General features: G+C 51.8%; 2 protein-coding genes across 4 annotated transcripts; both read left to right on the top strand.

The window, feature by feature from the left end:
• The first annotated feature begins 13,975 nt into the window (after window positions 1–13,975).
• Window positions 13,976–19,383, top strand: LOC119958016 (adenosine receptor A2b-like). Its single transcript, XM_038786274.1, has 2 exons — window positions 13,976–14,107; window positions 17,931–19,383. Exon 2 carries the CDS (start codon window positions 18,084–18,086, stop codon window positions 19,134–19,136), a length of 1,053 nt encoding a protein of 350 aa, XP_038642202.1. The 5' UTR covers window positions 13,976–14,107; window positions 17,931–18,083; the 3' UTR covers window positions 19,137–19,383.
• Window positions 19,384–31,134: 11,751 nt separating this feature from the next.
• Window positions 31,135–68,325, top strand: LOC119958017 (probable G-protein coupled receptor 132). 3 transcript variants are annotated; one of them, XM_038786277.1, is made up of 2 exons: window positions 31,135–31,154; window positions 66,528–68,325. In XM_038786277.1, exon 2 carries the CDS (start codon window positions 66,596–66,598, stop codon window positions 67,601–67,603), a length of 1,008 nt encoding a protein of 335 aa, XP_038642205.1. In that variant the 5' UTR covers window positions 31,135–31,154; window positions 66,528–66,595; the 3' UTR covers window positions 67,604–68,325. The 3 variants fall into 3 exon arrangements, with proteins under 3 accessions (XP_038642205.1, XP_038642203.1, XP_038642204.1); XM_038786275.1 differs by lacking the exon at window positions 31,135–31,154 and adding an exon at window positions 63,148–63,267; XM_038786276.1 differs by lacking the exon at window positions 31,135–31,154 and adding an exon at window positions 63,271–63,290.
• Window positions 68,326–71,234: the final 2,909 nt, after the last annotated feature.

The raw sequence follows: 71,234 nt of genomic DNA, 5'->3' as shown, positions 1-71,234 counted from the left end.
GGGTTCACCCGGAGGTGGCAACCAGTCGTCGACTTCTTCGCGGAAAATTAGCAGGGGGGGGGGGTTAGTTTAGCTTGGAGTAGGGGGTTAATAAAGGTGGGGCCTGTAAGGGAGGGAGACGGCTTTTGCACTATATTTATAGTTTCATGTACATTGTTTATTGTGTTGTTGTTACAATACCAAAAATACCACAATAACATTTTTATTTTAAAAAAGTCAACCACATTGCTGTGGGTCTGGAGTCACATGTAGGCCAGACCGGGTAAGGACGGCAGATTTCCTTCCCTTATAATAATAATCTTTATTATTGTCACAAGTAGGCTGACATTAACACTGCAATGAAGTTACTGTGAAAAGCCCCTAGTTGCCACATTCCGCCGCCTGTTCGGGTACACGGAGGGAGAATTCAGAATGTCCAATTCACCTAACAAGCACGTCTTTCGGGACTTGTGGGAGGAAACCGGAGCACCCGGAGGAAACCCACGCAGACACGGGGAGAACGTGCAGACTCCGCACAGACAGTGACCCGAGCCGGGAATCGAACCTGGGACCCTGGTGCTGTGAAGCAACAGTGCTACCCACTGTGCTACCGCGCCATCCAAGGTCCATAAGACATAGGAGCAGAATTAGGCCACTCGGCCCATCGAGTCTGCTCTGCCATTCAATCGTGGCTGATACTTTCTCATCCCCATTCTCCTGCCTTCTCCCTATAACACCTGACCCCCTTAATGGGTCACCATGACTGAGACTGGCTTTCCATCCCAGTCATTAATCAAATCTATATTCCACCAGATGCCATGGTGGGATTCAAACCCATTTCCTAAGGATTACTAATCCCCTTAAATAGAACAAAATGTCTCGAGACGCATAGAAGGATCAAACGCCTGTTCCTGTGCTGTACTTTTCTTTGTTCTTTGTTCTTTTAAGTCTCATTTGTGATTCGCCTTTTGTTTCGGGCAGTTTCCCTTTAAAGGACTGTCCCTTTAATTGTTTATTGGGATTGAGTTTATTGGTTGTCTGTGTTGATGAAAATAGCTGAAGCGAGTCAGTTGTTTCAGCCGGAGTTGTACGAACTAAAGAGCCCCCATTGTTTGGATGGGAATTTGAGTGTCATAAATGGAGCCCCATTCGTCTGCTGGCTGCTGTACAAACCACTTTCATCCTTGCTGTTCATGAGACCAAACTGTTGTCCGCGTGCTGAACTCCCTTTGACTCACATCTCTCACACGTTTGCAGGCAAATTGGAAGAGAAAGAGGATTCGAATCCCGAGGTCTGCAATTGGCTTTGCAAACGCAGTGGCTTTAAGAACCGTGACAGAGCGTTTCCGCTCACTTGCCCAGGGCTTTTTATTTTGCATTTTCAGTTGAGCCGCCCTCAAGTTAGTTAAACAAATCACCAAATTGTAGACGCAAATGAAGGTGTCTTGACATCCCGTAAACGACCCAGATTGGTCGGTTGGGAGTCCTAAGAGTGACGGGGATGTTGCGAGGTGCACCACTCCGTTGAGGTGCACCACCCCTGGGAGGGGGAGAGGGTGGGCGAATGAACACAGTCGGCGCCGTTCCCGAATAGTGCGGAACAGCAGGAGTCCGTTCTGCCCTTCTTCCCCGTGCCGCCTCTCCATTGGATCCCGCACACTTTTCCTCTTCAAGGATTTATGCAATTCCCTTTCGGAAGTTACTATTGAATCCCCTCGAGGGCAGCACGGTGGGCGCAGTGGGTTAGCACTGCTGCCTCACGGTGCTGAGGACCCGGGTTCGATCCCGGCTCTGGGTCACTGTCCGTATGGAGTTTGCACATTCTCCCCGTGTCTGCGTGGGTTTCGCTCCCACAACCCAAAGATGTGCAGGGTAGGTGGGTTGGCCAGGCTAAATTGGCCCTTAATTGGAAAAAAATGAATTGGGTACTCTAAATTTATTTTTAAAAAACTATTGAATCCCTTTCCCCCGCACTTTCAGGCAGCAACTTCCAGATCGCTGCAACTCGCAAACCAACTTACGATTATCAGTCAGGATCGCAATGTAACTCACTTACGCTTGCTGGAAACTACATGTATTCCTGAGCGGGGTCCTGTCCTCTGCAGGCAAAAGGGACACGTCCAGGCATTGTGTCTTTTTTGCAGTGATCTAAAGGGTGGGGGACAGCAGTTCCCTGGAGCATTCTGCAAGGCAACAGCTCAACCAATCAGAGCTGACCTGCCAGCCAATCAGCACCGTTTACTGATGCAGTATAAATTGCTGCTCCTCTTTGAAATTTGGTGTTCTTGCATCTGTCCCGATGAGTGCTGATTGGAAAGCTTCAACAGCATGTTTCTTTTTTCAGCAACACGCAAGTTACCGAGCGATAAATATTGAGCTCCTCATGTCGCCTCAGGATTGTTTTGCCAGCAATTTAAATCTGTGTTCTTTGGCCGCTGACCTTTCTTCCATTGGAAATAGTCATCATTCAGTCTCAACATTCATCGCAATTCTGAACACTTCAGTCAAATCTCCCTTTAAAACCTCTCTGCCCCAAGCAGAACAATGCCGGCTTCTCCGGCATCTCTGGTATCGTCCCAGGAAATCTCTGAACCCTCTGCGAGCGGTACAGCCCTACGTCAGGAAACCCTGCCGAGACTGCGCGATGCCCCTTTAAGACGAGAGCACGCCAGGTGAAGGAGTGGAGCGGTTTTGCATGGAGCAGCGTGTCAACAGGTGAACTGTCCGCCGAGCTGCTTATTAAAAGTGGAGTGCCGAGTTTGGATGAGCTGACTTGAGTCAGCTGTGTCAACATCACCGGGACCTATGCAAATTTAGATTCATTCAGTCGCCTATTGCTGCAGACTCCAGTTATTGTTGCTCTGTTGCCTGCGATCGCAAACAAAGGAACAAAGTGAATTTACCAAGAGCGGATTAACCTCCAGCGCACTGCTGTAAGCGAAATCCAAAGCGCAACAACAACCTACATTGACACAATAATAATCTTTTATTATTATCACAAGTAGGCTGACGTTAACCCTGCAATGAAGTTACTGTGAAAATCCCCTCGACGCCACATTCCGGCGCCTGTTCGGGTACACGGAGGGAGAATTCAGAATGTCCAATTCACCTAACAAGCACGTCTTTCGGGACTTGTGGGAGGAATCCGGAGCACCCGGAGGAAACCCACGCAGACACGGGGAGAACGTGCAGACTCCGCAAGGACGGGAATCGAACCCGGGTCCCTGGTGCTGTGAAGCAACAGCGCTGACAAGGTGGTTATCAAAGAAAGCCTGGCACTGTGATAACGTGCCCGGGTCCTATTGGCTGGGGACAATTGGTTACCCCATATTCCTTGAGGGGGGGGGGGGGGGAGGGGGTTTGTGTGGCAAATCCTTAGCAGTGCAGCTGTATAGAGCTGGCCAGTATGGTACTGACTAGATAGAGAACCAGTAGTGAATGGCTGGTACGTGTAAATATTGTTGTAAATAAAGTTACTTTATGTTTGATTCTACTAACCGGTGTTGGATTCTTCAGGACCCTTACAAAAGGCACCCAGCCCCGTGAGGAGACGTTAGGACAGTTGGACCCAAACCTTGGTCAAAGAGGCCGGTTTTGAGGACCGTCCTACAGGAGGAGCCAGAGAATGGGAGAGGTTTCAGGAGGGAATTTTCAAACGCTTTGGAGGCGATTTTAGAGATAGGGTGAGGGGCGACTAAGGCCATGGAGGGATTTGAAGACAAGGAGGGTCGGGATGTTCCTGTCCCACCCATGGTGGGAAACGTGTGGGGCGGGAAGGAAAATTTGACGGACCAGCCAAAGGTCTGTTGACCTCTGGGAAGAGAAAGCCCCGGCCAAGATGAATTTTAAAATCAAATGTCCCCCTTATAGTATATGTTTTATTGTTGCTCATGATCATTAAGTGTTTGATGTGTGACGATAGTGTGCTTTCTTACCCTCAGGGCGATTTGACGCAATCGAAACAATTTCCAGCAGCAAGCTTTTGTGAATTTAAATGTAAAGAAGATAATTTATTAATGCGCAACTGCCCGGTCGTTAAATGCAACATGCTACACACACTATCCCACACACAAAGATTAAAGACTGGTGGAGAGAAGAAATATGCTTACGATTATTTCAGTCTCGTTCGCAGTAAGTCTTTAATTTCTTAGATGAATTGATGCTTGAGCTGGAGTGGAGGTCTTGTAAAAGCAAAGAATTCCCAGTAAGCTGCAAGGCTTCATTGAGTTGAATTGGGAGGAGGTCAGCTCTCAAGTGAACTTGAAGTTAGAAGAGGCATGGGGGAAGGGGATTTTGCTTAGTTTCAAGGTATATCTGTACATAAACTTGGCTAAGTGGCTGTCTTGCTGCTGATTCGATGGCTTAGAAGAAACTTTTGATGGTATCTGTTTTAGAACAGCTTCTGATGCTAATTTTTTTAAAAGCAAAGGCAAAGGTGGCTGCCTCATCCATGTGATCTAAGGCAAGTCGAAAGTCTATTTCCAAATGAAATGGTGTGTTGGACCAGTCTTGTGGCTTCGCGCATCTTGAGAGTTTCAGACAGCTGTGATCAAGCGTTTCAATGTCAGGCTAGTGTGTTTTCTTACCATTGGAGTGACTTGTCTCAATTTAAATGAATTCCAGCAGCATGCCTTTGTGAATTTAAAAAATAAAGAAGATTATTCGCAATAATTATGAGAAAGCCGATTTACGCTCCTGTTCGTAAGGTCATTTATTGGTGCTTGAGGTGAGCAGCCTTCACAATACAATAAAAGATTGATGAGAACCACTTCCTATTTCTCTAACACCCATTGGGTTTTGAGTCTCTCTTAGGAACATAGAAATTAGGTGCAGAAGGAGGCAATTCAGCCTTCCGAGCCTGCTCCGCCGCCATTCAATCAGATCAAGGCTGATCTCATCCACTTCAAAATCCACCTCCCAACCTGTTCCCCATATCCCTTTAACCCATTTTTTAAAAATCAGAAATATATCTAACTCCCTCTTGAAACCATTTAATGATTGAGATTCCACCGCAGTATGGGGCAGTTCCACAAATTTGCCACCCTCCTCATCTCAGTTTTAAATCTACCGCCGCTCAATCAATATCTGTGACCTCTCGTTCCAGAGTGGCCCACAAGGGGGAGCATTTGGTCCACATTTACTTTATCAAAAATGTACCTGATTGGAAAATCAAATACTTATTAAAGAAGTTCGATCTAGATGCCCCCATCCCATAAGTTTAAAAATAAACTTGTGTATAATTAATTATATCCATTCAGGAACCACGACGTGAAGATTAAAACGTCCCACAATTGTTTCATTTTCTTTCTTATGGGCACCCATGATTTCTTCATTTATACTTTGTCCTACAGTGAAGCTACTGTAAGGGGAGCTAGAAAATCATTCACCCCCCCCCCTCCCCCAGGCCTTCTTTCCTGTGCAATTTCTAACCTCGACTCATACTGATTCTACATCTTGATCCTCTGAGCCAAGATCATTTCTCACTATGGCGCTGAGCTGAACCTCTATTAACAGAGCTACCCCACCTCCTTTTTCTTTCTTTTGAAATGTCTAACACTCTATATTCAAGAGCCAGTCATTGTCCCTTTGCAACTGTGTCCCTCTTGTGGCTACCGTATCATATTCAATTATTTCCATTTGCTGTCAACTTGTCTATCATTCTGCATGGATTCAAGCTGAGAACATTTAAGTCTGCCTTTTTACCATTTTCCCTGCTGGTGCATACCTATGTTTGTTTGCTCTGTCCCTTCCTGTCACACTCAAATTATCATTACCTGCATCACTACCTTGCTACTTTAACTGTCCAAATCTCCCCTTATGTGAGCACTGCTGCCTCACGGGGCCGAGGTCCCAGGTTCGATCCCGGCTCTGGGTCACTGTCCGTGTGGAGTTTGCACATTCTCCCCGTGTCTGCGTGGGTTTCGCCCCCACGACCCAAAGATGTGCAGGGTAGGTGGATTGGCCAGGCTAAATTGCTCCTTAATTGGAAAAAAGAATTGGGTACATTAAATTTATTTTAAAAACTGAAACAAAAGAAAAAGTATGCAGGGTTCGATAGGGTAGATATACATAGAACAGTACAGCACAGAACAGGCCCTTCGGCCCTCGATGTTGTGCCGAGCAATGATCACCCTACTTAAACCCACGTAACCCGTATATCCGTAACCCAACAATCCCCCCATTAACCTTACACTACGGGCAATTTAGCATGGCCAATCCACCTAACCCGCACATCTTTGGACTGTGGGAGGAAACCGGAGCACCCGGAGGAAACCCACGCACACACGGGGAGGACGTGCAGACTCCACACAGACAGTGACCCAGCCGGGAATCGAACCTGGGACCCTGGATCTGTGAAGCATTGATGCTAACCACCATGCTACCGTGAGGCCAATATAGAGGCCAATATAGAGAGGGTGTTTCCACTTGTGGGGGCGGGGGGAAAACTAGGGGCCATAAATATAAAGCGGTCAGCAATAAATCCATTCGGGAATTGAGGAGAAATGTCTTTAGCCCAGAGAGCGGTGAGAACTCGGAACTCGCTCCCACAAGGAGGCGAACGGCGGAGATACATTTAAGGGGGAGCTGGATGAATACAGGAGGGAGAAGGGAAGGGCGGATATGCCAAGGGTGAGATGGGGAGGGATGGGATTCGGCTCCAGTGGAGCAGCAACACCACCAGTTGGGCTGAGTGGCCTGATTCCGGTTTGTAAATTCTGTGGGAAACCCTGGGACTTGCGTTCACGCCATCCCGGGCCCCACAATAAAAGACACGCTGGAGTCCGAATAAAGTATTTTTTTGAAGTGCAGCCACTGTTGTCGCGTAGGAATCTCCGCAGTCAGCTTCAGGTGTCGGCCTTTGTATGGAGGGTGCTGCCAGGCTCTCCTCGCCTCCCCCTGAGGGGGCTACAGGATGAAGTGCTGTCAAAAACAGGGGTTGGAGAAGGGAGGGTTTTGGAGATAGACAGGGAATTATTCGAGTGGGAAGGGGCCCCTATCAGAGAGGTGAAGAGGAAGTGGGAAGAGGAGCTAGGAGGAGGGGAGCTGGAAACTGAACGGTGGGAAAAAGCCTTGAAAAGGGTCAATGCATCCTCGGCCTGTGCTAGGCTTAGCTTGATTCAGTTCAAGGGAGTCCACAGGGCCCACATGACGGTAGCCCGGATGAGTAGGTTCTTTGAGGAGATGGAGGACAGATGCGGGCGGTGTGGGGGTAGCCTGGCCAACCATGTTCATATGTTTTGGGCATGTCCGAAACTGAGGGAATTCTGGCAGGGATTTGCGGCTGTTATGTTAGAAGTCCTGGAAGTTAGGGTAACTCCGAGTCCAGAATTAGCAATATTTGGGGTGTCAGAGGATCCGGGGGCCAAGGGGGGGGGGGGGTGATATTCTGGCCTTCTCCTCCCTGGTGGCCCGGAGACGGATCTTGCTGAGATGGGGGGACTCGGAGCCCCCGGAGTCAGGAGTGTGGATCAGCGATATGGTAGCGTTTCTCAGTATGGAGAAAATCAAGTTTGCTCTGAGAGGATCAATACAGGGATTCGCCCGGAGTTAGCGGCCGTTCATCGATTTCTTCAACAAAAACTGAACGTCAGCAGGAAGGGGGGAAAGGGAAAAGGGGGGGGGGAGGAAAACAGGAGGCATGGTAATCTTAGATAAGGACAGGGGACTCAGTATAGGGGTAATTGGGGACAGGGTGGGAGAAGTGGGGTACGTGGTTTACTTTTTGTTGTTCTTCCAGGGGGTTTTGCGCGGTTGTTTTAGAAATGTCAACTTGTTAAACTGTGAAAATTACAAATGCTTCCATGAAATATTTTCTGGAGAAAAAAAAAGGAACCTCTGCAGCCAATCTATGCACAGCAAGATCCCAATAGCCAGCACTGTGGTGAATGGCTGAGGTGTCGATTAAATGATAAACGTTGACCAGGAAACCAGGGATACCTCCCTGGGTCTTCTTCGAAATAGTGCCGTGGGATACGAACAATACGAGCAGAAAGATGAGGAGCAAAAGTGGGCCACTCGGCCCATCGAGGCTGCTCCGTCGACCAATAAAGATCATGCGTTTCTGATTGTGACCTCCACCCCACATTCCTGCCGACCCCCGCCGATAACCTTTGGACTCTCTTGTCGGTCAAGAGTCTTATCTACCTCAGACTTTAAAATATTATTATTTTTCTTAAGGTGCATCCACGGGAAGTGGGCGTCGCTGGGCTGGGCCAGCATTCATTGCCTGCCCCCCCCCGAAATGCCCTTGAATTGAGCGGCATTTCATTTCAGAGGGGCATTCACAGGGACAACCGCATTGCTGGGAGTCTGGGGTCACGGGGAGGTCAAACCAGATGAGGACAGGATTCAAAACCCCTGGCACCTGGGGTCTCTGAGTTACTAATTCAGAGACAATACCACAGCACCAACATCTCCCACCGCCGCTGTCCGAGGAAGAGGCTTCCAAAGGTTCCTGACCACTGTGAGTAAAGAAAATCCTCCATCTTAAATGGGAGAGGCCTTGGATTCTCCATTTTGGAGGCTAAGTCCCCGCGCCGGCGTGAAAACGGTGGTGGGGGGAGGGTGGGGGGTGGGGGGGGGGGGGGGTAGGCAGGGAGGCAGCGTAGACCTCCCAGCTCTAGCTGCCGGTACAGCCCGGAGCATTGCCGGGGCCGCACACGCGCACAGCGACGGCCTGCAGCGGCCGCGCCATGCTTCATGGCGGACGCAGCCCGCGGACCCAGACCGTAAAAATGGCCCACCCTCCCTTCGGCCGCTCGCGTGCCCCGGACTGCCCCTCCCCACAGTGCCCCCACCCGGCCCCAAGTGAACCCCCCCCCCCCCCCCCCCCATGCCCGCGGATCGGCTCTCCCCCGACTGCGGCTGCGCCGGACTGAGTCCGAAGCGGCCACGCTGAGTTCAGGATGGGTGAGACCACGCGTGTCCCACGCCGTCGGGAACTTGGCCGGTTGGGGACGGAGCGTCGCGGTGGGGGAGGGGGGAGGGAGAGGGTGAGGGGCTCAGGCAATGGCCTGAGGCCGTGGGTACACGTGTGGACTCCTAGAGTCCGCCGCTTTTCGAGGGCGGAGTGTTGCACGTTTTACTTGAGTGTATTACGCGTTTATTGGAGTGTATTAACACGCCTCCGTTTAAAGGCCGTGTGCTTAACACTGCTACAGCTCTGTGTGTGTAATTTCAGCTCGGAGTCGCCAGGTGCCGTATATAGACACCTCACAAGTATCTCAAGGTCAGGTTCAAAGTAATAAAACTATACACCGATTAGTAAGTTCCAACGATCAATATTTATTATACAAATATAATAAATACGCATGCACACGCTAAAGACTAATACCTATTTCTACTATTAAACGACTAAATACTTATCTAAGTGGGAACCAGCAAGGTCAGGGGACAAGGCCTTTGTTCCTTTCTGGGCTGCACCTTCTGTTTGTTACTAGTTGATTAATGTATAGGCAAGGCTGGGTTCACGTAGCGAGCGTCGTTTTGGGACTTACTGAACGATGGCTGGTGCTCAACGGCTGGTGATGGAAGACAGGATCAACGGCTGGAGTCGGAGTCAGGATACAACAGCAGATCTGGGTCGAAGTCAAAGCGGAGCCGGAGCAAAAACAGCGGAGCCGGAGCAAAACAGACAGAACCATGTGCGGGGTCTATCTTTATAGGGCCCCCAATGTCCGTGCCTTTTCGGGGCGGGCCTTTACCTCCATGTATCGATTGGATCATTTCCCAATCGATGTCTCACAAATCCCCCAATCTGAGGGTCTCTTCTCGATGGGTGGGGCGGTCTCTAGGGTCTTTTGTGATGGATACTTCTGGTGCCGTTTCGTCTGGGCGTCCACTCAAAGTATCCATTCAAAACCAAATGTTGCTATTGTGTGTGCCCAGATCTGGATTGCCTCATTACTATGCAAAGCGTTTTGCTATTTACACCTTTGGTTGAGATCTTCCACCTGGCCATAAACTAGTTTTGCTATGTGCAGAATGCTAATTAGCCTTTGCAGACTGCTTGTCCTGTCTAAACTGTTTTCTCCATTTTGTTAGCCCAGTGTCCATCTTAGGTGGCTACAGGAGCCCCTGATTTTGGCGTCTTTGGGGATTCTCTGCCCCCCTCGCCGAACACGATTCCCGCATCGGGGAGCGGAGAATCCAGCCCCTTATTTTCAAACTGTCTCCCCCCCCCCCCCAGTTCTAAACTCCCACGAGGCTTAACATCTTTCCAGCATCCACCTGGGCAAGACCCCTCAGGTTCTGACATGTTTTTGTTTGCCATCTTTGACGTACACCAGACGAGAGCAGGGAGATGGGCCCCATCTCACCCGACAGGCGGCAGCAGCCGAGGGGAGTGCAGCACTCCCTCAACACTGCACCTCCTCTCGAGGAGCGTCAGCCTTGATCTCAGCACTCAAACCCTGGAGTGGGGCTTGAACCCAGGTTGTGAGTCCGAGGCGAGGCCGCCGCCAACCCGAGCACCGTTGGCACGTGCTGCTGCGCGATTCGCGGGTCACTCTGGGCGCCGTGCTACCCAGGAGTCTAAAAGGGACCACGAAGGACACGTTGTTGGGTCCTTGGGAAACAGCACTGGAAGACCACGGCAAGCATCCCCTCCAGTGTGTGACCCCTGGCCATAAGCCGAGATGCTGGAACATTCCGTCACTCTCTTAATGGCACGGAGTCTAGCGCGAGCACGCAAACCTCATTTTAACACCACACCTCAATTTGACTATCAAATGACAGGTGTCGATGTGAAAAACAGAAAGGAACGAACTGTCAACATCGCCGCACTGCGGAGGGCACTCGGCGAAGACACACTCTGTCTGGGGGGGCGGGTAGGGGGTGCAGGCGGAGGCAAGTCCAGCAGGTAAGGCATTTGCTAAAATATATATTGCACCGGCCGCTGATGGTCCCAGAACGTTCTGTGCAAATGCTTTCGGGAATCCAGGAAATTAATCATTCATTGAGTGGAATTTATTGAGCAGGACCGCTTGTTAGCAAAAGCTCCGGGTTCGAGTCCTACCCCAGGACTTGACGGCCAAGGAAGGTCCGTTCGGAACTCGGCCAAACAGGTGGATTATCAACTTGCAAAATCCTTCCAAACACAGCAATGTCTGGCGGGATAAGCGGGTGGGACTCCTGATCAGCCTGGCTTGATACGGAATGGCGCTCCCCCCACCCCTCCCCCCCCCCCCCCCCCCCCCCCCCCCCCCCCTCAAGCTATAAGCCTCTGGCGACAGACTAGTGACATGTTCCAGGAATAACCGGTTGCGGAAGCAAATGAAAGTTTGCCTTTAATGCATCACTCGGGGCTGGAGGAGAATTGGAATTTTATTTATTTATTTTTTTTTTATTTTAGAGGACGCGATTATTTTTTTTTCCAATTAAGGGGCAATTTTGCGTGGCCAATCCACCTACCCTGCACATCTTTGGGTTGTGGGAGTCAAACCCACGCAGACACGGGGAGAATGTGCAAACTCCACACGGACAGTGACCCAGGGACGGGATCGAACCTGGGACCTCGGCGCCGTGAGGCAGCAGTGCTAACCACTGCGCCACCGTGCCGCCCGGGAATTGGCCAAATCTGAATCTCGCGTTGCGCAGAATGGCCGTTAGTCACGCTGACGTGCAAGGAGGTGTTTGTTGGACATGGCGTACTCTGATTAAGGATGTTGGATTTTACATTAAAGTGGAACACAGAACGAGCGCATTTGGACTAAGTGGGATAAACACGGGCTGAGGGCCCTGTCAACAATGGAGTAAACGCTTCCACGCCAACGAGTTAAAGGAAGGCATGTGGAAGGTGACATTGTCAAAATGGAGGTGGCAGAGATGGAGGGTGTGAGGAGATGGAGCACGAGGCGAGGTGGCTGAAAGTGTAATCAAGGTCACCTTGGGGATCACAGTTCCTGGAGGGCAATTGGTTGACATTTAGACCCCAGGAATTGAGCCACGTCTCTCTCCTTCCCTTGACTCCCGTCCCCATTCTCTCAATGCCTCTGTTCCCATCCCACCTGTTATGGTCAGGGTACTGTACCTGCTGGAGCAAGTCACACATAAAAAACACAAACACTGTCTATGTGACAAATGGGTTCATTTAGTGTTTTGAACATCATTGATGGCCAGATCCTCCCTCAATTACAGATTTACGTTATTAGTGCGACTAATCCAGACACAGTCCGGTCTATGATCCATTAAGTGCTGATTTACTTTGATTATCGCTGCTGGATTTGACCATCAATGGGCGACAGGAACTAATGCACTTCTGTCATGTTATTCTGTACTGTGTAGAGCAAATATATAATCAGATGGTCGAGGACATTTTTTATACAGCAAATCAGGAGTGAGTTACAGACTGGAATCTAATCGAGGGGCTCAGGGTGGTTTATATATAGAATAACAGATACCCGGGAGTGAGTTACAGACTGGAATCTAATCGAGGGGCTCAGGGTGGTTTATATATAGAATAACAGAGACCTGGGAGTGAGTTACAGACTGGAATCTAATCGAGGGGCTCAGGGTGGTTTATATATAGAATAACAGGTACCCGGGAGTGAGTTACAGACTGGAATCTAAACGAGGGGCTCAGGGTGGTTTATATATAGAATAACAGAGACCCGGGAGTGAGTTACAGACTGGAATCTAATCGAGGGGTTCGGGTTGGTTTATATTTAGAATAACAGATACCCGGGAGTGAGTTCCAGACTGGAATCCAATCGAGGGGTTCAGGGTGGTTTATATATAGAATAACAGATACCCGGGAGTGAGTTCCAGACTGGAATCTAATCGAGGGGTTCAGGGTGCTTTATATATAGAATAACAGATACCCGGGAGTGAGTTACAGACTGGAATCTAATCGAGGGGTTCGGGGTGATTTATATATAGAATAACAGATACCCGGGAGTGAGTTACAGGCTGGAATCAAATCAAGGGGTTCGGGGTGATTTATATATACAATAACAGATACCCGGGAGTGAGTTACAGACTGGAATCTAATCGAGAGGTTCAGGGTGATTTATAGATAGAATAACAGATACCTGGGAGTGAGTTACCGACTGGAATCTAATCGAGGGGTTCGGGGTGGTTTATATATAGAATAACAGATACCCGGGAGTGAGTTACAGGCTGGAATCTAATCGAGGGATTCGGGGTGGTTTATATATAGAATAACAGATACCCGGGAGTGAGTTACAGGCTGGAATCTAATCGAGGGGCTCAGGGTGGTTTATATATAGAATAACAGATACCCGGGAGTGAGTTACAGACTGGAATCTAATCGAGGGGTTCAGGGTGGTTTATATATAGAATAACAGATATCCGGGAGTGAGTTACAGACTGGAATCTAATCGAGGGGTTCGGGGTGGTTTATATATAGAATAACAGATATCCGGGAGTGAGTTACAGACTGGAATCTATTCGAGGGGTTCGGGGTGGTTTATATATAGAATAACAGATACCCAGGAGTGAGTTACAGACTGGAATCTAATCGAGGGGTTCGGGGTGATTTAGATATAGAATAACAGATACCCGGGAGTGAGTCACAGACTGGATACTAATCGAGAGGTTCGGGGTGATTTAGATATAGAATAACAGATACTGAGCAATAATTTACTCATTCAAGTTTATTAAATGGGTTGGATGGTTTATACATAGAACCTGCTGGAAATACTGTGAGGGGCTGAGAGCCTGTGTGCACTTTCGCCAGTTCGATTTGTTATATTTGGTTTATTGATGTAGAACAATGGATGCCGGGATTGCTTTCAAAGAGAATGGCATCGAGTTGCTCCGCTGTCGTCACCACTCTGTCGCCGGAGCTGGTATTGTTTCTGATTGTCGGTGAAACAGTCTGATTAGATTGTAGTATCCCCTACCCCCGTTACATATTAACAGGCCTTTGATGCCATTTGTGCAGGGTTTTTTCACGGAGTAATCACTAGTTAATTAGAAGGAAGTTGTGTCTGGAGTGAAGTACCGCTGGATTGGTCTGTCAGCTCTGCCACGGAGGGCAATTGTGGTTCAGAGATACCGCCGGTTTAAGGGCGTGTTCCCTCTGAACCTGGGAATTGGAGCCAACTTGGTCATCTCGAATGAATTGAAATGGCCTCTAAACTGCTGTGGTTACCATGCCAGGATGGTAGGTATAATGCCGGATGTGGGTTGTCAATTGACCGTGAGTGAGAAACTTGATGAAGGTTTCTTCCGATTCAGGTGGGGGTTAGCAGACTAGTTGTGTCTTTTACTTGCCATTATCTGACTTTGTCCCTTGGCTAACCTGGGAGGTCACACTGCACAGTAAGCTGGATATCCCCTGGGTTTCAGTGGGGAGGGGGGCGATCTCACCTCGGAGTCCGCAGGTTGTGGCCTCAGGTCCCGCACCAGAGGCCTGAGCAGAGGAATCAGCCCGGCGCTGAGGGGCAGTACTTGAGGGAAGTGCTGGAGTGTCAGTGCTGCCGTCTATCGGATGGGATGCTACCCTGAGGTCCCACCTGCCCTCTCGTGGGTGTAATAGATGCTGTGGGCCGGCTATTTCAAAGAGCAAGGCTTTAATAGGAGGGGCACAGAGCAGAAGAGCAAGGACGTCATGTTGAACTTGTACAAGACACCAGTTCAGACTCAGCGGGAATCCAGTCCCGGGCCCTGCACCTCAGGAAGGATGTAGAGGCGTTGACGGGGGGCGCAGAAAAGATTCACGAGAATGGTCCCAGCGATGAGGGACTTCACCTTTGAAGATGGATTGGCGAAGAATGGCCCACTCCTGCTCTTCTTCGTTAGCGAAGAACTGTCTTTACGTCAGCGGGTGGCTGGTGAATGAGCCGCCTGGCCGTGCGGTGTAGACAGGTTCAATTGAGCCTTTCAAGAGGGAATTGAGGTCGCTGGAAAGGGGGCGCGTGCCGGGTTACGGGGAGAAAGGGGCGGGATGGCACTCGGCGAGTTGCTCCTTTGGGGAGCCGGGGCAGGCGCGATGGGCCGAGCAGCCTCCTTCTACGCTGTGGCAGTTCTGGGATTCCGTGAGGTAACCCTCGTGCCCTGGCCAATGTTTGCTCTTCATGTTGGGCCACTAAGAAAAGGCCACCCGGTCATTATCATGCTGCTGTGGCTGGGAGCTTGCTGAGCACCTTCTGAGCTTGTGAAAGGTGCTATATAAATGCACATTCTGTCTTCCTTTACAGTTGCCTCTCTCAGGGGCTGGTTTAGCTCACTGGGCTAAATCGCTGGCTTTTAAAGCAGACCAAGCAGGCCAGCAGCACGGTTCGATTCCCGTACCAGCCTCCCCGGACAGGCGCCGGAATGTGGCGACTAGGGGCTTTTCACAATAACTTCATTGAAGCCTACTCGCGACAATAAGCGATTTTCATTCAGTTCCATGTCTGGATTGATTTTTCTTTGTCCTTCCAAGGGATGTGGGGGTCCCTGGACCCACCCCAGCATTTGTTGCCCATCCCTAATTGCCCCTTGAACTGAGTGTCTCGCTCGGCCATTCCACAGGGGCAGTTAAGTCAACCTCGTCGCTGTGGGGTCTGGAGTCACGTGCAGGCCAGACCGGGTAAGGACGGCAGATTTCCTTCCCTAAAGGGGGACATCAGAGAACCAGATGGGGTTTTTACAACAATCGATGATCGTTGCCACGGTCGCCGCGACTGAGGCCAGCTTCAATTCCAGATTTTATTCATTTAATTTAAATTCCACCAGCTGCCGGGGTGGGATTCGAAGCCGTGTCCCACAGAGTCAGTGACATCACCCCAACGCCACAGTCTCCCGCTGCGGTTCCTGCTCCAGGGAGCAGGCTCGAAGGGCCGAATGGCCGACAGCTGCCCCTGTTTTTCTATATTTTTTCTGTCAAGCTTTTGTTAAAGAGGAAATCAGTGGTAACATCATGTCTGGGACATATTTTCCCCTCACCGTTCCTCAGCTGGAAATGCTGGTTGCTGTCTGTCACGTTGTTATGTGGTTAGCTGTAGATCTACATTCCTCATCATGTGGTGACAACTGTCTCCTTTCTACCCGCATCACAACTCAGAGTGCCTGGCAACTTCCTCCCTGCTAACCTTGTAAACAAGCCCCAGCTCGACCCTCAGAACAAAGAACATACATTGCAGAAGGAGGTCATTCGGTCCATCGAGTCTGCACCGACCCACTTAAGCCCTCACTTCCACCCTATCCCCGAACCCACTCACTAAGGGGCAATCTATCATGGTCAATCCACCTAACCTGCACGTCTTTGGACTGTGGGAGGAAACCGGAGCACCCGGAGGAAACCCACGCACACACGGGGAGAACGTGCAGACTCCGCACAGACAGTGACCCAGAGCCGGGAATCGAACCTGGGACCCTGGCGCTGTGAAGCCACAGTGCTAGCCACTTGTGCTACCGTGCTGCCCGTTTCCCTTTCTTCGTTTTCAAAATTTGTCGCTCACTTTGGCTTGTTATTTAGCATGATGTGTGCGTGAGAGAGAGAGTTAGAATGAGGGAGAGAGTGAGTGAGAAAGGATGAGAAAGAGTGGGGCCGACAGAACAACGAGCGATACATGTGGTGAAAGAGAAAGAGAAAGAGAACGAGAGAGAGAGCGGGGTAGAAACATGAATGCGTTTTTTGACACAGAATTGTTTTTTAAAAAATAAATTTAGGGTACCCAATTATTTTTTCCAATTAAGGGGCAATTTAACGTGGCCAATCCACCTACTCTGCACATTTTTGGGTTGTGGGGGCGAAACCCACGCAGACACGGGGAGAATGTGCAAACTCCACACGGACAGTGACCCAGAGCCGGGTTCGAACCTGGGACCTCGGCACCGTGAGGCGGTTGTGCTAACCACTAGGCCACCGTGCTGCCCTTTTGACACAGAATTAACAGCACGAAAATATGCCACCTCCTCCTCCCCCAACCCAGTCCCTGTTGGTGTTTTTGTTCCTCTTGAGTCTGCTCCCATTTTTCCTGATCTAAATCTACCATCGTTCCCCGCTCGCTCATACCCTTGTCTACTTTCCCACCCGATCGCATACTCGTCACCTCAACCACTCGCTGTGGGAGCGAGTTCAGAAATTGTAACAGCCTCGATTAGGCCTTCTGAGAAAAGAGACCCCCGTTTGTCAAGCCCCCCCCCCCCCCCCAACGCACATTTCTGGGATCATCCTGGTAAATCTGCTCTGCATCGTCTCCCGCGCCTCTGTCTCCTTTCGATAACATAGCCAGCAGGGCTGAACCGTACAGATCTTCTCAAATCTCAGCTGTTCGTCTGGAATCTTTCAGAAAAAGTGCACGCGCTCGATGTAGCTAGCTCTGAGCACATTGGAAAGGGGCGCCTTGATAGATGACATTCCCAGTAACCCTGTTTTGAGATAAAAGAACGGTCTCGGGGTGGTGGTGGTGGTGGGGGGGGGGGGGGGGTATTTAGCCGGTGCTTCCCGGTCTTAAGTCCACCGAGGATTCAACATTCTGAGGAGAAAGGGATTGAAATGGGGAAGAACTAATGGCAGGGGTGGGCGGTGAAGGGGCAAATATTGTCAAAAGGTAAGTGAGTGGAATTATTGCCTCCTTGTATAAAAATACTAAACTTCTTCCAGTCTTACAGTATCGGTTGACCATTAATTTAGCTCCAAAGTATTTAAGAAGTATTTGAAATGAAATGAAAATCGCTTATTGTCACGAGTAGGCTTCAAATGAAGTTACTGTGAAAAGCCCCTAGTCGCCACATTCCGGCGCCTGTTCGGGGAGGCTGTTACGGGAATCGAACCGTGCTGCTGGCCTGCTTGGTCTGCTTTCAAAGCCAGCAATTTAGCGTTGTGCTAAACAGCCCCAATTTTTGGATGCCCACATGAGATGCGGTGACGTGTCAAAAGGTGACATTAGGTCAGATGGCGTCACGTCGACCGACATGGATACGGTGGGCCTTGTGTGAATGTTTCTGAAGCGAGTTAAAGTGTTAACCCTTCTAAAATTATCCCTTTTCTTCCAAAGGGGAACGAGAAAGGGCTGACGCTCCCTGCTGAGGATTTGCGTGTGGCGCATTGAGAAACCATCCAGGAGCCAAATGGGGAGAAGGAAGGAGCCGGCAGGAGATGAAGAGAAGGATTGAAGGAGCAGAGGAGCGGGCGCTTTCTCATTTTCACTATGGACGTATTTGGAAGCTTTGGCAATAGCGTGGCAAACCGGTACCACGGCAAGGCCAACTGTACCAGTTCTTCCTTCCACATCAACGTCGGTTACTTTGTCATGGAAGTGCTAACGGCGTTCTTTGCTGTCCTCGGGAATATCTTCGTCTGCCTTGCCGTCGCCAGGAACCGGAAGCTGCGCACCGTCAACAATTACTTCCTGGTGTCGCTGGCTGTGGCGGACATATTGGTCGGGGCTGTGGCCATCCCTTGCTCCCTGCTGTCGTACCTTGGCCTGCCCCGGCGCAGTTACTCCCACTGCATCCTGATGCTCTGCGTCCTGCTCGTCCTGACCCAAGCTTCCATCTTTGGGCTGTTTGCCGTTGCCGTGGAACGCTACATCGCCATCCTGAAGCCTTTCCGTTACCAGGCCTGGGTGACGCCCAGGAAGGCCGGCCTGACGATCATCGCGTCCTGGGCGCTGGCGGTGGCCATTGGGCTGGTGCCTCTGATGGGGTGGCGCAGGGGGCCCATCCCTTGCCAGCGCTGCTTCTTTGACAACGTGATCGACGAGAGCTACATGGTCTACTTCAATTTCATTGGCTGCATTCTCCTGCCTCTGCTGGTCATGTTCGTCATCTACGCCAAGATATTCCTCGAGGTCAAAAAGCAGATCCGCAGGATAGCCGCGAGGCACGTTGGCATCAGTGCCGAGGAAAAGCGCCGGCAGGTAGTTCGTAAAGAGATCCAGACGGCAATGCTGCTCCTCATTGTCCTGTCCTGTTTCACCTCGTGCTGGATTCCCATCCACATTCTGCACTGCGTCAAACTTTACTGCCCAAGCTGTGAAATCCCGACTTCCGTCACGCTTTCCCTGATCCTGTTGTCCCACATCAACTCGGTCATCAACCCCATAATCTATGTCTTCAGGATGAAGAGCTTCTGCGACGCTTTCAAAGATGCCTTCTCGTGGGTCCCCACCGTCTTTCCAAAGTGTTCCCGTTCGGATTTCACAGGAATGATCAAGGCCGTACCATGGGGGAACAAGACGGTTCCTTTGCCGGGGATATAGGACCGGTGAGACGGCCCTTCTTCAGATTGTTGATGTCCCAGTGGTGGTCTAATCTCACTCTCTATTTATAGACTTGCCGTTTTGTCAATTGCATTTTTATTTCTGATAAGGCACTCTCACCAGACCTTGACTCGCAAACAGTGGCATTATGAGCAGGGGAGGTTCTGGATTGGGGCCAGATATATTATTAAATATGACGGCGGTTTCTGAGTTGCCGTTCGTAGCACAGTGATTAGCACTGTTGCTTCACAGCTCCGGGGTCCTGGGTTCGAATCCCGGCTCGGGTCACTGTCTGTGCGGGGTCTGCACGTTCTCCCCGGGTCTGCGTGGGTTTCCTCCGGGTGCTCCGGTTTCCTCCCACAAGTCCCGAAAGACGTGCCGTTAGGTGAATTGGACATTCTGAATTCTCCCTCCGTGTACCCGAACAGGCGCCGGAATGTGGCGACGAGGGGCTTTTCACAGTAACTTCATTGCAGTGTTAATGTGAGCCGACTTGTGACACTAATAAAGATTATTGTTATTAAAAGATTATTTTAAAATTCTATTAGAGAATGAGGGCCTCATTGCCCTCGAGAAGGTAACGGTGAGGGACCTTCTTAACAACGCAGTGTCTCGCTCGGCCATTTCAGACGGGCAGTGAAGAGTCAGCCACGTTTGCTGTGGGCTCTGGAGTCACGTGTAGGCCAGACCGGGTAAGGGTGGCAGATTTCCTTCCCCCAAAGGCCCAATTTCCAATTCTTCTGCAATGTGGGGAATTGTTCCCCTCGAAGCAGAGAGCTGAGAGAAGATTTGATAGAGGCTTTCAACATTTTGAAGGGCTTTGGAATGATGAAGTGAGGTGAAGTTGTCCCCAGCAGCAGAAGATCAAAGGCCCAGATTCAAAGCGATTGGCTAAATTAGAGGCACAGGAAGAAGTCTTACAACACCAGGTTAAAATCCAACGGGTTTATCTGGAATCACTAGCTTTAGGAGCGCAGCTCCTTCATCAGGTGAGTGAAGAGGTGGGTTCCACAACCACAGCATAAATAGACAAAGACAATGATGCAAGGTGATACTTTGAATGTCAGCCGACAATGGAGGAAACATCCTCCTTACCCAGAGAGGGTGTAGTGATCTGGAAGACGCTGCCTGGAAGGCAGATTCAAGAGGAACTTTCAAAGAGGAATTAGATAAGTACTTGAAGAGGAAAGTTTGTAGGGGAATGGGAGAGCAGGGGGAATGGGACTTATTGAATAATCGCACCAAATAGATGGGCCGAATGGTCTCCTTCAGCACTGGATGGCGCTATTATTCTTGGCTCTTAATCGGGTGTGTCGCTAAAGGTGGAAAGAGAGAGAAAACAATGGTGTAAACACTCCTCATTTCAGATAAGGGTCAGCGCATCAGTGTTCCAGTCCAGAAACAGGCCACTCGGCCCATCTGGTTGATGCTGGTGTTCAGACACCGCACGAGCCTCCTCCCACCCCCTCTTCGGCCCACCCCATCCGCAAATCCTTCCATTGCTCTCTCCCTCGTGGACCTATCCAGCACCCCCCCCCTCCCCCCTCCGCTTCAACACTGTGACTCTGTTCCCCTCAACCACTCTACCTGTTAACCGAATTCTACTCTTCTGGTAAAGAGGTTGCTCTTCAAAGACTTAACGGGTTTATTAGTGACGTATGTTGATATTCGACAGGAACTATCCTCTCGAAGTCTACCCTTATCACGCTGTTCATTATTTTACAGGCTCATGCCCGGCACTGGAGGAGTTCTGGAAGGGGGTGGCGAGGACGGTGTCGAGGGTGGTAGGGTCCAGGGTCAAGCCAGGCTGGGGACTCGCGATATTTGGGGTTGGGGTGGAGCCGGGAGTGCAGGAGGCGAAAGAGGCCGGTGTTTTGGCCTTTGCGTCCCTAGTAGCCCGGCGGAGGATCTTGTTGCCATGGAAAGATGTGAGACTCCCAAGCGTGGAGACCTGGATCAATGACATGGCGGGATTCATTAAGCTGGAGAAGATCAAATTCGCCCTGAGGGGGTCAGTACAGGGGTTCTTTAGGCGGTGGCAGCCTTTCCTCGACTTTCTGGCTCAAAGATAGGGAACTAGGTCAGCAGCAGCAGCAACCCGGGGGGGGGGAGGGTGGGAAAAGGGGTGGGTTTCAGGGGGGCATTGTTTATGTTAAATTAATTTATTGTTAATTTATTTTGTTGTTTATTGGGTTTGGGGGAGGGTGGGGGGTTCGTTATATGCGTTGTTATGGGTGCCGGGGGGGGGGGTGTTTATTATTATTATTATTATTATTATTGTTCTGTTGTTACACATTTTTCAAAAATCTCAATAAAAATTATTTTTTAAAAAAATAAATTATTTTACAGGCTCTCCATTGGGCCGCCACTCAGATCAGGCGGGTCTTTTCCAGAGAGATGGACCCTAGGCTGTTCATCCTTTCCTGAAGACCAGGCCTACTATTTTATCTCTCCCCCCACTCCTTAATAATAATAGCCTTTTATTGTCACAAATATGATGTTACTGTGAGAAGCCCCTAGTCGCCACATTCCGGCGCCTGTTCAGGTAAGCTGATTCGGGAATTGAACCCGCGCTGCTGGTCTTGTTCTGCATCACAAACCAGCTGTCTAGCCCACTGAGCTAAACCAGCTCTAACCCAGTGGTCTAAATCGGGGTAGGGGGAACAATTCTATCCAGGCCAGTCACATATCCCCTCTGATCCTGCGGCCCACCTTCAGTCTGACCTACAGCCTGGTGAGGGGGGTGTCTACCGGCAGGTGGTGGGGTCTCTCTTTAGTGGGGTTAGGATTCTGGGCTCCGATCGGGCCTGGATGTGCTCTTCTAGTCTGACATCTGACTGAGGTGCGGCATCAACAACAACAACAGAGAGTCTGGAGGAGCTAAAGGGGGAGGGTAGAGTTGTCGAGGGGGAGGGAGTTGGAAGGGGAGATCACTTGGAGATATGGAGTGAGGCACTGCGAAGGGTAAACGGGACCTCCTCTTGTGCGAGGATGAGCCTGATACAGTTTCAGGTGGTGCACAGGGTGAACATGACTAGGGGCGAGAATGAGTGGGTTCTTTCAGGGGGTGTGAGAGGTGTGGGTGGGGGCCAGTGAATCACGCTCACATGTTTTGGGGTTGCGAAAAATTGGGAAGATTGTGGGTGAGAGTGTTCGGAATCTTAGCCAGCATAGTGGAGGAGGGAGTGGACCCAGACCCTTTGGTGGCGATATTTGGGGTTTCAGAGAAGCCGGAACTCATGTCGTGGCCTTCGCCTCTCTGATTGCACGGCGGCGAATTTTGCTTTAGTGGCGGTTGGCATCGCCACCGGGGGGGGGGGGGGGGGTAACGGCATGGTTGGGTGGCCTGTACGACTTTCTGCAGTTGGAGGAGATAAAGTATGAGTTAAGGGGCGCAGCAGAGGAGGTTGATTAAAGGTGGGGGGTTTTGTAACTGTGTTTGAGGGGCTGTTCGTCGCAGGGGGGGGGGGGGGGGGGAGGTGAAAAAGGGGAAAACATTTGTACAGATTGGATAGTTGATTGCTGGGAAGTATGTTTCCCAGGGTGTCTATTTGTTGTAACCGGTTTTGATACATGTTTGTAATAAAATACATTTTGAAAAAAACATCAAAAGCAACAACTGCTCCTTACGTTTGCATAGCGCCCCTAACAATACAAACCAACCCAAGGTGCTTCAACAGGTGTGTTAGCAAACAGAATATGACATGAAACCCCATAGAGGGATATCAGTTCAGATGACCAAACATTTGGTCAGTGGTGTAGGTTTTAAGGAGTGTCTTAAAGGTGGAGACAGAGAGAGTTAGACAGGTTTAAAGATGACGTTCCAGAGCACAGAGCCACAAGAAGTTGAAGGCACGGCCATCAATGGTGGAGCGATTATAATCGGGAAACGCTCGAGAGGCCAGTATTCGAGGAGCGTGGAGATCTCTCGGGTTGTGGGGCTGGGGGAGGTCCCAGAGAGAGCGAGGGACGAGGCCCATGGCTGGTTTGAAGACAAGGGTGAGAGGTTAAGAACATAAGAACTAGGAGCAGGAGTAGGCCATCTGGCCCCTCAAGCCTGCTCCGCCATTCAATGAGATCATGGCTGATCTTTTGTGGACTCAGCTCCACTTTCCGGCCCGAACACCATAACCCTTAATCCCTTTATTCTTCAAAAAACTATCTATCTTTATCTTAAAAACATTTAATGAAGGAGCCTCTACTACTTCACTGGGCAAGGAATTCCATAGATTCACAACCCTTTGGGTGAAGAAATTCCTCCTAAACTCAGCCCTAAATCTACTTCCCCTTATTTTGAGGCTATGCCCCCTAGTTCTGCTTTCACCTGCCAGTGGAAATAACCTGCCCGCATCTATCCTATCTATTCCCTCCATAATTGTATATGTTTCTATAAGATCCCCCCTCATCCTTCTAAATTCCAACGAGTACAGTCCCAGTCTACTCAACCTCTCCTCGTAATCCAACCCCTTCAGCTCTGGGATTAACCTAGTGAATCTCCTCTGCACACCCTCCAGTGCCAGTACGTCCTTTCTCAAGTAAGGAGACCAAAACTGAACACAATACTCCAGGTGTGGCCTCACTAACACCTTACCCAATTGCAGCATAACCTCCCATGTCTTAAACTCCATCCCTCGAGCAATGAAGGACAAAATTCCATTTGCCTTCTTAATCACCTGTTGCACCTGTAAACCAACTTTTTGCGACTCATGCACTAGCACACCCAGGTCTCTCTGCACAGCAGCATGTTTTAATATTTTATCATTTAAATAATAATCCCGTTTGCTGTTATTCCTACCAAAATGGATAACCTCACATTTGTCAACATTGTATTCCATCTGCCAGACCCTAGCCCATTCAGTTAACCTATCCAAATCCCTCTGCAGACTTCCAGTATCCTCTGCACTTTTTGCTTTACCACTCACCTTAGTGTCGTCTGCAAACTTGGACACATTGCCCAAGGCTGAAGGAGAAACAGTGGTGGTTTCCCCAGTAGGGCCAGTCCTGTTGTGGGGGATTGGGGGTGGGTGGGTGTGGGGGGGGGGGGGGGGGGGGGGGGGCGGTTGTGTGGGAATGCATGGCGGTGGTTAATCAGGAGTGGGAGTGTTTATCCTTATTTCACAAGGAAGCCTTAGGCCTCACTTAGCCGACACATATCGCCCCCCCCCACCCCCAACCAAATTGTCTGAGACCCCGTACCTCCACTCGCTGCAAACCCCCACCTCAGATCCACCTCTCCCCATGATTTGAGTTGGAGAATATTTATTCAAAGGAGGCACGGCGGCTGAGATTGGTTGTGAGGTACACAATCGAGGCCTACACTCCAGCGCCGCACCGAGCACGCATCACCGCGCTGGGTGCGTCAGACGGAATGTTAAACAAGGCCTTCCTCAGGTGGATGTAAAAGAGTCCGTGGCTTTGAGGGAGAACAGGAGAGTTCTCCCTGGGTTGATATTTATTCCACCTCTATCACCTCGAAACGGGTCATCCGGGTCACTGATCACATTGCTGTTGCTGGGAGCTTGCTGCGAGCAAATTGATTGCCTGTTTTCCCACAACAACAGGGGCCACGTTTCAATAAGTACTGCGTGGGCCGCAAACTGCTTTGGATCCTTTTGAGGTTGTGAAGGGCGCTAGGTAAATGCAGAGACTTTCTCCCTTACCCATCTATGAAATGACACTTCGCTGGAGGGGATTGAAAGAGCGATGAACCTTTCCCGTTTCTTTGATGCTTTGATTGCTGCCGTGGGGTTTTAGTGGTTCAATAAATAACACTGTGGTTTATCTGATGACATCTACCTTAACGTAGGCTCTTTCATTGCAATGGTTTGTACCGCAGGGTGAAACCATTCAGCCCATCATCTCTCTTCCCCACCAACCTTCCCGTGGTCACGTGGCTTTCTTCGTCGTCAACAGCGTTGTTTCTTGGGAGCCTCTCTTCCATCTTGGTGGTCAGCTCTGTGCCCAGCTTCGTGGCTCGGACACCGCTCTCTGGCATTGGCTGCAGGGGAGGGCGTGGCTCGGACGCCGCTCTCTGGCATTGGCTGCAGGGGAGGGCGTGGCTCGGACGCCGCTCTCTGGCATTGGCTGCAGGGGAGGGCGTGGCTCGGACGCCGCTCTCTGGCATTGGCTGCAGGGGAGGGCGTGGCTCGGACGCCGCTCTCTGGCATTGGCTGCAGGGGAGGGCGTGGCTCGGACGCCGCTCTCTGGCATTGGCTGCAGGGGAGGGCGTGGCTCGGACGCCGCTCTCTGGCATTGGCTGCAGGGGAGGGCGTGGCTCGGACGCCACTCTCTGGCATTGGCTGCAGGGGAGGGCGTGGCTCGGACGCCGCTCTCTGGCATTGGCTGCAGGGGAGGGCGTGGCTCGGACGCCGCTCTCTGGCATTGGCTGCAGGGGAGGGCGTGGCTCGGACGCCGCTCTCTGGCATTGGCTGCAGGGGAGGGCGTGGCTCGGACGCCGCTCTCTGGCATTGGCTGCAGGGGAGGGCGTGGCTCGGACGCCGCTCTCTGGCATTGGCTGCAGGGGAGGGCGTGGCTCGGACGCCGCTCGCTGGCATTGGCTGCAGGGGAGGGCGTGGCTCGGACGCCACTCTCTGGCATTGGCTGCAGGGGAGGGCGTGGCTCGGACGCCGCTCTCTGGCATTGGCTGCAGGGGAGGGCGTGGCTCGGACGCCGCTCTCTGGCATTGGCTGCAGGGGAGGGCGTGGCTCGGACGCCGCTCTCTGGCATTGGCTGCAGGGGAGGGCGTGGCTCGGACGCCGCTCTCTGGCATTGGCTGCAGGGGAGGGCGTGGCTCGGACGCCGCTCTCTGGCATTGGCTGCAGGGGAGGGCGTGGCTCAGACGCCGCTCTCTGGCATTGGCTGCAGGGGAGGGCAGTGGGGGCGAGAAGGTGCGCGATTCGCCAGCCCCCGTTTTCCTCGGAGCCTCTTCTCGCCCAGTTGAGTTCACCGTTTCCCTTCTCCTCTTCCAATGCCCCTCCAGAAAGTTAGCCTCCTGAGGAAACTGCCTTCAGCTGCTGCCTCCCAGTGTCAATGTCCGGCATCTTCATAGCCCCCTGCTAAAAGTGTCCTATTAGCGGAGGCGAGGGCATCTAGCGGGTCGCGACTGTGACCAGTTCACCGTACAGAAGGTCTTTAGTTCCATGGCCGTTATCTAGCCAATGATCATGGCTGACGTGGCACTGACGGCGCTGGTTTAGCAATGAGCGGATGCTGATAGGAAGAGAACACTCCAGGACGTCGGTGTTCTGCTAGGAGATGGTGTCATAGAATTTTACAGCACAGAAAGAGGCCCTTTGGCCCAGCCTGTCTGCGCCAGCCATCCAGCACCTATCTATTCCAATCCCATTTTCCAAAACTTGTTCCCTAGCCTTGTGTGCAATGTCGAGGATACATCTGAGACGGCGCAGGAGTCCCTACATCTCCCTGAAATCCTGGGCTAACCTCGGCCTCAACCTCTCCTTTTTGCAAAGCACTCTAGCAGAGACCGGACGGGCCGATTGGCCTCCTTCTGTGCAGTGTGTGTTCCAACAGCCCCTTGTGTGGAGAACTTCCCCTCGCTCTTCACACCCTCCTGTTGCCAGTTTTAAATGAATTTCGTCATTCAAACATTTAATAATTCCGTATTCACACAAACATCCTCTAACTACATCCATTAACCTGGTTTCAATCTCATAATTGAGTGGAAATAGCCCTAACATCTCAATTATTTCCTTATGAACTGTAGCGTCTCACCTGGAGATTGACCGCAATGTGACACATCCTCTCAATGTTGTATCGTTCTACCTACAATGTGCTGTCCAAATATTATACTCACTGGGCAGAATCTTGTGACCTTCCCTTTGGTGGGTTTGGAGGCAAAGGGTCAATTAATTCAGGTGGGGGGGGGGGGGTGGATGTGGAGCCCCTTCCCTCCTCTCACCCTAATCCTAACCCTGATTAAACCATGGTAGGAAAGCCCATGGATGGACTTTGAGCCCCCAGTCACCCCATCAATTGAGGCCCTTAAGTGGGAAATGAATGCCCACCTAAAGGATTCAACCCTCTGTCATTGGTAGCAGCCAGTGGCAGGTGGGAGGGTACTTACCATGCAGGGAGCATGGCAAGCTGAGCCCTGAGATTCCCCTGAGAGCTCCCACTGGGGCCCATTGTTCAAAGGAACTTGGTGCCTGATTGAGGGACCTGACACTGGACAGGGGTTGTCCCACTGAGAGCCACCCATTGCCCTTGCTTCCAACCCCTTCTCACCCTGCCACCCCCCTTCCCAACTCAAACCCCCTCGCCATGCCACCCCCTTCCCAACTCAAACCCCCCTCGTCATGCCAACCCCTTCCCAACTCAAACCCCCCTCGCCATGCCAACCCCTTCCCAACTCCAACCCCCCTCTTGCCCTGCCACCCCTTCCCAACTCAACCCCCCCTCGCCATGCCAACCCCTTCCAAACTCAAACCCCCTCTTGCCCTGCCACCCCTTCCCAACTCCAAACCCCCTCTTGCCCTGCCACCCCTTCCCAACTCAAACCCCCCTCGCCATGCCAACCCCTTCCCAACTCCAAACCCCCTCTTGCCCTGCCACCCCTTCCCAACTCAACCCCCCCTCGCCATGCCAACCCCTTCCCAACTCAAACCCCCCTCGCCATGCCACCCCCTTCCCAACTCAAACCCCCCTCGTCATGCCAACCCCTTCCCAACTCAAACCCCCCTCGCCATGCCAACCCCTTCCCAACTCAAACCCCCCTCGCCATGCCACCCCCTCCCAACTCAAACCCCCTCGCCATGCCACCCCCTTCCCAACTCAAACCCCCCTCGCCATGCCAACCCCTTCCCAACTCAAACCCCCTCTTGCCCTGCCACCCCTTCCCAACTCAAACCCCCCCTCGCCATGCCAACCCCTTCCCAACTCAAACCCCCCTCGCCCTGCCACCCCCTTCCCAACTCAAACCCCCCTCACCATGCCAACCGCTTTCCAACTCAAACCCCCTCTTGCCCTGCCACCCCTTCCCAACTCCAAACCCCCTCTTGCCCTGCCACCCCTTCCCAACTCAAACCCTCCTCGCCATGCCAACCCCTTCCCAACTCCAAACCCCCCTCGCCCTGCCACCCCCTTCCCAACTCAAACCCCCTCTTGCCCTGCCACCCCTTCCCAACTCAAACCCCCCTCGCCATGCCAACCCCTTCCCAACTCAAACCCCCCTCGTCATGCCAACCCCTTCCCAACTCAAACCCCCTTCTCGCCCTGCCACCCCTTCCCAACTCAAACCCCCCTCGCCATGCCAACCCCTTCCCAACTCCAAACCCCCCTCGCCCTTCCACCCCCTTCCCAACTCAAACCCCCTCTTGCCCTGCCACCCCCTTCCCAACTCAAACCCCCCCTCGCCATGCCAACCCCTTCCCAACTCCAAACCCCCTCTTGCCCTGCCACCCCTTCCCAACTCAAACCCCCCTCGCCATGCCAACCCCTTCCCACTCAAACCCCCCTCGTCATGCCAACCCCTTCCCAACTCAAACCCCCTTCTCGCCCTGCCACCCCTTCCCAACTCAAACCCCCCTCGCCATGCCAACCCCTTCCCAACTCCAAACCCCCCTCGCCCTTCCACCCCCTTCCCAACTCAAACCCCCTCTTGCCCTGCCACCCCCTTCCCAACTCAAACCCCCCTCGCCATGCCAACCCCTTCCCAACTCAAACCCCCTTCCGCCCTGCCACCCCTTCCCAACTCAAACCCCCCTCGCCATGCCAACCCCTTCCCAACTCCAAACCCCCCTCGCCCTTCCACCCCCTTCCCAACTCAAACCCCCTCTTGCCCTGCCACCCCCTTCCCTACTCAAACCCCCCTCGCCATGCCAACCCCTTCCCAACTCCAAACCCCCCTCACCCTGCCACCCCTTCCCAACTCAAACCCCCCTCACCCTCCCACCCCCTTCCCAACTCCAAACCCCCTCTTGCCCTGCCACCCCTTCCCAACTCAAATCCCCCTCGCCATGCCAACCCTTTCCCAACTCAAACCCCCCTCGCCATGCCAACCCCTTCCCAACTCAAACCCCCTTCTCGCCCTGCCACCCCTTCCCAACTCAAACCCCCCTCGCCATGCCAACCCCTTCCCAACTCAAACCCCATCTCGCCCTGCCACCCCTTCCCAACTCAAACCCCCCTCGCCATGCCAACCCCTTCCCAACTCAAACCCCATCTCGCCCTGCCACCCCTTCCCAACTCAAACCCCCCTCGCCATGCCAACCCCTTCCCAACTCAAACCCCATCTCGCCATGCCAACCCCTTCCCAACTCAAACCCCTCCTCGCCCTGCCACCCCCTTCCCAACTCAAACCCCCTTCGCCCTGCCACTCCCTTCCCAACTCCAAACCCCCTCTTGCCCTGCCACCCCCTTCCCAACTCAAACCCCGTCTCGCCCTGCCACCCCCTTCCCAACTTCAAACCCCCCTCGCCCTCCCACCCCCTTCCCAACTCCGAACCCCCCTTGCCCTGCCACCCCCTTCCCAACTTCAAACCCCCCTCGCCCTCCCACCCCCTTCCCAACTCCGAACCCCCCTTGCCCTGCCACCCCCTTCCCAACTCAAACCCCCTCTTGCCCTGCCACCCCTTCCCAACTCCAAACCCCCCTCACCCTGCCACCCCTTCCCAACTCAAACCCCCTCTTGCCCTGCCACCCCCTTCCCAACTCCAAACCCCCCTCACCCTGCCACCCCTTCCCAACTTCAAACCTCCTCTCGCCCTCCCACCCCCTTCCCAACTTCAAACCCCCCTCGCCCTGCCACCCACTTCCCAACTCAAACCCCTCCTCGCCCTGCCAGCCTCTTCCCAACTCAAACCCCCTCTTGCCCTGCCACCCCCTTCCCAACTCCAAAGCCCCTCTCGCCCTGCCACCCCCTTTGTGCCATCACCCACCTGTGGCCTGGGACCCTCCTCGATCTGAGGCCTTGGCTGGTTGCAGTACCGGCAGCGGCCACCACCTCCCTGGCGGCGACGGCGAGTACAGAAGAGCTGCTGGATCCTGATTGGTCGGCAGCTGTTGGTGAGTGGGGTTTCCACCCTCCCTGCCAGTGGGTTTGAGACCCTCGGGGTGGAAACCTGGGGGGGATTCTCCCGTCCCTCAACCACGTGCAGCTCGCCATTCGCTGGTGCCGGCATTCTTTCTGCCCGTTGCTTATCGATAGGTTTTCGCATAGAATCCCCAAATCTACTTGCGTCCATTAATAACCTACTTCACCAAATATCGCCTATTTGAACCATGTGGCTGCCTGCAGGTCTTACGTAATTACCATGTTTACCTTAATCGCTTTGTGTTTCCCTTTCTCACAGAGATGCAATAATTTTCACTTTGAAATTTCACTGACGCCAAATTTAAGATTGTCAGTCAGGCTCATAGAGTGGTGCATGTCCGGGAAGCTACGCATCTTAATGCACAGGGGCCTGTTTGCTTCGGACAGAAAGAACATGTGCATACATTGCGCCTGTTTCAGCTAAACAAAATAAGTGTCAACCATTCTCTGATATATTCCTCAGGGCAATGCCCTGACCAATCAGAGTCGGTTTACGTTTGATGTTGCTGAAGCTAAGCAAAAACCTGATTTAAGTTTTCAAACAATGCTTGTCAGTTAACTGTCAGTCATCATCAACTGGTGCATTCTCCGTGGCAATGCTTCTACCAATCAGAGTCCACTTGGCACCCACTCAGAACTCCCTTCCCATGCAGTTGCTGCCCCTGACGCTGGTATTCTTGCGCATTGTCCTGATGGGTGCAAGGTGGAAAGCTTCGACAACACTTCTATTTTCCAGCCAATACTCAATTTTCACTCTCCGGGTTCCCCTCGGGCGGAAAGGCAAAGGGAGTCAGGCAATAAATCTCAAAAATACTTTTGTTGAGCCAGACGGTTTAATTTGCTACCAGCGCAGACTCGAAAAGCCTTTCCCATGCTGTAGACCTCTATGACGCTATCTACCAGCCCTGTAAATATGGCTTGCACGGAGCAGACAGAACGCAAACCTTTGATATGTCACCGCGGCAGAGGTGAGTAGCTGTGTTGGAGGTTTTAGCTTTGCTTCAGCGACATCAAACTTCCTGTTACTGTTGTTTGTGTTCATTGCTGTGTACACGTGGTCTATTTATAGCCGACGTTGCTCTGTTGACTTGTGACGCAATGGCTGCAGATGCTTTGCAACGTCGGGCTGGAGACCAGGTCGCTGCGCTGTTCCCGCAAACTCTCGGCCCGCCCGCGGGTGGCCTGGAAAGCAAAACAAAGAACTTGCATTTGTGTAGCACCTTTCACAAGGTCTGCAGCCAATTAAGTCCTTCCAAAGTGCGATCATGGTTTTCTTTCACGCCAGGGAGCTGAAGTTAAAGAGAGGATTCGGGAGCTACGCCAGGAGAGAAATCGGCATAAAGAGCAGAAATAGAAAGATGGCGTGGGAGATAAGGCAGCGGATAGAGAGAGAAATGGGGAGAGAGTGAGAAAGGGGCCCTTCGGCCTATAGGGTCCGTACGGCTGTCAAGCACCTACCTATTCTAATGCCATTTCCCAGTACGGTCTGTTGCCTTATGTGCTGGGGCGTTCCGGGAGCTCATCGAAAATGCTTCTTTTTAAAATAAATTTAGAGTACCCAATTCATTTGTTTTCCAATTAAGGGGCAATTTAGCCTGGCCAATCCACCTAACCTGCACATCTTTGGGTTGTGGGGGCAAAACCCACGCAGAGACGGGGAGAATGTGCAAACTCCACACGGACAGTGACCCAGGGCCGGGATCGAACCTGGGTCCTCGGCGCCGTGAGGCAGCAGGGCTAACCCACTGCGCCGCCCTGCTGCCCTTCTGAATGCTTCTTAAATGTTGCGAGGGTTCTCGCCTCTACCACCCTTCCACGCAGCGAGTTCCAGATTCCCACCACCCTCTGGGTGAAAAGGTTTCCCCCCTCCCCAATCCCATCCCAACCCTTCATTCCTTTGTCGATCACACTGCCTCGCCATACATTCCAGACTCCCAGAACCACCTTTTCCGATGACTGGATAAATTGGCAAGGTTCTACAATATCCCTGACCATATCCTGGATTAGTGGCAAATATCCTTCAATTCAAAACTGGCAAAGGCTAATTATGGAACGCATCCCTATGGAATCCCTGACCTCCCTGATCCGCTCCAAGTCTGACGCATTCCACAGGGAGGCCCCTGTCTTAGATTCATTGGCTGACTTGCTGCTGGGAGGTTTCCATAGGATCCCCACAGCACAGAAGGAGGACATTCGGCCCACTGAGACTGCACCAACTCTCTGGGCAATGTAACCATAGGCCCCCCCCCCCCCCCCCCCCCCCCCGTCCTCTCCCTGTAACCTCGGAAAAATGGAAAGGCAGCTTATTATCTAAATGGGGGGAAACTTTGGGGTGCTTCATTGCAGAGGGATCTGGGTGTCCTGGTGCATGAGTCACAGAAAACTGGCACGTAGGTACAGCAGCTAATAAAGAAAGTGAATGGAATGTTGGCATTTATAGCTGAAGGAATAGAGTATAAAGGTAGAGAAGTGTTGCTGCAAATGTACAAGGTATTGATGAGATCACACCTGGAGCATCGTGCACAGTTTTGGTCTCCTTATTTGAGGGAAGATGTAGAGACATTGGAGGCAGCTCAGAGGAGGTTCACTAGGTTGATTCCAGAGATGAGGGGTTTGTCGTATGAGGAGAAATTGAGCAGTTTAGACCGATATTTGAGGGAAGATGTAGTGGCATTGGAGGCAGCTCAGAGGAGGTTGATTCCAGGGATGAGGGGTTTGTCGTGTGAGGAGAGATGGAGCAGTTTAGGCCGATACTCTCCAGAGTTTAGAAGAATGAGGGGAGATCAAATTGAGGTGTACAAGATGATAAAAGGTGTGGATAAAGTAGACGTGGAACGGATGCTTCCTCTTGTGGAACATTCTAGAACGAAAGGTCACAGTCTCAGGGTAAGGGGGCGCAAATTTAAATCAGGGATGAGGAGAAACTACTTCTCCCAAGGGTGATGAATTCGCTACCCCAGAGTGGGGTGGATGCTGGGACAGTGAGTAAATTTAAGGAGGAGGTAGGCAGATTTTTAATTGGTAATGGGTTGAAGGGTGATGGAGAACAGGAAGGAGGGTGGAGCTAAGGCCAGGATGGGATCAGCCATGGTGGAATGGCCGAGCAGACTCGATGGGCCAAATGGCCTAATTCTGCCCCTATATTTTATGAATTTTTGAACCCCGTAACCTAACCCCACTCCCGTAACTCCGTAACCTAACCCTACCCCCGTAACCTAACCCTACCCCGTAACTCCATAACCTAACCCGACCCCGTAACCTAACCCTACCCCGTAACTCCGTAACCTAACCCTACCCCGTAACCTAACCCTACCCCGTAACCTAACCCCACTCCCGTAACTCCGTAACCTAACCCTACCCCCGTAACTCCGTAACCTATCCCTACCCCGTAACCTAACACTACCCCTGTAACTCCGTAACCTAACCCTACCCCCGTAACTCTGTAACCTATCCCTACCCCGTAACCTAACCCTACCCCTGTAACTCCGTAACCTATCCCTACCCCGTAACCTAACCCTACCCCGTAACTCCGTAACCTAACCCCACTCCCGTAACTCCGTAACCTATCCCTACCCCGTAACCTAACCCTACCCCTGTAACTCCGTAACCTAACCCTACCCCGTAACTCCGTAACCTAACCCTACCCCCGTAACCTAACCCTACCCCCATAACTCCGTAACCTAACCCTACCCCGTAACCTAACCCTACCCCGTAACTCCGTAACCTAACCCTACCCCGTAACTCCGTAACCTAACCCTACCCCCGTAACCTAACCCTACCCCCATAACTCCGTAACCTAACCCTACCCCTGTAACCTAACCCTACCCCATAACTCCGTAACCTAACCCTACCCCGTAACTCTGTAACCTAACCCTACCCCGTAACTCCGTAACCTAACCCTACCCCGTAACTCCGTAACCTAACCTTACCCCGTAACTCCGTAACCTAACCCTACCCCGTAACCTAACCCTACCCCGTAACTCCGTAAACTAGCCCTACCCCGTAACTCCGTAGCCTAACCCTACCCCCGTAACTCCGTAACCTAACCCTACCCCGTAACTCCGTAACCTAACCCTACCCCGTAACGTAACCCTACCCCCGTAACCTAACCCTACCCCGTAACTCCGTAACCTAACCCTACACCCGTAACCTAACCCTACCCCGTAACTCCGTAACCTAACCCTACCCCCGTAACTCCGTAACCTAACCCTACCCCGTAACCTAACCCTACCCCGTAACCTAACCATACCCCGTAACCTAACCCTACCCCGTAACCTAACCCTACCCCGTAACCTAACCCTACCCCCGTAACTCCGTAACCTAACCCTACCCCGTAACTCCGTAACCTAACCCTACCCCGTAACTTCGTAACCTAACCCTACCCCGTAACTCCGTAACCTAACCCTACCCCCGTAACTCCGTAACCTAACCCTACCCCGTAACTCTGTAACCTAACTCTACCCCGTAACTCCGTAACCTAAAGCTACCCCGTAACTCCGTAACCTAACCCTACCCAGTAACTCTGTAACCTAACCCTACCCCCGTAACTCCGTAACCTAACCCTACTCCCGTAACTCCGTAACCTAACCCTACCCCGTAACTCCGTAACCTAACCCTACCCCAGTAACTCCGTAACCTAACCCTACCCGTAACCTAACCCTACCCCGTAACTCCGTAACCTAACCCTACCCCGTAACTCCGTAACCTAACCCTACCCCGTAACTCCGTAACCTAACCCTACCCCCGTAACTCCGTAACCTAACCCTACCCCGTAACTCCGTAACCTAACCCTACCCCCGTAACTCCGTAACCTAACCCTACCCGTAACCTAACCCTACCCAGTAACTCCGTAACCTAACCCTACCCCGTAACTCCGTAACCTAACCCTACCCCCGTAACCTAACCCTACCCCGTAACTCCGTAACCTAACCCTACCCCGTAACTCCGTAACCTAACCCTACCCCGTAACTCCGTAACCTAACCCTACCCCCGTAACTCCGTAACCTAACCCTACCCCGTAACTCCGTAACCTAACCCTACCCCCGTAACTCCGTACCCTAACCCTACCCCCGTAACCTAACCCTACCCCGTAACTCCGTAACCTAACCCTACCCCATAACCTAACCCTACCCCCGTAACTCCGTAACCTAACCCTACCCCGTAACTCTGTAACCTAACCCTACCCCCGTAACCTAACCCTACCCCGTAACTCCGTAACCTAACCCTACCCCGTAACTCCGTAACCTAACCCTACCCCGTAACCTAACCCTACCCCCGTAACTCCGTAACCTAACCCTACCCCGTAACTCCGTAACCTAACCCTACCCCCGTAACCTAACCCTAACCCTACCCCCATAACCTAACCCTACCCCGTAACTCCGTAACCTAACCCTACCCCGTAACTCCGTAACCTAACCCTACCCCGTAACTCCGTAAACTAACTCTACCCCGTAACTCTGTAACCTAACCCTACCCCCGTAACTCCATAACCTAACCCTACCTCCGTAACTCCGTAACCTAACCCTACCCCGTAACTCCGTAACCTAATCCTACCCCCGTAACTCCGTACCCTAACCCTACCCCTTAACCTAACCCTACCCCGTAACTCCGTAACCTAACCCTACCCCGTAACCTAACCCTACCCCCGTAACTCCGTAACCTAACCCTACCCCGTAACTCCGTAACCTAACCCTACCCCCGTAACTCCGTAACCTAACCCTACCCCGTAACTCCGTAACCTAACCCTACCCCGTAACTCCGTAACCTAACCCTACCCCGTAACTCCGTAACCTAACCCTACCCCCGTAACTCCGTAATCTAACCCTACCCCCGTAACCTAACCCTACCCCGTAACTCCGTAACCTAACCCTACCCCCGTAACTCCGTAACCTAACCCTACCCCCATAACTCCGTAACCTAACCCACACATCCCTGGACACTAAAGGACAACTTAGCATGGCCAATCCACCTAACCTGTACATCGTTGGACTTGTGGGAGGAAACCGGAGCACCCGGAGGAAACCCACGCACACACGGGGAGAGCGTGCAGACTCCGCACAGACAGTGACCCAAGCCGGGAATTGAACCCGGGTCCCTGGCGCTGTGAGGCAGCAGTGCTAACCACATCTCTCTCGCCTAAGCGGATTAAATTCCCCAGCAATCCTCTTGTACATTGGATGTGTGCTTGACTTTTAAAATCCAGACTCTCTCGTCCTTCCTTTCTCCAATGACCGACCCACTTTTTCCATCTTTCTCTCTCTCCCTCTTTCCATTGATCCTTTATCCGTCATTTCTCTCTGTCAGTAACTCCCTGTTTCTTTTTGTGAAACATGGCTTTTGGTCAGGTTTGTTTTTATCTTTCACACTTCCTGTTTTCCTTTTTTTATAATTCTTTCCGGGGGTGTGGCGTCTCTTACCAGTCCAGCATTTGATGCTGATGCGACCATCAATTCACACGAGACGATGAGAAGTGAACAGTGGTTTTAATCAGCTGGAACTGTGCCTGCCTGCGACTGCTCTGTACTGAGTGCCGCCTACAGGGCTGCAGAACTATATACCTCCCCCGGGGGGCGGAGCCCACAAGGGCATCAACATAATACAACACAGCACAGTGGTGAATTGTAATAGCATACGTTCACCACAGATGCCATGCTCGGATTGCCTTTAAATAACCTGCCACGGTCATTTTGCTCTCTCTCTCTCTCTCTCTTTTTCTGTCTCTCTCTCGCTCTCTCCCTCCCTCTTTGTCTCTTTGTCTCCTTCTCTCCATTTTGCTCTCTCTCTCTGTCTGCCTCTGTCCCTTTCTGTAGGTCTCTCTCTCTCTCTTTGTCTCCCTCTCTCCATTTTGCCCTCTCTCTCTTTCTCGCTCTCTCTCTCCATTTTGCTCTCTCTCTCTATGTCTCCCTCTCTTCATTTTGCTCTCTCTCCCCCTCTCTCCATTTTGCTCTCTCTCTCTTTGTCTCCCTCTCTCCATTTTGCTCTCTCACTCTCTTTGTCTCCCTCTCTCCATCTCTCTGTCTCTCTCTTTGTCTCCCTCTCTCCATTTTGCTCTCTCTCTCTCTCTCTCTTTGTCTCCCTCTCTCCATTTTGCTCTCTCACTCTCTTTGTCTCCCTCTCTCCATCTCTCTGTCTCTCTCTTTGTCTCCCTCTCTCCATCTCTCTGTCTCTCTCTTTGTCTCCCTCTCTCCATTTTGCTCTCTCTCTCTCTTTGTCTCCCTCTCTCCATTTTGCTCTCTCTCTCTCTTTGTCTCCCTCTCTCCATTTTGCTCTCTCTCTCTCTCTATGTCTCCCTCTCTTCATTTTGCTCTCTCTCTCTTTGTCTCCCTCTCTCCATTTTGCTCTCTCTCTCTCTTTGTCTCCCTCTCTCCATTTTGCTCTCTCTCTCTCTCTCTTTGTCCCCCTCTCTCCATTTTGCTCTCCCTCTGCTACCTTTCTTTGTCTTCCTTTTCTCGCCTCTCCCTCACAACACCGCATTTCTAAGTAAAGGCGTCTTTAATTCCATCCTGTCAGATGTTAAACTAACAGGTTGAAGCGTGTGGGTGGCTGAGGACAATATATATAGAACATGGTGGTTTGGGGCCGGTAATTGTCTGTCAGTGCCCTTTCTGAGCTTCACCTATTCTATGACTCTAAGCGCAGACACGTTAGCTGAGGTAACACCGGATCTGGTGATCGCAGTCATATTCTAAAGGGGCAGTTGCCAATTTCCATTTATCACTACACCCATGACATTCTGTCAAAAATACTGCAGCTCGAAAGGCTGAATGGTTTACCCATTCTCATATTTCTTGCCTTCTTAAAGCCTGGTGGCGTGGCCCCTTTAAGGGGGAGGGTTTGGCGTGCCACGTGACCAGCTTTTGGCCAATCACGTGGGACTGGTCAAACCCTGGCCAATAGTGAGAGCAGGGGCAGTATAGACTGTAGATCCTGGGGCTGGAGAGATAAGACCCACTCTATTGTGTTTTGTACCTGCATATATACACCAGCCTCCGTCTTTAGTTAATAAACCCCTTTGTTACGACTGAAAGCTTCCAAATTGTCGTCTTGAGCTGCTAGATTGGCGACGAGGTAAAAGGTTTGATCGCTGTAGTGTTCTCTGTATGCACAGATGGCGAGGTCTTTGTCGCTGAAGTGCTCAGAGAACATACGACTTTGTAAATGAACAAAACTGTTTATTAATCAACTAAAACACTAAAGGGTTTCTATGATGTCCACTAAGATTAAAGTTGGATACGGTGGCTAAATGCGAACAACTATGATTATTAATTAATGTTGATTCGGGAGCTGCTCGGTATGCGACTGAACTCTGCACCTGCTATCCAGGTTCTGTCTCAGGGGCTGTTTAGCACAACGCTAAATCGCTGGCTTTGAAAGCAGACCAAGCAGGCCAGCAGCACGGTTCGATTCCCGTAACAGCCTCCCCGGACAGGCGCCGGAATGTGGCGACTAGGGGCTTTTCACAGTGACTTCATTTGAAGCCTACTCGTGACAATAAGCGATTTACATAGGGGCTGGTTTAGCTCACAAGGCTAAACCGCTGGCTTTTAAAGCAGACCAAGCAGGCCAGCAGCACGGTTCAATTCCCATACCAGCCTCCCCGAACAGGTGCCGGAATGTGGCGACTAGGGGCTTTTCACAGTAACTTCATTGAAGCCTACTCGTGACAATAAGCGATTTTCATTTCATTTTCTCTCACATGTGGCCAGTCTTCCAGTGACGTCCTCCTGTCGCCACGCCACCTGTGGTCGGATGCTAGAATGCTCATCTATACATATAGACACTAATGCTACAGGCTTCCTACAACAAGCATTGCAGCACAGACCTGGCGCACAGATTGCCAATCCAGATGCAGTGAGCCCACTCCCCCCCTCCCCCCCCCCCCCCCCCCCCCCAACGAAAAGAGGTCCCACCTCCGCCACTACCTTGGCGTTGAACATCTTGGGCACCTTGCCAGTGCCGGCTGGCCACGTACTGAACCGGACCCAACTGGATCCCAAATCTTCGAACGTAAAGCGCCGTGAGAAACCGTGAGCACCTGAGACCCTATTTAACCCGCCAGGGTGGTGAGATCTTGTGGGCACCAGCCAAGGGGATGTCTCTTACAGGAGCTGCCCACCCATGGCAAGCAAAGATGAAGATGTTGCCGCCCCGCGATCCATGGTGGCCAGACATCGCTTAGCCATCAAAGAGATGGTACAGCAATGTCACCCTTGTCAAACCCAACCATCTCTGCCTTCATCGGTCAGTCTCCACCCCGGGGTGTACCAGGTCGCCCATGGACCAGGGTCCAGGTTGACTATGTGGGGCCTTTCGTGGGCAGGATATTTTTAGCCTTGACGGATGCCCACTCCAAGTGGCTATCAATACAGGAAATGGGGACGACGGCCTGGGCAGCTATGGTGGACGCCTTGAACACCGAGTGTTCGCTGTCCATTGCCAAACCTTTTATCACCCTTTTACCGAGGACAATTTCCATTTTTTGTCTTTTTAATTTTTGTTTGAGCCAACGGCATCTGCCACGCCGGGAAGGCCCCGTAACACCCCCCTTGGGTCCAATGGGTTGGCCGAGGAGCTCGTACAAAACTTTAAAACTGGTGAGACCAATTCCCCCAGCGGGGGGAGGCCGTACAGTTTGAACTATCACCAGCCGCTGATGGCATGACTCTCGCGAAGGATGTTGAGCCTGTGGGAGGACTACGGAGGTCCAGGGGAGTCTGAGACGAAGCTGAGTCCCAATGCAAAAACCTCACAATTACCCTACGGTTGGAAACTTCCGAAACTCGGGCTTAGTTCTGACTCACTCAACTGAATAGTTATTCAGGAAACGTTGGAAGTATTAAAATCAGTTCTAACTCCTGGGTTCAGTGTCAGGTGACCTGCGACCCGGGGGGGAGGGGCACACGGGTTCTGCTTGCTGGACCCCCACGAGACGTTTCGCTGACCGTTAGCCACGCGCGGGGTCGCCTCATTCCGCTGATTCCCGTCTGTGTATTTTTTTTTTCCTGCCAGTATGGCTGAAGTGATTCGCCTGTAAAGCAAGGGCGAGTGAAGTGAGGGGCGAGTGAAGTGAGGGGAGAGTGAAGTGAGGGACGAGTGAAGTGAGGGGAGAGTGAAGTGAGGGGAGAGTGAAGTGAGGGGCGGGTGAAGTGAGGGGCGGGTGAAGTGAGGGGTGAGTGAAGCGAGGGGCGAGTGATGCAAGGGGCAAATGAAGTGAGGGGCGAGTGAAGTGAGGGGCAAGTGAAGTGAGGGGCGGGTGAAGTGAGGGGCGGGTGAAGTGAGTGGCGGGTGAAGTGAGGGGTGAGTGAAGTGAGGGGCGAGTGAAGTGAGGGGCGGGTGAAGTGAGGGTCGAGTGAAGTGAGGGGCCGAGTGAAGTGACGGACGAGTGAAGTGAGGGGTGAGTGAAGTGAGGGGTGAGTGAAGTGAGAGTGAGTGAAGTGAGGGGAGAGTGAAGTGAGGGGCGAGTGAAGTGAGGGGCGAGTGAAGTGAGGGGTGAGTGAAGTGAGAGTGAGTGAAGTGAGGGGCCGAGTGAAGTGAGGGGCGGATGAAGTGAGGGGCGAGTGAAGTGAGGGGCGGGTGAAGTGAGGGGCGGGTGAAGTGAGGGGCGAGTGAAGTGAGGGGCGGGTGAAGTGAGGGGCGGGTGAAGTGAGGGGCGAGTGAAGTGAGGGGCGAGTGAAGTGAGGGGCGGGTGAAGTGAGGGGCGGGCGAAGTGAGGGGCGGGTGAAGTGAGGGGCGAGGGAAGTGAGGGGCGGGTGAAGTGAGGGGCTGAGTGAAGTGAGGGTGCGAGCTGATCGCTCACAACATTGACTGTGAGAGCCGGGCGCTCCCTCTGTGCCCAAAGTGTCAATATTTATTTTGTGTTTACCATTTGAAGTTGATGAAGTTCTATTGATAAATCAATGATGAAGCATTTTCTATAACTGGTTATGAAATATTTGGTGTGGACTAAATGTATTTAACCTTATTCATGGGGTCGTGGTGAGTGAACAAGGCCCATTTCAACCTTGCGGCCCCCTGAGATGAAGGGGGGCCACTCTTGTGGCCTACTCACAGGCCTCGGTTGTCCATCGCTGCCTGGGTTAGTACTGAAGCCCCACCCTCCCCCACTACCCCTCCCCCGCCCCCGACTACCCACTAGACCTCGCGACCAACTCCTGAATTCTCGACTACCTGCCCATCCTAACCATGATTATCTTCCAACCACGCGACTGTCCGACAACTACCTTCCGCACCCCCCCCCCCAATCCTAGGTACGCTCCACGTTTCTCAAGAGGTCCAGTGTGGAAGGCTGGCGAGAAGCTCCGGTGGAAGGAGCGGACATTGACTGCCAGGTGGAGGAGAGCGCTGCCCAAAAGGGGACACGGTTATGGAGATAGAGCAAAGAAGGTTGCCCAGGATGTCGCCTGGTCTGGGGGCCGTTGGCTATGAGGAGAGGTTGGATAAACTCAGATTGTTCTTGTTGGATAGTCGGAGGTGAGGGGAGGCCTGATTGAGGTCTACAAAATTACGAGGGATATAGACAGGTTGGATAGTCAGAAGCTTTTTCCCCAGGGTGGCAGACTGAATAGCAAGGGGGCACAGGTTCAGGGTGAGAGGGGGAACGTTTCAGGGAGATGTGCGGGGAAAGTTTTCCATGCAGTGGGATGCCGAGAACGCGTTGTCAGTGGAGGTGGTGGAGGCAGTCACGATAGCGACGTTGAAGATGTATCTTGATAAGACACATGGGCGGGGAATGGATCATTTGGGCGATAGGCAGTTGGTCTAAATAAGGAATCTGGATCGGCGGGAGCTTGGGTGGGCCGAAGGGATTGTTCCTGTGCTGGGTATGTTCTCTGTCATGGGGCGGAAGGCAGGAGTGTTTAAATGCCAAAATGGCCGATGATGCAAAGGGGTCAAAGGGCGTGGCAATGGGTCAAGCAAAGGAACAAACAGGAGGAGGTGTGAATGGCAGAAGGTTGAACGACTGCCCCGTCTGGAATCTGAGATTGAATCCCCATCGGCAGCGAAGAACATTGAAGAGAAATACAGCACAGAACAGGCCCTTCGGCCCACGATGTTGTGCCGAACTTTTGTCCGAGGTTAACCATAGATTATCATAGAATTTTGGGCACTAAGGGCAATTTATCACGGCCAATCCACCCAACCTGCACATCTTTGGACTGTGGGAGGAAACCAGAGCACCCGGAGGAAACCCACACAGACACGGGGAGGAGGTGCAGACTCCGCACAGACAGTGACCCAAGCCGGAATCGAACCTGGGACCCTGGAGCTGTAAAGCAATTGTGCTATCCACAATGCTACCGTGCTGCCCTTAAGAACAAATTAATCTACACTCCATTATTCTACCATAATCCATGTACCTATCCAATAGCCGCTTGAAGGTCCCTAACGTTTCCGACTCAACTACTTCCACAGGCAGTGCATTCCACGCCCCCACTACTCTCTGGGTAAAGAACCTACCTCTGACATCCCCCCTATATCTTCCACCATTTACCTTAAATTTATGTCCCCTTGTAATGGTTTGTTCCACCCGGAGCTGGAGATGGTCACGGAGAGAGGGGGTGGGGGTGAGGTCAGGGAGGGATTTGCACACTGAGAGAAGTTGAGGGAAGGAGCTGTAACGCAGCGTTAAGTTCTGTTAGCTTGCAGTCCCTAGCAATGGACATGGACAGCACTGACACATTGCCCGCACAATCAGAGAAAGGGGGGAATAAGGCCGCCACATCACCGTAGACCTTTCACTGACCTCTGGGGCGTTTAAAAGCTGCTGGACCCAGGGACCGCTGCCCACGGTTATGTCGGGTCAAAATGTTGTGTCGAGATTTTCCATTTACTGTTCAGGGGGAATCCCGCCAACTCGGGAAGTCTGCCGTTTTACCACCCGCAGACTGGGAAAGTCCCAGAGGAGAAAACCTCTGAGATTTGCGTGAAGTAGCAAAGTTGTAAAAAAAAAAATTAGTGGTTTTACAGGGAATTAAATGACGCTGTTGTCCGATTTTGAAAAACGTATTTTTCTACGGGATGTGGGCCTGGCTGGCTGGGCCCAGCATTTGTTGCCCATCCCGACTTGCCCCTTGAGAAGGTGGGGGCTGTGGTGGTATGAATGTGAGCGCTGCCATTGGTGCAGAGCATTGGTTTCCCATTGGCTCTGGCTGGTCATGTGCCTCTCGTCCGATTAGCTGGGACTGGTCATATGACTGCTCACCAATTGGTCGCGAGGCAAGTAGACCCCGCCTCCGAGGCGGGGTATAAGTACCCAGAGTTCCCAGCGGTCGGCCTTTCTCTGTAGTTGACCACCGGGCTAACAACTAGCTGATTAAAGCCACAGTTTGGATCTTCATCGTGTCTCGAGTCCAATTGATGGTACGTCAGGGGTGAGCAACGTTCTTGAGCTGCTGCAGTCCGTGTGGTGTAGGTGCACCCACAGTGCTGTTAGGGAGGGAGTTCCAGGATTTGGACCCAGCGATATGGGTGTTGCGGAAAAGGCCGACATTACTTGGGTGGCTTGCGGTATTGTCAATGGACCCTCAATCCAGAAATCCAGGGTAATGCTCTGGAATCGGGATTCAAATCCCACCTCGGCAGTCAATGACATTTGGAAGCAACCAAAATCGTCATGGTGGCCATTGACGATTGCCATAGAAACCCATCTGCTTCACTGATGACCTTTACCTTACCTGGCCTGGTCTGGTCTACATGCGACTCTAGATCCACAGCAAGGTAGTTGACTGTTAACAGCCCCCTGAAATGGCTGAGCAAGTCACTCAGTTGTGTCCAACCTCTACACCAACAATAAAAAGGGATAAAAGCAGAAGGACCATCCAGCATCGGCCTCGGCAACGATAACAGCAAACCCAGCTCTGCCAATCCTGCAAACTCCTCCTTGCTAACACTTGGGGACTTGTGCCACAACTTGGAGAGCTGACCCAAAGATTAGTCAAGCAACAGCCTGACATAGTCCTGCTCATTGAATCTTACCTTACACATAATGTCCCAGACATCACTGACACCATCCCTGGATATGTCCTGACCCACCATGACTGGACATGACGGGGGATCCTACCACCTGTAGGTTCCTCTCCGAGCTACCCACCATTCCGCCATGGAAACATATCGGCCTTTCCTTCACCGGAGTTGGGTCAAAATCGTCGAATTTCCTCCCTGACAGTCACTGGGGGTGTTACCTACTGTGGTGTATGTAACTTGGTAATTCACACTGTATTTACCAATACCTTTGTAAGCGCAGTAGCGTTATCCGACCACTAGGGGGAGTAGCTCTGGGAATGCTCAGGAGTTTGTACAGGGCTCCACCCTTGGCTCCGCCCACGACTCCTCCCCCTTGTGCTGCTGTATAAATACCCTTGTCCAGAGTCAGCCTGCAGTTCACCGAGAGTACATCAACGGGTAACAGGCTGGCTCTGTAGTAAGTAGATTAAAACCACTGTTCATATCTGAAAGCACGTGTCTGGTGAATTGATGGTTCCATCACCTACACTACCTTCTCGAGGGATGGGCAATGAATGCCAGGCCCGTCCAGCGACACTCACAATTCGTAAATGAATATAAGGGCGGCGCGGCGGCGCAGTGGTTAGCACTGCTGCCTCACGGCACCGAGGACCCGGATTCGATCCCGGCTCTGGGTCACTGTCCGTGTGGAGTTTGCACATTCTCCCCGTGTCTGCGTGGGTTTCGCCCCCCACAACCCAAAGATGTTTAGGGTAGGCCACGCTAAATTGCCCCTTAATAAAAAAAGTAAATGAATATAAAATAAAAATTTCAGAGGGGCAGTTAAGAGTCACGTTGCTGTGGGGTCTGGAGTCACGTGTAGGCCAGACCGGGTAAGGACGGCAGATTTCCTTCCTTAAAGGACATTAGTGAACCAGATGGGTTTTTACGACAATCGATGATCGTTGTCACGGTCGCCGTGACTGAGACCAGCTTTCAATCCCAGATTTTATTCGCTGAATTTAAATTGCACTAGTTGCAAACTCCTAATGGGGTTTGAACCTGGGTTCCTGGAGCTTTAACCTGGGGCCTCTGAATTACGAAGCTTGTGACGTTACCACAACACCACTGGCTGAACACACCATACATCAGAGGTGATAAAACATCCATTTCATCCCACTGTGGACAGTTGCTTTCCTTCTCAAGGCAAGTTCACAGAAGATTAAACTTTTTGAAGCTATTTTATTTTGTAGGACTGGCTTTTCCACAGTAAATCGAGGTGTAGCCGCCACATAATCCCCCCTCCAGGGTGTAACTTCCTCGGGCCAAGTGGCTGCCATTCACGTTAACAACAATGTTCAGGCGGGCTGTTTGGCCATGGGGTGAAGCACCTCCAGGCCATCGCCACACGGCAGAGGTCACGGCTACTGATCAGGCCGGGGCAGGATGCCCTGGAGGAATTTTCTTTCACCCATGAGGATTATAAAGCAAAGTGTGACGGAGAGCTACCGTGTGGGGATGTTAGACGTGGAGAGGGTCTTTGTTTCTTTGGGGGGAGGGTAGGACGTTGATGAGAAATAGGAGAGGTCGAAGGGGTGACACAGTGGTTAGCACTGCTGCCTCATGGCAGCAGGGACCCGGGTTCGATTCCAGCCTCGGGTCACTGTCTGTGCGGAGTCTGCACGTTCTCCCCCGTGTCTGCGTGGGTTTCCTCCGGGCGCTCCGGTTTCCTCCCACAGTCCAGAGATCTGCCGGTTAGGTGGATTGGCCGCAATAAATTGTCCCCGAGTGTCCAAAGCTGTACAGGTTAGGTGGGGTTACGGGGATTGGTCGGGGCAGTGGGCCTAGGTCGGTGCAGACTCGATGGGCCGAATAGCCTCGTTCTGCACTGTGCAGCAGGTTGGCACAGTGGTTAGCACCACTGTTCACAGCGCCAGGGTCCCAGGTTCGATTCCCGGCTTGGGTCACTGCCTGTGCGGAGTCTGCACATTCTCCCCGTGTCTGCGTGGGTTTCCTCCGGATGCTCCGGATTCCTCCCACAAGTCCCGAAAGACGTGCTGTTAGGTGAATTGGACATTCTGAATTCTCCCTCCGTGTACCCGAACAGGCGCCGGAATGTGGCGACGAGGGGATTTTCACAGTAACTTCACTGCAGGGTTAATGTCAGCCTACTTGTGACAATAATAAAGATTATTGGTTTATTGTAGGTATCCTTGTGGGATGCCAGAGGTAATAGTGCAGGATGCTGTAGGGTGGGATTTACCAGTCCCGCCCATCCTGGGACCGGACCTTCCTGTCCGAGGCCGATGGTCCGTCACGTTATCTGCGACAACGATTCCTACGGCCGGACGGACTGAAAGATTGAGGCCTCTGGCTGGGATTCGATGGTTAAGAATGGAATCAGACGAGGGCAGTCACTCAGCTGGCCAATTGTGGAGAGGTGTTGGAGGCGGAAGGAGTGGCCAAGTGTGCCAAAGGCTGTCGACGAGTTGAGTTTACCTTTGCCACAGTCACGTAAGAGGGGAATGTGAGCACTCGTACATCGCAGTAAGGAGGTGTTTGGCTTGGCATGCCTGCCTAGCTGCCTGGGAACCCGTCACGGGGGGAGGAGGGTTGCGGGGGGGGGGGGGGGGGGGGACGCCTTCTGCGGGACGGGAATATCCCCCCCCGACGGGAAGGGCCAGAGAGCGTAGCCAATCAGATAGCACCTACTTAACACAATTGCACAAAGTTGCCATGATCTCTTTGAATGGCGGCGCAGACTCGATGCGCTGAATGGCCAACTTCTGCTCCTACGTCTTATGGTGTTGACTAGCATCGTCCACGTCATCTTTAAACTAGTCACAACTTACACTAGAACCTTGATGCTTCTTAAATTGCATTGGCTTAACTCTGCTTGATTATTGGCTCCATAACGGTGCGCAGTCTCATAACATAACCAAACGCCTCAAAGTGCTTCACAGGAACTAGCTGGAGTGAAACTTGACAGCGAACTGCAAACTGAGATATTGGGGCCGAGAGGTGGGTATCTAAGGGAAGGTAGATAAGGGGGTGGGGGGCAGTTGAGGGAGGGAGGCCAGAGGTCGGGGGGCCCCGCAGGTGAAGGCAGGGCAGTGGAAACTGGGGGTGGCCCAGAATTGGAAGAGCGGGTCGACGTGGGTCAGCAAGCACGGGAATGGGTCGCTTGGGCCAAGCGTCGATGAGTGGGTGAATGGATCAGCTCCAGGGTTGGTTTGATGGTCAGCGGGTCAGTAAGAGGTCTCCAGGTACAGTACGGACTGCGGTTTGAAGCGTGCATCTTGGAAGGACGTGGCATATCGAGGACGCTATAGATCACGTGCAAACTGAAAAGATTCACTAGTCAGCAGAAACCGTTCTCACGCAGGGGGGTGGGGGAGGGGTTGTAGATTGAAAAACTCAGCATCAGGAAACAAGCTGACCCAGGGTACGACTATTCACAGAGTAAAATGAGGAATTTAGTAAAAAAGAAATTCTATATATACTCAAAATTGCAAAATTGAAAGGGGAAGTCTGGAGCACTAGAATCATAGAATCTCTACAGTGGAGAAGGATGCCATTCAGCCCATCGAGTCTGCACTGCCAAGGCCCACTCCCTTCCCTATCCCCGTAACCCCACTTCATCCTTTGGAAAATGTTATGGGCCCAGGCTTTAGAGAACCCCAAAGTGTATCATGGAGTTCACCTGACCCACAACTTTTACTAGATTGTGGTATGGGGAGCACACGGCCCACTCTACAGGTGTGGTACAGCAGAAATGGAAAAGTATTTTTTAAAGCAAAACAATGTTTATTCTATGAACTCAAGTTAATCTTTTTAAAACATACAGTGAACATCTTAGCAACCATCCATTCAAATACAACCCCCAAAGAATACAACACTAACTAATCCTTAATAACTTCCCAAACAACATCCAGAAGACAAAAGGAACACCTTTTAACAGAAGCACATCAGGTTTACATTCATGACTGAGAACATTTATAATTCTGAATTGACCAAATGATCAAGAGATAGTCTTTTCACGGCAGAGAGAACAACAGTGCACCTGCTCTGTCTGGCTTCAGCTCCAACACTGAAAATGAAACTAAAACATACTCTGCAGCAAACAGCCTAAAATGAAAGTAAAAAGCTGACAGACAGCCCAGCTCCACCCACTCTCTGACATCACTGCAGTAGTAAACACCCATTTCTTAAAGGTACTCTCACTACAGATATTTATAACCACACCCATTTATAAACACCCATTTCTTAAAGGTACTCTCAGATGAGACAGGGTTAAAGGCAGGATTCTTGGAAGTGTGGGGGACAGAGGGATCTTGGGGTCCACGTACATAGACCCCTCAAAGTTGCCACCCAGGTTGATAGGGTTGTTAAGAAGGCGTATGGTGTGTTTTCTTTCGTTAACAGGGGGATTGAGTATCAGAGCCACGAGGTTTTGCTGCAGCTTTAGAAAACTCTCGTTAGACCACACTTGGAATATTGTGTTCAGTTCTGTTCGCCTCGTGATAGGAAAGATTTGGATGCTTTGGAGAGGGCACAGAGGAGATTAACTAGGATGCTGCCTGGACTGGAGGGCATGTCTTATGAAGAAAGGTTGAGGGAGCGAGGGCTTTTCTCACTGGAGTGAAGAAGGCAGAGAGGTGACTGGATAGAGGGGATGAGAGGCATGGATAGAGTGGACAGCCAGAGACTTTTCCCCAGGGTGGAAATGGCTGTCACGAGGGGACATAATTTTAAGGTGATTGGAGGAAGGTATAGGGGAGATGTCAGAGGTAGGTTCTTTACACAGAGAGTGGTGGGTGCGGAATGCACTGCCAGCAGAGGTGGTGGAGTCAGAGTCATTAGGGACATTTAAGCAACTCTTAGACAGGAAGATGGACAGCAGTAAATTGAAGGGGTGTAGGTTAGGTTGATCTTAGATTAGGATAAATGGTCGCACAATATCATGGGCCGAAGGGCCTGTACCGAGCTGTACTGTTCTATGTTCTAAGGTTGGTCTCCACGGATGAGAAACCAGCGATGAGGATAGATTGGAGAGGTTGGGATTGTTAGAGGACAAGGCTTTGATAGAGGTTTTCAAAATCATGAGGGCGAGAGATGGAGAAACTGTTCCCCCTCGCCAAAGGATCGAGAAGGAGAGGGGCACAGATTTGAAGTGATTTGAGAAAGAAGGAAAGGCTGGTCTTGTATCTGCTGGAGTTTAGAAGAGTGAGAGACGACGCGAACGAAACCTTTCAGATCCTGAGGCGCGTCAATAATAATAATCTTTATTATTGTCACAAGTCGGCTGACATTAACACTGCAGTGAAGTTACTGTGAAAAGCCCCTAGTCGCCACACTCCGGCGCCTGTTCGGGTGCACGGAGGGAGAATTCAGAATCTCCAATTCACCTAACCTGCACGGCTTTCGGGACTTGTGGGAGGAATCCGGAGCACCCGGAGGAAACCCGGGCAGACACGGGGAGAACGTGCAGACTCCGCACAGACAGTGACCCAAGCCGGGAAAAAACCCGGTTCCCCCGGCGCCGTGAAGCAGCAGTGCTAACCACTGCGCTCAACCACTCAACAGGGCGGATGTGGAAGAGGATCTTCCCTCCTGTGGGAGAATCTAGAACTGGGGGGGGGTGGGGGGGGGGGTCACCGTTTAAAAAGAAGAGGACGCCATTTAAAAGTGAGAGAAATGTTTTCTCTCAGAGAGCGGCGGAGTTCTGTGGAACTCTCTTCCTCAAAAGATGCTGGATGCAGGGTCTTTGAATACTTTATTTTGTTAAATTTAGAGTACCCAATTATTTTTTTTTCCAATTAAAGGGCAATTTAGCGTGGCCAATCCACCTAGCCTGCACATCTTTGGGTTGTGGGGGCGAAACCTGTCATGCAAACATGCAGCCAATGAACACATAGAGTAGGACACGACCAATGAGCAGTCAGGACACTCAGGGATGGTATCTCACTATCAAAGGGATGAGGCTCTCACACCCCGCCTCTTTCCACAGACCAACATCTAAAGAGTGAGACAGGGTGTATCCTCAGCATCACACCCCAGCACGTGGCTTAGAGCAAAGGCTGGTTCAGTTAGACTGAGTTACTACATTTAGATTAGCAGAGAGTCAAACTCATTGGGAACTGTGCTAATAGTTCAATAAAACACATTGAACTCACTTCGAAATCGGGAGCGTCTTTTACTCAAAACTGCATCAAGTGGCAGCTTGTGTTATTCCAAGTTACATAACCCACACAGACACGGGCGAGAATGTGCAAACTCCACACGGACAGTGACCCAGGGCCGGGATTCGAACCTGGGACCTCGGCGCCGTGAGGCAGCAGTGCTAACCCACCGCGTCACCGTGCTGCCGTCTTTGAATATTTTAAAGGCAGAGGTGGATAGATTATTGGCAAGCAGGGAAGAGTTGGGTCTTCCGTGGGCCAGAGAAATTACATTTCAATAATGCCTTCTCGAGGGGAATTAGAGACGGGGAAATAAATGAAAATCGCTTATCTGCACAAGTCGGCTTCAAATGAAGTTACTGTGAAAAGCCCCTCGTCGCCACATTCCGGCGCCTGTTCGGGGAGGCCGGTACGGGAATCGAACCGTGCTGCTGGCCTGCCTTGGTCTGCTTTCAAAGCCAGCGATTTAGCCCAGTGTGCTAAACCAGTCCCTGTGCTGGGATGGAGATGATGTGGAGATGCCGGCGTCGGACTGGGGCAAGCACAGTAAGAAGTCTTACAACACCAGGTTAAAGTCCAACAGGTTTGTTTCAAACACGAGCTTTCGGAGCGCAGCTCCTTCCTCAGGTGAATGGCAAGGATACTCACAGCTGAATGGAATGATCAAACATTTCGTTCAGTAAAAACGGGAAGGAAAAAGCCCCTTTCAGACATGAGGGGAGCTCTACTTCCATGTAGGGGCCAACATGCAAATTAAATGAATGAAAGAGATGGAGAGCACCCACTTACACACAGCAAGTGTTGGCTGATTCATTAACACCCCACCACAGTCCTCAAAGGAGCCGAGAGTGAAACTCATTTCAATTCTGGCAACAAAGGAGGCCAGCTCGGTACAGTTGGCCTGTCAAAGCCTCCTGACACGTCTGGCTAGGTAACGTCACAACCCCTGCAATAAATGAGCAAACTGCAGTTAACTCATTCTCTTTTTCAGCCTGTGAGGAACAGGTCTTAAAATGAGTTTTTGGAAGGAGGTGACAGAAAGTTGACTGATTACCAAAAGCTCTGGGGAACCAGAAGTTCCGAAATAAGAGGAGGCCAGGGTAATTTCGCCAAATTACTGGATTTGGGGCTATTAATAAAAGGGGAGTTGGTGTTTGATTGGAGACTTCCGCAGTCAGGTCATGCCCCCCCCCCCCCCCCCCCCCCCCCGCCCCCAAGGACCAATGCAGTCATTCTGACGTGCTGTCACTGTTGAAGTAGAACACCTATTTCTACAGAGCAAGATCCCACGAGGGGCCATTAGTTGAATGGTCAGATTAGCTACTTTCGGTGGTGTTGGGAGGTTTACCAGGTTTGATGGCAAATGTATTGTGACTAGCTAACCAAGTTGTTTCGGATTGTTATGCCAGGGGTGGTATGAGGCGCTGGGACTGCGGCACTGAGGTCCCAGGTTCGAATCCCGGCCCTGGGTCACTGTCCGTGTGGAGTTTGCACATTCTCCCCGTGTCTGCGTGGGTTTCGCCCCCACAACCCAAAGATGTGCAGGGTAGGTGGACTGGCCGCGCTAAATTGCCCCTTAACTGGAAAAAAAATAATTGGGTGCTCTAAATTTAAAAAAAGATTGTTAGGCCTCTTGCTCGCATCCATAAAGGTGAGAAAAGTAGAATCCCTGCAGCCATTCAGCCCATTGAGTCTGCACCGTCCCTCTGAAAGAGCGCCTCTATCCAGGCCCTATCCCCACCCAACCTGCACATCTGTTGGACTGTGGGAGGAAACCGGAGCACCCGGAGGAAACCCACGCAGACACGGGGAGGATGTGCAGACTCCGCACAGACAGTGACCCGAGCCGGGAATTGAACCTGGGACCCTGGAGCTGTGAGGCAGCAGTGCTGACCACTGTGCTACCGTGCCATCAATTGAATGCTCAGCCCAGAACCAGACCATAAGGCCCAGCTGGTCAACGGGAATGCACGGATTAAGGAATAGGAAGGGGCCGTTGAGCCCCTCGAGCCTATCCCACCATCCGACGAGATGTGTGACCCAACTCCATTTGCTCACCTCTGTCCCTTAACAGCTTCGGTTAATGACAACCTCTCAACCTCAAGTTCAAAGTTAACAACTGGTCCTGTTTGTGGAGGTGAGTTTAGGCCACCCTTTTGCGGGTGGAGATTATTTTTTCTCATTCCACCCCTGGAAGATCTGGCTCAAAATTTTAGATTCTGCCTCCCAGTCGCAGACGACCCCCACCTTCCCCCCCCCCCCCCACCCTACGGGGACAGCCTCTCTCTCGCTACCTTGTCTGTTTCCCTAGATATCTTGAAAACCTCCATTAGGTTGCCCCTTTAACCTTCTAAATTCCAGGTAATACCACCCGAGTTAGACGTTGGAGAATGAGTCGGCCATTCGGCCCATTGAGTCTGCTCCATTCAATGAGATCGTGACCGATCTGATGTGATAATCCCCAACTCCACTTTCTCGCCCTATTCCCATAATCCTCGATTCTCTCTCTGATTAAAAATCTGTCTCAGCTTGGCGCATACGTTTTTAAAAAAAAATGATCCTTATTGAACATTTTCGTTTATGACAGACACGTATATCAAACACACAATCCGTGTTGCCCGTTGTATCTCCAACAATAACAGATTTCAATAAAGACCTTCCTTGTACTGAACATATCAGAAATGTGATAAATAATTTATATCTGTCATGTGAGAAATTAGAAAGGGGTGTTTATAAATGGATGTGTATATAAATATCTGTAGTGAGAAATGGGTGTTTACTACTGCAGTGATGTCAGAGGTGGAGCTGGGCTGTCTGTCAGCTTTTTACTTTCGTTTTAGGCTGTTTGCTGCAGGGTGTGTTTTAGTTTTGTTTTCAGAGCTGGATAGCTGCAGTCACATCCAGAAGGTGTACAAATCTCTCTCTGTAATCTAAAGACTGTAAATCGATCCTGGTGATTTAAAACTAATAACAGTAGTGACTTTAACCTGATGTGCTTCTGGTAAAAAGGTGTTTTAAGTCGTATGGATGTTAAAAGGAAAGCTTAAAGGATTACTTAGTGTTGTATTCTTTGGGGGTTGTATTTGAATTGATGGTTGCTAAGATGTTCACTGTACGCTTTAAAAAGGTTAACTTGAGTTCATAGAATAAACATTGTTTTGCTTTAAAAAATACTTTTCCATTTCTGCTGTACCACACCTGTAGAGTGGGCCGTGTGCTCCCCATACCACAATCTAGTAAAAGTTGTGGGTCGGGTGAACTCCATGATACACTTTGGGGTTCTCTAAACCCTGGCCCATAACATTTCTTGCTAAACCGATGATGAAAATTTGCATTAGTTTTATCAAGCGTAGAAGAGAACATTGTATTAACTGGTGATGGTATAAAAGTAGACAGACGGATGGCTTCATTTTCTGAGCCCCTTTTGTCTCTTTGCACTTCTTCAGGCTCGATACGATTTCCACTTTACTCCGGACTTGCGTGTGTGCGCACCTTCGCCCCTTAGTGTGTTAGGCTGATTTCCCTTTTTCCTCTCTGTGGTTGGGGTGTTTCCTCCTCCCCCCTCTCATTCCCTGGCTGTTCCTCCCGTTTCCTGCCCCCCCCCCCTCCCCTGCTCCATCCTCCCACCCTCTCCCCTCCCCTAGTTTGTGGCCACGGACAGGTCTTCGAAGAGGCTGGCCAATTGTTTCCATGTAGGGACGGAACCCTTCCTCTCTTCCCCCGATTTGGGAATTTTTACCTTTTCCAACTTTGGGAAGTCCGCTAGGAGGGAGAGCCACCGAGGCTCTGGGTGGTCCTGCCGACCTCCATCCGAGCGGAAGTCTCCGCCGGGCAATCAGGGAGGCGAAGGCCAGGGCGTCGGCCCCTCTCCCCAAAAGGAATTCTGGGTGCTCTGATACCCCCCAAAAGACCGCCACTAGTGGGCATGGCTCCATCTTTATCACAACCACTCTGGACATGGCCTGGAAGAAGGCGGTCCAGAACACAATGAGTTTGGGGAAGAACCAGAACCTGTGGGTGTGGTTGGCTGGACCCCTCTGACATCACTTGCACTTATCCCCCACCTTCGGGAAGAACCCGCTCATGCGTGCCCAGGCTAGGGGTGCCCTGTTTTAGCGGGTTAGGCTCAGCGCTGTGCATGAGGAGGTGGAGTTGACCCTGAATAGAGCTTCGATCCAGAGTCTTCCCCCATCTCCATGCCCACCTCCTCCTCCCATTTTCTTCCGTGTCTCGTCCAGTGGGCTCCTTACCTCTTCTAACAGTCGTCCGTATATGTCGCTGCCTCGAACACTCTTAGCGACCCGGCCTCTACAGCTCTCTGCGGTAACGAATTCCACAGATTCACTCCCCTCTGAGAGAAGAAATTCCTCCTCATCTCTGTCTGAAATGGGGCGACCTCCCTCACTCTGAGATTCTGCCCTCTGGCCCCAGACTCTCCCACAGGGGGAAACAACCTTTCAGCATCAACCTCTCAGCATCGACCCTGTCCAACCCCCTGAGAATCCGATACGTCTCAATAAGGTCGCCTCTCATTCGTCTGAACTCCAATGAGCACAGGCCCAACCTACTCAACCTCTCCTCGTAATAAAGCCCCTCCCTACCCGGGATCGACCGAGTGAACCTTCTCTGGATGGCCTCCTATCCCAGTCTATCTTTCCTTAGGTAAGGGGACCAGAACTGTTCACAGTGTCCCAGGTGTGGCCCAGTTTGTGTGATCACACCTTGTAATTTGGAGTCCAAGAATTCTGAGTGGTTTTGAGCCCGACAGACGTGGGTGAGATGGCGTGAGACGACCTCAGACCCGTGTCCCAACATCATCGCACATTTGCGTGATATTTCGCTCGGCGGGAGTCCATGGGAGCCCGTCCAAGCGCGCCTTACAACCATCAAGCCCATTAAGGAGTCCATAAAAACTATTTTACCTGGTTGTTCAACGGTATGGGTTCGCAGACAGGCCAAACTTGTTTCATTCTTTCATAGAACATAGAACATAGAACATAGAACATAGAACAGTACAGCACAGAACAGGCACTTCGGCCCTCGATGTTGTGCCGAGCAATGATCACCCTACTCAAACCCACGTATCCACCCTATACCCGTAACCCAACAACCCCCCCCCCCCTTAACCTTACATTTATTAGGACACTACGGGCAATTTATCACGGCCAATCCACCTAACCCGCACATCTTTGGACTGTGGGAGGAAACCGGAGCACCCGGAGGAAACCCACGCAGGCACGGGGAGGGCGTGCAGACTCCACACAGACAGTGACCCAGCTGGGAATCGAACCTGGGACCCTGGAGCTGTGAAGCATTTATGCTAACCACCGTGCTACCGTGCTGCCCCTGGGGATGTGGGCGGCGCCGGGCCGGGCCCAGCATTTGTTGCCCGTCCCTAATTGCCCCTTGAATTGAGTGTCTCGCTCGGCCATTTCAGAGAGGCATTTAAGACTCAACCACATCGCTGTGTGGGGTCTGGAGTCACGTGTAGGCCAGACCGGGTAAGGACGGCAGATTTCCTTCCCTAAAGGGGACATTAGTGAACCAGATGGGTTTTACGACAATCATGGTCGTCATTGCTGAGATTGTATTATAATTCCAGGTTCTTTTTTAATTAATTGAATTTAAATTCTATGGGGGGGGGTGGTGCATGGGCGAGTTGAGGCAATGTCCCCAGAGTGTTAGCCTGGGTATTACAGGACCGGGTACGTTAACACTGGGCCACCATCTCCCCTGAAGCATAGGCATCCGGTTTGAGGTGTATAGCAGGTTCAAACATGATGTGTGCAAGGCTGGTTTGGAGTGGAGGACGTGTGGTGTGGTGAAGGGGTTCTTGTTGAGGCATTTAAAAACGGGGAGAGATGCAGAAAAGTCATGATCTGACCGAATTGCAAAGGAATCCCACGTCGAGCACGTTTAGCCGGGTATTTCCTGGCGCTCACAGCGCCCAGAAAGACCACGCTATCGAACGGGGCTCTGTTACTATCCAGGGACTCAGCCGGAACGCCCCATCGAGGATGCACTCAGTCCCGTTTCCTACACTGGGGAGCTCCGCTGGCCGTTAGTCCTGAGCGCAGGAGGAGATCGGGACGCCATTTTAAAATGGCACCCCGATCTATCGATCCCCTCAACGCGTCCCCCAAAATACCCAGCTCAGCTAAAAGGGGCTCCTCGCCCCGCCCCCTCCCCTCGCACAGGCAGGGCCCAATCCCCAGGCTGTCACAATGCCAGCCTGGCTCCTGGGCAGTGCCCAACTGGCAGCCAGGTGGCGCTGCCAGAGTGCCAGTGCCAAGGTGGCACCAGCAGCCACCAACCACCCAGGGGTCTCCGATCCCCTGGGCGAGCTCCCCAAATATCGTTCCGACTGGTGCCCATTTGTTGGGGATCAGTACTGAACGGCTCTCGCCCAAGGTCCCCGACGTGGAGGGGTTAAATCTCAACGCCTCGGGGAGATCAGCCGAGCTGCACATTAGAGTGAGGCTAGCTACTCACTCCAACATGCCGACTTTCCACGTACTGATCCCGCCCACAATGGGATCCCGATGGAGACGCCTTGCGAGGTCCCGTTAGATCTGGCGAGGCGTGGCGAGACGGGTAACACCCCGAAGAGGCCGCGCCCGGCATCTACGGGCCACATCATGTCCCCTTTATGGCGGGAGCGGCCGATAGATCGTGCCCCCAAGCGTTTGAAAGCGGAGTTCCCTGAGAACTGGGGTGAGATGACACCTCGGAACTCTGCGCGAGTGATGGGATGGCGAGAGGGCAGTGGGCAGAAGTTGGCAGAGCGGAAGGAGATGAGTTGCCACAAAGAGATGGAAATATTTCCTCAAGTCGAGTGGGGCGAGGCCACTGTGTAATTTACAGACAAGGATGAGGGTCAGTGGGCAATGATGTCCTCCCATATGTGCAAAGCGGGCGGCACGGTAGCACAGTGGTTGGCACTGTTGCTTCACAGCGTCCCGGGTTCGATTCCCGGCTTGGGTGACTGTCTGTGCGGAGTCTGCACGTTCTCCCCGTGTCTGCGTGGGTTTCCTCCGGGTCCTCCGGTTTCCTCCCACAAGTCCCGAAAGACGTGCTTGTTGGGTGAATTGGACATTCTGAATTCTGTGTTAATGTAAGCCTACCTGTGACAATAAAGATTATTATTATTTAAGACGTTGTGTAGGACAGGGATTGGGAGGGAGCCTTCCGGACGTGTACCTACGGTCGAGTAGCAAACTCAGGAAACACTAGGGGCTCAACCAGGACACGGAGGACACACACTGTGAGGTAAAACAGCAGGGGTATCTCCCCCGGAGACCTGGCCAATATTTATCCTTCAACCAACGTCACTAACGCACCGTTCGGGCTGACCTGCGCATTATCACACCGTTGCCTGCGGGATCTTGCTGGGCGGCAATTGGCTGCAGAGGGCCGTTGGGCATGGGAGCTACTTTGCAAACCTTCAGGCGGACGCTGAAGCGGAACGGTTTCTTCACTGGGTTGGCGTTGCCCTGGGGATGGTTTTGGCTTGCGGTGCGGTGTCAAGCCAGGGTGCACTGGTAGGGTTTGGAGAGAATGGCAGGAAGGCAGATCTGCGGGCACAGAATCCGACGTTGACCACAGTGTCTACCCACAGGCTGAGGGTGTGGGTATCGACGGACATCCTGAGGTGACGGTGACGGTGAGGGAAAAGTACAAGGCAGTGACAAAATCTCCCTGAATCCCTCTGGGACCTGAGGGGGAACTTTCCTCCTGTCAGTTGTGGTTTCAGTTGTCAAAAGCAGTCACCCTGGTGACACGGATGGCAGTTACTCAAACTGCACCTGGAAAGTCCTCAAATGTACCCTTTCGCTTTGAGTTTCAGCTGAAAAGGCAGAATGTCACCTCCCCGCCTCGCCCTTCACGTTCCTGCTCTCCCGAAAGTACTCACTCCCACCAGCCCCCGCCCTGGCCCCCGTTTCGCAGGCCGTCGGAGGCGACGAGTTGCTGCCGGCCGGTGATAACGGCCTCACCCCGCAGCCCGGTTCCGCGCCCGTCCTCACACACAACGGCCACACTCCCATTTTCCAGATAGATGGGGCAGGAGTGTTCGGAAAGATGGACGAGAAGGGCCCGCATTTATATAGCACCCTTCCGGTGTCCCGGCATGCTTTACAGCTTGGGTGCTGCCGCAATGTCGGAAACGCGGCATTCAGTCAATATGCGCACAGCAAGATCCCGCACACCGCAGTGCCAGAATGCATAACCCGCATTTTGGTCATGTTGGCTGAGGGATTCACTTTAGTCCTGGGATCTCGCCGACTTCCATGAACTAAACGGGCGGAGAATTGCCGGGTCCGTGGCCGCGCATGCGCACGCCGATGACCTGCAGCGGCCGCACCGTTAAACATGGCGTCGGCCATGCGCGAATCCAACCTGCCCCCCCCCCTAGCCACCCCCCACCAGTCCCCCCAGCCTTCCCGGAAGCCCCCCCCCCATCCGGCCTGAGCCAGTAGCACAGCTCCCGCCTGTCTGTGGGGGCGCTGGACGCAGTCACATAGAACATAGAACATTACAGCACAGTGCAGGCCCTTCGGCCCTCAATGTTGTACCGACCTGTGAAACCCCTCTAAAGCCCATCCACGCTATTCCCTTATCATCCATATGTCTATCCAATGACCATTTAAATGCCCTTAATGTTGGCGAGTCCACTACTGTTGCAGGCAGGGCATTCCACGCCCTCACTACTCTCTGAGTAAAGAACCTACCTCTGACATCTGTCCTGTATCTATCTCCCCTCAATTTAAAGCTATGTCCCCTCGTGCTGGACATCACCATCCGAGGAAAAAGGCTCTCTCTGTCCACCCTATCTAACCCTCTGATCATCTTGTATGCCTCAATTAAGTCACCTCTTAACCTTCTTCTCTCTAACGGAAACAGCCTCAAGTCCCTCAGCCTTCCCTCATAAGATTTTCCCTCCATACCAGCAACATCCTGGTAAATCTCCTCTGCACCCGTTCCAAAGCTTCCACATCCTTCCTATAATGCGGCGAACAGAATTGCACGCAATACTCCAAATGCGGCCGCACCAGAGTTTTGTATAGCTGCAACATGACCTCATGGCTCCGAAACTCAATCCCTCTACCAATAAAAGCTAACACACCGTACGCCTTCTTAACAACCCTCTCAACCTGGGTGGCAACTTTCAGGGATCTATGTACATGGACACCGAGATCTCTCTGCTCATCCACACTACCAAGAATCTTACCATTAGCCCAGTACTCTGTCTTCCTGTTATTCCTTCCAAAATGAATCACCTCACACTTTTCTGCATTAAACTCCATTTGCCACCTCTCAGCCCAGCTCTGCAGCTTATCTATGTCCCTCTGTAACTTGTAACATCCTTCCGCACAGTCCACAACTCGACCGACTTTAGTGTCATCTGCAAATTTACACACCCATCCTTCTACGCCCTCCTCCAGGGCATTTATAAAAATGACAAACAGCAGTGGCCTCAAAACAGATTCTTGTGGTACACCACTAGTAACTGGACTCCAGTCTGAACATTTCCCATCAACCATCACCCTTTGTCTTCTTCCAGCTAACCAATTTCTGATCCAAACTGCTAAATCACCCTGAATCCCATGCCTCCGTATTTTCTGCAATAGCCTACCGTGGGGAACCTTATCAAACGCTTTACTGAAATCCATATACACCACATCAACTGCTTTACCCTCATCCACCTGTTTGGTCACCTTCTCAAAGAACTCAATAAGGTTTAGAACATAGAACATAGAACAGTACAGCACAGAACAGGCCCTTCGGCCCTCAATGTTGTGCCGAGCCATGATCACCCTACTCAAACCCACGTATCCACCCTATACCCGTAACCCAACAACCTTAACCTTACTTTTATTAGGACACTACGGGCAATTTAGCATGGCCAATCCACCTAACCCGCACATCTTTGGACTGTGGGAGGAAACCGGAGTACCCGGAGGAAACCCACGCACACAGGGGGAGGACGTGCAGACTCCACACAGACAGTGACCCAGCCGGGAATCGAACCTGGGACCCTGGAGCTGTGAAGCATTTATGCTAACCACCATGCTACCCTGCTGCCCAGGCACGACCTACCCTTCACAAAACCGTGTTGACTATCTCTAATCAAATTATTCCTTTCCAGATGATTATACATCCTATCTCTTATAAACCTTTCCAAGACTTTGCCCACAACAGAAGTAAGGCTCACTGGTCTATTGTTACCGGGGTTGTCTCTACTCCCCTTCTTGAACAAGGGGACAACATTTGCTATCCTCCAGTCTTCTGGCACATTTCCTGTAGACAAAGATGACTTAAAGATCAAAGCCAAAGGCTCAGCAATCTCCTCCCTAGCTTCCCAGACAATCCTAGGATAAATCCCATCCGGCCCAGGGGACTTATCTATTTTCACTCTTTCCAGAATTGCTAACACCTCCTCCTTATGAACCTCAAGCCCTTCCAGTCTAGTAGCCTGTATCTCAGTATTCTCAACAACATTGTCTTTTTCCTGTGTGAATACTGACGAAAAATATTCATTTAGCACCTCTGCTATCTCCTCGGGCTCCACGCACAACTTCCCACTACTGTCCTTGACGGGCCCTACTCTTACCCTAGTCATTCTTTTATTCCTGAGATATCTATAGAAAGCTTTAGGGTTATCCTTGATCCTACCTGCCAAAGACTTCTCATGTCCCCGCCTGGCTCTTCTTAGCTCTCTCTTTAGGTCCTTCCTAGCTAACTTGTAACTCTCGAGCGCCCTAACTGAACCTTCCCGTCTCATCTTTCCATAAGCAATCTGTCCGCAGCCTCCACGCCGGGGTCCCGCCCGCTGAGACCATGTCAACCGCCTGGTCAGGAACTCGGCCCATTGGGGCGGAGCATCGGGGGAGGGCCTTCAGGTGACGCACTGATACTGTCCCAACGGCGAGTGGCGCACGGCGCGATGACGCCATTTCGGAGGGGGCAGAGTGTACGAAACCTGCAACAAACAGGCGCCGCCCCCGATTTCACCATCAAAAGAAATCCTCCTCCTGGTCGGCGATTACGATATTGGCGTCGGGGAACGGAGATCCCGCCCACCACCTCCGACAGCGTAACACTCCTTCCGGAGCAGGGGGCACGCTTGATTTCTACTCCATGTCTTCATCCTTTCAGACCCTCGCTCCAAGCCCAGGGTCCACTGACCCCAATGCTGGACCCTGGGCTGCTGAGGAGTCAGGGAGAGAGAGGCAGAGAGAGAGAGAGAGAGAGGCAGAGAGAGAGAGAGGCAGAGAGAGAGAGAGAGAGAGAGGCAGAGAGAGAGAGGCAGAGAGAGAGAGAGAGAAAGACAGAGTGAGAGAGAGAGGCAGAGAGAGAGAGGCAGAGAGAGAGAGGCAGAGAGAGAGGCAAGAGAGAAAAAGACAGAGTGAGAGAGAGGCAGAGAGAGAGAGAAAGAAAGAGTGAGAGAGAGGCAGAGAGAGAGAGAAAGACAGAGTGGGAGAGAGAGAGGCAGAGAGAGAGAGAGGCAGAGAGAGAGAGAGAAAGACAGTGAGAGAGAGAGAGGCAGAGAGAGAGAGAGAAAGACAGAGTGAGAGAGAGAGGCAGAGAGAGAGAGAGGCAAGAGAGAAAAAGACAGAGTGAGAGAGAGGCAGAGAGAGGCAGAGAGAGAGAGAAAGAAAGAGTGAGAGAGAGGCAGAGAGAGAGAGAGAAAGACAGAGTGGGAGAGAGAGAGGCAAAGAGAGAGAGGCAGAGAGAGAGAAGGACAGAGTGAGAGAGAGGCAGAGAGAGAGAGAAAGACAGAGTGGGAGAGAGAGAGGCAGAGAGAGAGAAGGACAGAGTGGGAGAGAGGCAGAGAGAGAGAGAGGCAGAGAGAGAGAGAGAAAGACAGAGTGAGAGTGGCAGAGAGGGAGAGAGAGAACAATAGATGTGTTTGCATTGGAGAGGGTGCAGAGGAGATTCACCAGGATGTTACCTGGGCTGGAGCATTTCAGTTATAAAGAGGGGCGGGTTAGGCTGCTTTGGAGCAGAGAGGGCTGAGGGGGGACCAGATTGAAATGAAAAAAATATTAGGGGGACAGTTAAGGTGAATAGGAAGAAACTTTCCCCCTTAGTCGATGGGTCAATAACTAAGGGGCATAGATTTACAGTAATGGGAAGGAGATTTCGAGGGGATTTGAGGAAAATCCTTTTCCCCCAGAGGATGATGGGAATCTGGAACTCGCTTCCTGAAAGGATGGTGGAGGCGGGAACCCTCACAACATTTAAGAAGCATTTTCGATGAGCACTCGGAACGTCCGAGCAACACAAAGCTACAGGCCAAATGCTGGAAAATGGGATTAGAGTGGACAGGTGCTTGACGGCTGGCACAGTAACGTTGGGCCGAATGGCCTCTTTCTGTGTTGTAAAACACCGTGGCTTTCTGGGAGAGGAAACAGTCATGGTCTTGATCTTGATTGCCACCCGCGAGTGGAGATCTTCTACGCTCAGGGTTGGACTGTGATGCATTCTCTGGTGGAATAGCTGGCTCACTCCCTGTCCCAAGGTCACCTATAAGGGGAAGCCACTTGGCCACGGTATCAGGGCAGTGAGGAGCCGGGGAGGGAACTCAATCGCAGCCTCCAACAGCAGTCATCTGTAGAGTTCCCGATCAAAATATGTTTACGGTTTTGGCGTTCTGCACCTGTTCTGCCTGCAGCTTCCTCTAATCAAACCTCACATTCTCGCCAGCGGGTGACCAAATGAGCGCATGTTTTGCTCTCTGTCTGTTGGCTTGCTGTCAAAGCGTAGTAGTGCGTCATTTTAGGCTTGTGAAACTCTCTCGCTGCGAGCTTCCTGTGGGTGACGGCTCTAGCGAGCTGACGAAAGCTGCAGGAATCACTCTGCACCGACCACGAGCCAGCGAGCACAGGACATCTCCGAGCGCCCGTCCCTTCACACGCGCCACCGGCACACGGTGCAGCATCAACCGGGGAAAACGGTAGGAACTGCCAGGCTCAGGGGGTAGGTGGGCAAAAGACGGACGAGAATCCCCGCTCTGTTTTGTATTCGGAAAAAGGCGCCCGTTGCCACCGGCATCGTACTTTCTTGCGTCGCTCCTGCAAAGGGTAAATTGGGGCATTTGGCACTGCGGATGCACAGTAACCATAGCGATTTGGCATTAGCGCTTGGTGATTGGGTTGGGCTGTAATGCGTTGGACTGGGTTGTCTCGGATTGGCACGGGTGAGGCTCGGTCCAGCTAGGCTGGGTTGCTCTGCATCGACGATGTAGGTCAGGTTGAGTGGCTTTTGTTTGGATTAGTTTGGGTTAGATTGGGGGTCAGATTGGGTTGGATTGGGTTAGATTGGGTAAGATTGAAGATTACTGCAATACACCAGAGGGACGTGAGTTTGAATGACTATTTGTTACGAACCCCTGGGCTGGTGCACGGTCGATTCTGGCCCCACTGGGACCCAGAGTCACAACGCAAGTGAATGAACCAATAATTCTTAGGAAAATACTCAAAGGGCGGGATTGGGACATCCCGGGATGCCTGGATTGGGTCCCCTGATGGGGCAGAGAATTGGGCGACAGGGTAAAAACGGGATTGACGCAGGGCTCCCATCCGATCGCGATGATCTCACCCTCCCGCTGGTGATGAGAGTGAGATCCATGCTGCATGCCAGCGATAGCGTGTAAATAAATGCAAATGCATCTTAATAACCCATTTGCACCCATTTAGAGGGCCCAGCCTTCTGTGATTCTCCGGTCAGCCGAGGCCTTCTGGTCTCTACCAGTCGGGCCCAGGTGTGGTGGACCTCGCGGTGGGTCAAGGGGGCAGTGGTTACCCGCTTGGCCCACTGCAAGTTCCACCATGCTGGTAGAGACCATCAAGGCCCCCCCCCCCCCCCGCCCCCCCAATAATGTACTGTCTGGCCACACCTCCTCTACCAGACCCCACCTCCTCGCGGACCCTGTAATAGGAGCCCCGCCCCTTCTACCCCCAAGGGATCTCCTGACCAAAGGGACTCCCCCCAAGAACTCCTGTAAAAAGGAGACCCCCCCCCACAGTGCCCCTGTAATAGGGGGACCACCACCAAAAGGTCCCCAACGACGCAAATAATTCTGAGTGTAGACTAAACTGGTGACAAACTCCCCAGAGCCCCGAACAAAGTGACGAAGGGTGGTTAGATAGCGGAGGGGAACTCACCAACAGAGCCGGCAGGAAACTCCCAACGAAACGAAGGGGACAGCGCGGTAGCATAGTGGTTAGCATAAATGCTTCACAGCTCCAGGGTCCCAGGTTCGATTCCCGGCTTGGGTCACTGTCTGTGCGGAGTCTGCACGTCCTCCCCGTGTGTGCGTGGGTTTCCTCCGGGTGCTCCGGTTTCCTCCCACAGTCCAAAGATGTGCGGGTTAGGTGGATTGGCCATGCTAAATTGCCCGTAGTGTCCTAAAAAAAAAAGTAAGGTTAAGGGGGGGGGTTGTTGGGTTACGGGTATAGGGTGGATACGTGGGTTTGAGTAGGGTGATCATGGCTCGGCACAACATTGAGGGCCGAAGGGCCTGTTCTGTGCTGTACTGTTCTATGTTCTATGAAACCCGCCACAAATGGCACTTAGAAACCTTTCTAAATGTTAGAAGACTCTTATCTTTTACTTTCACTTATTATCCCCCCCCCCCCCCCCCCCCCCCCCCCCCCCCCCCCCCCCCACTTCTCCCCTTGTCTTTGTCTGTCGTGTGTGTGTGTAGAGGGCAGAATGCGTTTAAGTGGAGTTCGGGGAGAGTTACGAATTAGATTATTGTTAACCTGTTGTATTTATTCTAGTTACTGTTATTGATAAACTTTTACAAACCTCGTTTAATTTTACAAACTAGTGACTGTAATTATTGGACGGCTCAGGGCCAAAGACTTTAGGCTTTTTTTTCAAAGAATTATTGGTTCATTCAATTGTGTTGCGACTCTGGGTCAAGTGGGCTGGAATTGACGGTGCGCCCGCCCAGGGGGACGTGCCAGCACTGTCGGTAGTTAAGGCTGGTTGATGGGGGAAGTAAGTGTTTGGCATGAAGCAAAGCTTCCTCGATGGACTGCACAGCAAGATCCAACATGTGCCAATGTGGGAAAGTGTGCTTGTACCTCGGCGGAGTCGGCCAAGGGAAGGATATTGGCCTTAACACTGGGGAACTCCCAAATAGTCTTTGGGATGGTTCGTACCCATGATGGTTCACTTCCTCAGACCCGCACCCAAGGTGTCACCGTCCGGCACTCCTTTGTAGATGTGAGGACGTACAACACGAAGATTCAAGCACAGAATTAAAAGGAGTTTTCCGTGGATTGGTGGAGGTAGCAACCTAGACAAAGAAAGTCCAACAGGTTTGTTTCAAACACGAGCTTTCGGAGCACTGCTCCTTCCTCAGGTGAAGGAAGGAAGGAACCTGAGGAAGGAGCAGTGCTCCGAAAGCTCGTGTTTGAAACAAACCTGTTGGACTTTAACCTGGTGTTGTAAACTTCTTACTGTGCTCACCCCAGTCCAACGCCGGCATCTCCACATCATAGAGAAAGAAAGCAATGCATTGAATTGGATGAATAGGAACATAGCGCAGAGGGACATAAGGCTCAGGAACATTGGCACATAGGACATTGGAACATCAGATTGGAACATATAAACATGGGGTATTAGGACGTAGGAACATGGGTCATAGGGACATCGAAACAAAGATAGAGGAAGACGGGGACATCAGATATTGGAACATAGATCATAGGAACATAGGACATATGAACACAGGACATTAGGATATATGAACACAGGATATTATGACATAGTAACATAGGTCATATGAACATAGGACAATGGAACATAGGACATTGAAAAAAAGGAAGCGCAGGTCGTAGAACTACAAGAGAATAAGACATAGGAACATAAGTTTGGTTTGGAAGGCGGTTGAGGTTTACGAAAGCCATTCAATGATACAATTGTGGGTGAGTTGGCAGTTTGACTGATGGAAATGTAACACCTTTCTGTCTCACCTACTGCCTGCACGTGAAGCAGGCATTTTCCATCCGCGTTGGTCGATCTTGGGTGACTTGAGGTTTTATAATGCTAAACTGGTGGTGTAGCTTTCGGAGGTTTAATGTTTGTCAGAATATTTTAGGTTCGAGGTTCGTTGTTCAGACGCCTACCCGCCGGCCCTGTTCACCGCCCCTCGGTATTTCCAATGCTGTGATTTATTTAAACTTATCTGTCATTGTCCTCTTCCAGATCCATCGCTGCTTGGTGTCGGAATCTGAGGTCCTCCTGCATTGCGCTGTGAGCCATCCCCAGAGGACATGAACCAATCATCATCCAATTGCAGCCAATGTAAGATCGATTTCCAGAAAAACAGTGTTGAATTGGCGGCGATGTACAGTGTCATCTTTACTGTCAGCTTTACCATGAACTGCCTGACCCTGTGGCCCATCATCTTGCAAGTCAAGCAGAGGAACGTCCTTGGAGTTTACCTCTTGAGCCTGTCCATATCGGACTTCTTCTACGTCTTGACCATTCCTCTCTGGGTCCTGTATTACTACAATGGCCACCACTGGAAGCTCAGCCGGGCGGCCTGCTTTTTCTCGGGCTTTGTCTTCTACTCCAACGTCTACATCAGCATCTTTCTGCTCTGCTGCATCTCCACTGACCGCTACTTGGCGGTTGTCTATCCCATCGAGTCCCAGGGCTTCCGGCGGCCAGGCAAGGCCGTGCAGGTTAGCCTGTTGATATTCCTGGCCACCTTCGCCCTCCATCTTGCCATCTTCCTCAGCTCCACCAGCCAGGACGTGGGCCACGATGCGGACAACATGACTTGCTTCGAGCACATACCCCTAGTCCAGTCGGTGGCCATCGGCAACTACCTCCGCTTCACGGCAGGTTTCCTGGTGCCCCTCCTGATCTTGGCCTGGTCTTACCAGAGGATCGTCAAAGGCGTCAGGAAGAGCTTAACCCTGGGGAGGGAACAAAAGGCAAAGGTCAAGCTCATTTCCATATCGGTCATCATCATCTTTGTCATCTGCTTCGCCCCCTATCACATCATCCTCTTGCTCAGAACGATCTACTTCACTCTGGCCGACTGCAGTTGCGACTTTGAAGAGAAGGTTCACCTGGCCTTCAACGTCGCCCTGGCTCTGACCAGCCTCAACAGTGCGGTGGACCCAATCCTCTACGTGTTGGTCAGTAACGGTGTCAAAAAGGACCTGAGGAACGTTTTTACTTCCTTCAGCTGTACTCCTTTCGCAAAGGGGAGGGCGAAGGGATCGCCCATTTCGCTTACTAAGACCACCGCGTTGATTAGCGGCACGTGACCCGGGGCGGGATGGCCGGAGTGAACGGTCTGGAGCTTGGGTTCGCCGTTGGCCGAGAGAAAGGAGGTTGGTTCTCATGCCTGCACCCAGCTCCGATACCGGACAGGAGGCCGGATGTGGGTCAGCCGGCCAGGAGATGGAAAGGTGGCCTGCACACTGCCAACCCAAATAACTGAACTGTCCTTGCTGAGAGAAACAGCTGGCAACATGGACTCTCTGGAAGGGGTGGACTGCCCAGCTAATGACTGACCAAGCAGGCGGTTAGGGTAGAGGCCGGAGTGGAGGGTCAGGCTTTCCGGCCTCGACGAGCAGTGGCGGGCAGTTGCAGAGTCACCCTGGGGTCCTCCCCGTTCCCTAGCGTCGTGCTGCGATAGGGGGAGTGCTCCACTCCCACAGGACATCCTAGCGTAGACCCAGGGCTGGAAACATGGACCCAACGAGGAGATCCAGGGGTCAAACCTCTTTCCTTGAGCCAAACATTTGCCCTTTGCTCAGTTGAAGAGACTCGAGGGATTTTTTTTAGGTGTGATAAGCCCTCCTCGAGTACGTATTTATAACGTGGCATTTGAATATGTAGCGAATATTCACAATTTACATATGTAATAAGACCACAACCATTTGCATTTATAATGAGATGCCCAGAATTTGTGTCTGTCATGACTGGGACTCAGATTCTGATGATACTGTTTCTGTTAATAAAAGGACAGTTTCATTCACGCTTTCATTTCTCTTTGATTCTACTTCATTCACGAAACATGTTTCACAACCCTTCGGCTGGATTTCGGGGTGACTTCCACCTCAAGCTTCGTACGCAGACTAAATAGTCAAGTTAACATCGGGCAAACGGGTGAAAAGTGATGTGGCGGACAAATCTAGACGGACAAATTCAACAGGTAACAGTGGGCAGCTGGATATTTTTAAGGTGGGGTGGGCGGATTCTTGTTGGGCGAGGGGATCAAAGGTCATCGGGAGGGGGGGGGGTGTCGATGGGGAATGTGGAACTCCGACGCAAACAGATCAGCCATGATCTTATTGTATGGCGGATTAGGCTCGAGGGGCCGAATGGCCTACCTCTGCTCCAAATTCGTTTCCACGAGCCTCCTTGGCCTTGTATGGCACCACCAAACCTCACGGTCCATCAGCTGACTTGGCTATTAAGGAGAGCCTCACCGATACCGGTCACGTTTTAATCCTCGGGATTTAACGCCACGGGATTCGGAAGGAAGTCTCCATTTCACCCCCCCCCCCGCCCCACCCTGCTCCCAACATTGTAAAATCCGACCTGGGTCACATTGGCTGCAACTTCTTTCTGAACATTTTGGGCAATCAGTTACTTGGTTTAGGCTCCGCACACTAGCCAGAGAGAGAAAAGGCTTCAGTTAGTGCTCAGGGCTCTGGGAATGTTGCAGAATTTCACCCATTTCATTGGGAGATGAAAATGGGGACAAACCGCTTCCTCTCGAAGCTCCTGTGGTGATGTACATCACTGTAAATACACAAGGGGGTTAATGTAAATACACGTAGACTAGCTCGACACTAGAGGGAGCACCAGAGACATGACACACAGACACTCAACCAATAGATCAGTTAGATAGGACACGGCCAATGGGCATTCACGATACACACAGAGGTGACACTACCACAGGAGGGCATTACACCAACCCATATATAAAGGACACAGCGCACATGATCTTCCTCTTTCCAGTGGAGACAGTCAGTGAGTACAGACACAGGGTTGATTCAATATTACACCCACCACGTGGATTGTAGCAGACTGGTTAGTCAGCCTGAGTAGATATAGAAGGATTAACAGTAGTGGCGAACCCGAGTAATAGAAGTGTAAATAGTTTAATAAACATGTTGAAGCTATCGCCACGTCTGAACCTTCCTTTGTCAAGTGCACCACAAGGAAGCCGCTTATGCTACGCTTAGAGCATAACAAGACAGCTCCCACTTTCTCATTCGTTCATTCCCACCCGTCTCTCTCTCTTACTGTCGCTCTGCTACTGTGTATGCGTGTGTGTGTGTGTGTGTGTGTGTGTGTGTCCCTCTGTCTTTCTCTCCTTGTCACTACACAGTAAGAAGTCTTACAACACCAGGTTAAAGTCCAACAGGTTTGTTTGGAATCACTAGCTGTCGGAGCGTAGCTCCTCCATCGGGTGTGTGACTCAGTGTAAATCCTATGGGGGCGGGGCGGTGACACAGTGGTTAGCACTGTTGCCTCACAGAGCCAGGGTCCCAGGTTCGATTCCCCGCTGGGTCACTGTCTGTGCGGAGTCTGCACGTTCTCCCCGTGTCTGCGTGGGTTTCCTCCGGGTGCTCCGGTTTCCTCCCACAGTCCCAAAGATGTGCTGTTAGGTGGATTGGCCGTGTTGAATTGCCCCTTAGTGCCCAAAAAGGTTAGGTGGGGTTACTGGGATAGGATGGGGGGAAGGGGCCTCGGTTCTCTTTCAGAATGTCGCTGCAGACTCGATGGGCCGAATGGCCTCCTTCTGCACTGTAGGGATTCTATTCTATGTCAACCTTGTATTCGTGTTTCTCTCTCTCGCTTTCAATGCGTATCCCTTGTAGCACTGTGCATATTGCCCAGATATTCACACCTTACCTCCATCTCCCCCCATCTTTCTCTCTGCCTCTCTCTCGCCCCCTCCCTTTCTCACATTCAAGCGTGGCAAATCGAGATAGCAATAATAACCTTTAATAGTGTCACAAGTAGGCTGACATTAACACTGCAATGAAGTTACTGTGGAAAGCCCCTCGTCGCCACATTCCGGCGCCTGTTCGGGTACACAGAGGGAGAATTCAGAATGTCCAATTCATCTAACAGCACGTCTTTCGGGACTTGCGAGAGAAAACCGGAGCACCCGGGGGAAACCCACGCAGACACGGGGGAGAACGTGCAGACGACACACAGACAGTGACGCAAGCCGGGAATCGAACCTGGGACCCTGGCACCGTGAAGCCACTGTGCTAACCGCTGTGCCGCGAGCAAGCCTGAAATAATTGAAAGCGAAGAAAACGAAAAGGTTCTGAGGGTCGAGCTGGGGCTTGTTTAGAAGGTTAGCACGGAGGAAGTCGGCAGGCACTCTGAGGTGTGAGGCGGGTAGAGAGGAGACAGTTATCGCCAGTTAAACCACACGATGAGGAATGTAGATCTGCAGCTAACCACACAACAGCGTTGCAGACATCAACCAGCATTTCCAGCTGAGGGACGGGGCGGGGGAAAATGTGCATGGGGGAGAGAGAGAGAGAGAGAGAGAGAGAGAGACAGTGCTGACGCTGGTCACCTCATCCCCAAATCAATCATGAATCAGCAGACCTAGATATTTGCAAGTCAGGAGCTCACGAGATTTAACTGTCGAATAAGACAGAAGTTGCAATTATGTAACGCCTATCGCCACCCCGCCCCAAACTGCTTCACAGCCGAGGATACACTTTTGAAGTGTGGTCACTGCTGTTTTGAAGGCAAACAAGGTGTCCAGATTGTGCACAGAAAGCTCCCCCCAACAGCTATTAGATTAACGACAAGATAACCTGCCTTTCATGAGTTTTGTTGAGGGCCACTAGCGGAGGCCCTCTTGGAAAGGTTTACCATGATCGGGCCGTTGCAGCTGTTAATGGTATGTTAATT

This window comes from Scyliorhinus canicula, chromosome 27 (assembly GCF_902713615.1).
Source record: "Scyliorhinus canicula chromosome 27, sScyCan1.1, whole genome shotgun sequence".
NCBI classification, from domain to species: Eukaryota; Metazoa; Chordata; class Chondrichthyes; order Carcharhiniformes; family Scyliorhinidae; genus Scyliorhinus; species Scyliorhinus canicula.
Note: the sequence above shows the minus strand (reverse complement) of the source record. Positions and strands in the feature narration are given on the sequence as shown.

Excerpts from the sequence above, each read along its gene's own strand:
- LOC119958016 (XM_038786274.1), top strand. The coding sequence starts at position 18,084 with ATGGACGTATTTGGAAGCTTTGGCAATAGCGTGGCAAACCGGTACCAC.
- LOC119958017 (XM_038786277.1), top strand. The coding sequence starts at position 66,596 with ATGAACCAATCATCATCCAATTGCAGCCAATGTAAGATCGATTTCCAG.